This window comes from Dysidea avara, chromosome 8 (assembly GCF_963678975.1).
Source record: "Dysidea avara chromosome 8, odDysAvar1.4, whole genome shotgun sequence".
NCBI lineage: Eukaryota > Metazoa > Porifera > Demospongiae > Dictyoceratida > Dysideidae > Dysidea > Dysidea avara.
Window position 1 is genome coordinate 2,419,317 of NC_089279.1, and position 72,089 is coordinate 2,491,405.

The following is a 72,089-nucleotide window of genomic DNA, read 5'->3' on the forward strand; positions in this document are numbered from 1 at the left end:
ATTGTTAATCACATCATCACCTCCAGCTATTATTATATTCCTGTAAAGGAATGAGTTTGTTGTGCTGGGAACATTGGTTACTATATTACCTTAGAGCTCCTGCGGCAGACTCTCTCACAGAAAAATTTTTATCATCTAATAATAACGTAACCTTGACAACAACCCCTTCAGTTACTAAGGAGTCCAGGGAAGACTTGTCAAACACAAAGTTAGCCAATGAGTAACAAGCCCATATTCTATCTTCAGCCTTGTTACTAGTAAGCTAAAGAAGAACAATTAAACAAGCAGTGTTTCACAGCTTCAATGCTGTTTGTTATATTAGAGTATTTCTGTAACCCTCTCTACCCCCAACTGAATTTGTTACAAGTCACTTCATGACTTTGTTTGATCTCCAAGGACCACTATGCTATATATCCTAGGAAACGTTGGCTACCAGTAGCACCTTGAAATGTATTATATAATTATAACTATCTAGCTTGTTTGCAACACATCTATTGGGCAGAAAAAAGCTGATACAAAGAGTACCATTTGTGACCAGCTGAACAAAACCCAGCCATTTTTGCACCTTCCTCAAATTCCATTTTATTGCATCTCTGTAATATAATCTATAGTAATAAAAGAGTGGACAACCAAAGTTTCAGCCTTTTATGATGAATGGTGTTGGAGTAATAGTACTTGACAGTTGGAACAGTGATCAACTCAATTTGTACAGCAACAATATGGAAAATAAATTACAGGCGCCTAGATAATCGATCATAACACAAGATTGAAACAAGCTACGAAGTGGCTCTATCTGTGCACCATGAACTGGCAAATCGATCAAGCTTTCCTTGTACTCTTCCATGTTAACCATTCCAACTAAGAAATGATGATGGTAAATGTTGTTTTTACCGCATTGTAAATAAACGCCCATAACTAACGTATCCTTTGCTGTGCAAACACGAAACAAAGATTTTCCATAAACAGGCGAATCCATTGGTATATTGATTTGAGCTTAATTTCAGTGCGTATGAACGTGATTAAAGCAAGCATAATTTTTTCATACAGCACACGTATTTTTACTCTGTATTTCAATACGGTTTTATGGCAAAATAGACTTTTGAGAAAATGGCCGGTTTTCCTCAGCTGGTTACATTTATGTATTTAGCAAAATACACAGATCGATGCTATCAAGAGTTTACAATATACAATATTAAGGGAGAGTGTCAAACTGCCAATACAGCATGTACAAACATATTGAGCAAAATTAGACTTTTGATCTAATAGACACATTTACTGGTGGAAGGCAAGTGTTGATATGTGTTGAGATGGCGAAACCTTTGTACAAACCAAGGTGTTGATATTCTATCTTACTAGTGTATTTGCTGGAATGTACTCCTGTTGGACACTCTCTCTTACTACTCAGAGGAGGGTGGAAGCGTTTAAGCACTGTTAAAATGAATTATGCAAAACCATCGATTTCTGGTGAACTAAAATGTGTGGACGATGCAACAAAGTATGACATCATTGTTTGGCTTTGAACATAAATACCTTGCTAGCGCTAGTATTGCTATGTGCGAAATATTGTTCCATCAGTCTTGCCTACAAAACTAAGCGCTTTTACAGAACAAAATACATCATTTTAATCCTTACACGAAGTACAACCAAGATATCTAGCGATCATCAGTGATCACTGCCCATTCGCTAGTTTTGTATTGGGACTATTGAGGATCACATGATTAAACTATGCAATTAAGGTAATATTTTCAAGTAGCGCCTGAAGCGCTTCCGCCCTCCTCTGCTTACTACTTTATATTATGAACTCTTAATGTTATTAATGAGCCACCATTAAACTTATCTGGTGCCAATGACAGTATTACTATAATAAAATTAACATAATTCACATCATTATGTTATAGCTATGGTGATACCAGCATATAATTGAGTATTATTCAACCTCACGATAGTCAGCAATAGCCATTCTTTTCTTCAAAACCTCTGCCATAGAACAGTATGAGAGTATGAAACACAATACAAACCAAACCCAAGACAGAAGTCCAAAAGAAAAGTTCTGTAACTACAATGCTACTACAACATTCAAACATAAGTATCACGGTTTTCTGAGTTCTTGAAATGCCAAGCGTCCACGTGTATCAGCATGTACAAACGCAGTTGTTCAATAGCGGATGTGCTGGTATCATCTACACTCATAGGAGTTTGAACAAGCCCATCCATACAACATAGTTACAAATATTTAAGGAACTGAGCGTATGGTGCTTACAATTTCAACTTGGAAAACCATGACACACCTAACATTTAAATGCTATCAATGATAAAGAACATATAAATGGGTAGGTAAGAACAGTGGACCCAGGGACCTGCATATATCTTGGAATTTTATACACTTCACAATATTTTATACTTGTACTAGGTACCTCTGCAAGTAGTCTTACATGGCCAATCCACTTTTCCCCCCTCGTGGCGTCTCGCACAATGTCTACACCAATTAGAAATTACAAGCATTTCTGAAGCTGATTGGATTAATTATAGGTCACTCGCTATTTCCCCAGAGTATTTGTTTACACAATGTTTCTAAACTTTAGTAGCTAGGTGACATAATGGACTATTGTGTAGGCTAGTGCAGCAGGCGAGCAATTACTAGCTAAGCCGAGCTACAGCAGCTCTTCATACATCATGGTGCATTTACACAATGTTCCTAAACTACTCTAGTAGCTAGGTGGCATAATAGACTAGTATGCTTATTGTGCAGCAGGCAATGGTCTATTAATGCAGTCAGCTTCAGATTTTTCAGAGATGCTTATATTTCTAATTGGTGTAAACATCGTGTCAAACATCATGACAGAAGAAAAGTGGATTGGCCATGCAAGACTACTTGCAGAGGTACCTAGTACAAGTATAGAATGTTGTGAAGTTTATAAAATTTCAAGAAGAGTTGAATCCCTGTGGGTCCCCTTGTCCCGGGTCCACTGTTTTTACCTACCCCATGTATATAATACCATGCCCCACTTCTGTCTCCGTGGTAGTCTCATGTGGCCAGGTCTGACCACATGAGACTTCCCCCATGGGTCCCCATCCATTAAGGGTGTGGCATTTGGGACAATTGACAACTGAGACAATATATTTTAGAAGTCAGTCAGATCCACTACAGAAACCCTTATTAGGGAGCAGAGATATAGTGGGGATTCGACAAGCTACTTAGCCCCTGTATTGCCATAATTGATGGGGCGGGGTTGCATGATATTGTATAGGTGTTGTGTGAGCTACCGCTCTACATGTAGAGAAAAGTAGTATCAGACTCCGGTAGAACCCTGTAGAAGCGTGTAATAAAACTTTTTTCAAACGTACCTTTGACAACACTGGCGCGTTTTGGTCTGGCAAAGAATCCTCCGCGACCTCAACTCTACTCAACTCATCAGCTGAAGGAAGATCGACAGGATTATGTCTCAGGGACTTCAGCTTCCTAAACTTCACTTTACCCATCACCCACGTGGCAGAGGCAGAGTAGAAACCAAACCCACTATCGATAATTCGGTTAAGTGCACTGGAAAATTTGATGCGAGATGTGATGAGTGCTGTTCTGGTTGTAGTGTGAGATGGAAATGGCATTACTATGCTCAAGCGACAAGTATAGTAGAAGGTTAGTGGTCTAACAGAAAAAATAGTAAACACAAACTCCGTACTGGTTTCGTGGCCGCCGTTAAATTACAAGAAGTCGTTTTTGTGACCTTCGAAATTCCGGAAATCGCTTACATGGTTTCTGTATTTTGTGGTTTTGCTCCTATCCGGTGTAGGTAGGGTACTTAAAAGAGTGCAGATCGTGTAGTTTTATCCAATTGCGAGCAAGCAGTTTCACTTACTAGCTGAAGTGTATCTTATTGCGATCATGGACGTGCGAGGAGAACTTCAACTAGCTAGCAAATGTATCTGCCAGAACGACCACCTCAGCCCCGCAGACGAGGTATTGTGTAAACGCATCATGAACCTCACGAAGGAACGGGACGAGCTGATAAGCGAAGAAAGAGAACTGACAATGGCTGTGAAGCAAAGGAAAGAAAACAGGAAGAACATTCCAGCCCGAGTCAAGTCCATTTTCAACCATCCAAAGACATTCGCAACTGAGCTAACCCCTCTCAACACTTTGGAGAAGAGAAAAAGAAACGTCAGCGCCAGTTTAACAATTTTGGGAAGACAACTAGTTACACTGGATCAGCGGATCATCGATGCTAGAGATAAAAGAATAGCTGAAATTGGCGAGAAATCCCGTGCAGATTCCAAGCAATCTTCCAGCTCATTTAACAGTGGGAATCAATTCACAATACAACTGGTCCATTGAACACTCTTAGCTAGCTAAAATTGTTTTTAACACTTGTATAATAACCTCGGATATAAATGTTTATTTTATTATAACATAGCTACGGTTAATGTGTGTTATTATAACTTATATCTAGCTATATAAATGAATTTTAAAAATCATCTACGTACTTTAAGCTGTGCAAATAAGCACAAAAGGAAATGTTGAGGTTATAATTGGTAACTTTGAAGAGCAATTCTGCAGTCACGTTTAATCTATCAAAGTGTGAACACACCAAAATGCTCCCAATGGGATCCAGTTCTAGCATGCACGATTGAACTCTCAAATCTGCTGCTGCAATGGTGAAACAAGCAAGATGACATTAACTTCCTTAAAGCAAACAGAAGCCACCAGTAGCCATTGTTGATACATCATCAGCTTCCTAAAGAATATCACCAATTATAAGAAAGGTGTTATTAATTAATAGCTAAAGGCTCAACAACACTTCCAGATAACAGGTATAGTCTAGAAGATAAATGCTAGCAAACAGCTGCTTCTTGTAGCCAGTAATATTAGAATCACTGCTCCCTCTGAAATTTGAGCAACTCTATATGTGCATGCTTGTGTGTACAGACACTGGTATGCGAGCCAGAGCCAGTCCAACATGTTGATTAAGGTGAACACCACTAAGTTACTGTGTACCCTTATGAACCCATCAATGTAGACTAGTGTGGTTAGGGATTATGAACTGTTAAACCTTATTGTTATCCAACATGCATACTGTGGCCAAATTTGAATACTGATACTGTAGTCAATTGTCACCTTAAAACATTTATGCATTCTTGTTGAGATATATAATACTTGCAGACCTTGCAATACTATAAATTGCACAAGGCCTGGCACATTTAGCTAATAGTCCATGTCTTTTATGATTGTTACACGCCCAGATTGTGTACCCCAGGGGATTGACTCAGACAACACCCATATTGAAAACAAGTACTGTATAATGGTAGGTGTATATCACCACATTACACACAATGTCTAGTATGGTAAATGCCCATAGAACACTACTCCACAGAAATTTACCCACAACATTCAGCATCACTATATGATACCCAAGTGTAGCAGTGCAGCCATAGCAAGTGACAAACTACAAGTCTTGTATGGGTAGCTGTGATGACTGGCTGGGTACCATATGTGCAGTCATAATAGAGCACAGTATGTAGCGCTGTTGTGTGCTTGGTACAGTTGTTTGGGTATTGTGTTGGAACAAAGATGCATACTTCGCACAATCAGCAAACCCCTTCAGTCTCAAACTGAAGCACTACAAATGGTACAGAGGATTGCAGAATCTTTGCAATACAGGAAGTCACCAGAAATGTGCATGGCCTATCTAAGTTGTGGTGACACATTTCAAAGTTGATGGATCACGTTTTTCAGTTGGTGTTTTACGGTTTTGTTGCAAACATTCCACAAACCTCTGTATAAGATTTCTGGAGGACTGCATTGTACAGGACATACTGTGTATACATGTGCTTGTTAGTTAATTGAACTTTGGGGTGTTGTTTTGCCAGTGGCATAATGTTATGACAACATGATTAATCAGTCTTTAAACTAGAGTGGTAACTGGGCAGCAGATCCTATTAAGAAATTTATAAAATTCCATAAAGACGGTGGAGCCAATTAACCACACTGTGTCTAATGTTGTTTGCTTATCATTGTTGCTCAATTATTTGCTGCCTATAAGTTCCATAACCTTAAGCAACAAGAAGCTCACCATAAAAATCTGTGATGTACTAGCGTAAGTCATACCACCTAAGCTTTAATGCGCCATAACTCAGGCATCCAACATCGAAGAGCAGTGAAATTTTTGATGGAGTTGCATCTGTTTCTGTTATCTCCCAACACACACTGTAAAAATCTACCCCACAATCAAAAGTATACGAGGATAGTGACAATTATAGTGAAGGCGTGCGTCTATCAATTATTGACTGTCTCTACTAGTCCGGTCATTTTATGAAAAAAAAGGGGTCAACCTTAAACTAATTGCAACACAAATGATTTCAACAGTTTCTAACACAGAAAAATGTGCTCTATAACATATCAAAAGTCCCGGAAAATCCCATAAGGGGAAAGTGACCTTTTGCATGACCTTTTTAGCCACTTTTAGCAAAAAAATAGGATTTGTGCTTCTATTTCAGCTGTACATTATCCAAACTATTTATATTTGGTATCACATGATTGCTCTCACTATAAGAAACAAGATGATACTTGTTTGGTATCCATAGTTTAATTTGTTCTAAAGTTATAATTTTACTGGACAAAACTAACAGTATTTAGTCCCGCCCATGCACTTAATTAAATTTTGGTTTAACTCGTTTATTGCTTGTCTAATGATAGTTTTCCCATGGCAAGGGACATTTTTATAACAGAGGGTCATAATGAAGACTAGAAGGTGCATGTGTTACCATGGAAACTGAGAAATAGCATAGCTTTATATACAACTGTGACTGGATCTGCGAAAACCAGTCTTATCGCCCAAGTCAGGAAAGTTTGATTTTTTTTCACACAAACAAAGCTTTATGAATGCACTATCAATAATTTCACTGCCACAGTTGACCAGAATAAAGTGGTCTGCTTTTGCTAGCTTCCTTTTTCAAGCACAGTGGCAAGCCATACGAGTGGTCTGGGGCCTGAGCCCTGGCCAACCAAGAGATGGCTGTGTATGGCTGTATAGCTCCATGGTATTGGACAATGATCTGTGCTGTAAGTTTCCTTTTATCCAGTTTTGAGCCCTGAATGGCCCATAACTTGGCCTAATATAGTAATAGTAGTATTTACACAGGGAGTCCAAATATATCCCAACACATTCCTCTTTAATTTTTCCAACACATTCCTCTTTAATTTTTAAACAGTATCTTGCCTGCCTTCCAGGCTCCCTGCCTCCCACCCTTTTTGGAGCTTGCCTGATACAGGCAACCTCGGTTTAAAAACTATCTAAAATGGTGGGAAACTTAGCTGTTGACTACTTCTTCAGTAGATGATCTGGAAGGTAATAAATTGTTGTAGATGTGTGAAAATTTGGTACACATGGCTACCACCATTGGCAAGCTAAAACACTCTGAATATTTAAAACCGATGTTTCTCGATACTTTTAAATGGGTGATAAGACCGGTTTTCCCAGAGACAGTCACAGTTCGGTTGTTTTCATTCTCTATTGTCATGAAGATGATTTAATTCTTTACAATTCCAAACCTGACATTAAGTTAGGTACATATACAATGACATTGAAAATTGTATGGCCGTGGTAGTGGAAAATCTATTTTCTTGTGTATTATAAATGGTAAGTTTTGTTTTCATTCAGTGTTGGTATCTGTATCATCTTCTTCATGGATTGAGGTATCTGAGTTCATGCAGCCTGTTCCCTTGCAGCTGCCACAAACAGATACAAGAATATTGGTGTCATCACCAACTAGCACTGTGTCTACTACTCTACTGCTTTTTGTACATTCATCACATCAGCATCTCCTGAAGCATGGTATACTTTACAATTTCTTTCCAAGAAGCAGCTAAGCATATTAATGAACTGCTGCTTGTTAGTGCTGTTCGATAAAAAAGTTCCCTTCTTCATGTTCAGCTTTAAATCTGTGGTGAATGACACAGCCACTAAAGAGCATCCTTTGGCCCTCCTCAGATGTACCATATCTTTTGCTGATGACTTCTCATGTGTCATTCACCAAAGATACGAAGCTAAATATGAAAAAATTAATTAAGTGGTTGGGCGGGACTAAATGCTGTCAGTTTTGTCCAGTAAAATTACGATGACTTTAGAACAAATTAAGCTATGGATACCAAACAAGTATTATCTTGTTCCTTATAGTGAGAGCAATCATTTGACAAATGTAAATAGTTTGGATAATGTACAGCTGAAATAGAAGCACAAATCCTAATTTTTGCCAAAAATGGCTAAAAAGGTCATGCAAAAGGTCACTTTCCCCTTATGGGATTTTCTGGGACTTTTGATATGATATAGAGCACATTTTTCTGTGCTAGAAACTGTTGAAACCATTTGTGTTGCAATTAGTTTAAGGTCAAACCCATAAAATGACTAGACTATACCTATCATCAACTTATGTAAATTTCAATTACAGTAAATTTCAATTACAGATTATCGACCAATTCCAAGAAATGGAGCATGACTCGCTATGAATTTGATCAAGTAATAAAATTATACTAGCAACTTAACCACTAACATGACAAGGGTATACACCTAAAATATGAATCAAATTGAACATTCTGTTCAAGAGACATTCACACAGTGAGTTACGTACATTCACATAATACTTCACACATGTACATGTAGGCCATAATCAACTTGTAAACACTAGCTAGTTGCCCATTCACTAGTTTTCATTAGTGCATATAGTCCATTCCCTCATCAACTTTCCACTGAATGCGATACGTAGATGAGACACCTTGGAAGTTACAGTAGGGATCATGTCACAACTTGGATATCTGCCTGTTTAACAATCGTAATCACTGTCAATATCATCATATTCACCATTTCTGAGTCTCAGGAATCACTGGCTTCAGCTTGTTTTGCAGATCTCTGAAGTTTCCTTTCCTTTTACTTCCCTCCTTTTTACTTTGCTTTCTTTGTCTTGCACCTCTCCTAATTATTTCTCTTAACTTCTTGTTCCTCTTCTTTTTCACCTTCTAAAATTACCATTAAAAGCATATAAAATATTCATGATGTATATGCAGAATGATCACAACAACAAACAGATCACATTATTGGGACCTTGTACAGAAATGTAGCCAATAGCTAGCTAGCTAGACACTTGGACAATATGCAGTCCTAATCTTCTCACAAGATCATTTATTACCCCCTTTCGATTTTCTTAACTGTCATGGATTGTTATAGCTACTTCTCTACCTGTTTCTCAGTCCCATGGAAATCTTGCCAATTTATCATCAGAGCCTCGAGATTTATCTTCTCCAGGGCTAGTTTTATCGTGAATGAGGGCCATTTAGGTTTTGTTCGTGCTTCAGCCATCCAGAATTATGTATTTAGTACGAAGATGTAACACCATGTAGTTCTGCTTCATTCACTCCGTCTCATTCAACAAAACCACGCTCATTGCGAAGCTCATCACCTTTCAGTATTACCAGGCGATTAATCAACTTGTAGTGCCAGTTCAACGCCACTACGCTTGGTGCGGCCTTTCCATGCATGTTTGATTTCTAGTCTTTATGACATCGTAAGAGCGCTGAATAGTCCGAAGGGAGAACGAGTTCAACAGTCTCTGCAAAAAAATTGAGTCCAGTTACGGTTGAGGTGCTTAGAAATGATAATTTTGTTTGGCTGTGGGCAAAGCGGGTACATAATACATAGAGATGTTTGTTAACTTGCGTGTTCGTAAAATCGCGCGGATACTACTGGTCGATAATTATTGGTGTAGTCTATAGTGGTCAATAATAAGTAGTGGTCGATAATTGATGACTTACGCTAAAAGCAGTATTCTGTGGTTGTGAGATTGAGAAGACAAGTCACATTACATTATTTCCTAGGTTTATTAGAATAAAATTAGCAGAGCTGATAGAAAGTCAGTGAGGAATTTAAGGTGTTATGCTGTTTGGGTAGAAATTTGCCAGTGTGGGCCCACTGATTCCCATATCTTATAAGTGTCATCACTACTTATCACTATTGTAGTGTTAACCATTAATGTACAGTAAATGTCCATAAACAATGATCACAATACAATTAGCAGGTCACCTTGATGTTTATCACAATGTATGCTGGTGGCTTACATCTACCATTTGTTACCTGATGAACTGTAGCATCTGTGTTGTGATGAAACCATTGTGTTTTTAAAACTTCAAAACTGTCCCCAGGCTTTATATGGTTTAGAAAATGTAAGCCAATCACATACCTTCTTCCCCTAAGGTGTCACTACTCATAGCATTTGCCTCGTGATACTGCAAAACTGTCCAAGTTGTTCATGCAATGGCCTAATTATTTAACACTTCATTGTCTCATAATTATTGTCTAGACTTCGAACTCACTGTTGTGTGACAAGGTTGGTGACTGGCTGACTGTGTCATTATCACATTTAGTGAGTCATGTACTAACTCTGCTCTACCCAGTCTGTGACTGTATGCAGGACAGTGTGCCATAAGAAGAGGAATAACCATAACATCATGTAAAACTGGTTCCACTCAAGAGGGCAATTGGATGACCAGCCTTACTATTGAGGTGTGCTGTTAGAACAGACAGCATCCATTACAGTCCACAAGCCAATGTTAAGTTCAAGGTACAACATGCTGTCTGTTTAGAGCACCAACAAACTGATCGGGTGCAGTATTCCTGTGATCATTACACAAGATTTTGTTCAAATAATAGATTCTGCAGATCACACACCTGATTATAGCGGTGGTCTGTAGAGACTAGTGATAAACAATGTTGTAGTAAACAGTCTATTGTGGTATCGTGACATACTGAAACATTATTAACCTCAAGATGAAATTGAAGCTACAATTGTGGAAATTCTAGACAGGAAGTTCTACTGCTGACAGTACATTCGATTTTTGAAGTGCAACATTTATCAAGGTCAACAGAAATTGAAGGAGCAATTGGAACCGCTGTATAGTGCAAGCATGGATCGTTGTCACTGGCTATTGCATGGGATTCCAATTGTGCATGTATATATAGTCCGTTCTGTATGGAATATATGTTACTGTAATAAAAGTGGATTTTCTTGCACAACTGAAAAGTTTTTGGGCCATTTCTTTGAACTTCAAGACACATCCAGTAACACATCTGATATATATAAACAGAGCTACTGATGACATTTATAGAGTTGATGTGGAGGTGGATAAGCTCTGAAAATTCATTTGTAAAAATTACTGGAATGCTCTCATATTGTTTCATTCCATAATGCCAGGAGACGAAAGGTATACTCAAAAGTCATAGTAACTGTAGTCTGCAAGCTGGTATGAAATCAATAAGGAAATTCAGTATTTATCTGAAAATGGAAATAAAATTACACAATAATACTGGTAAACCCACCATACCACATCAAAAAAAAGAATGGTGAGACACTTAATGTTTTCATCTGAATGCATGCCCCAATGGATGCTTGCCCCAAAGTGAAGTGGTCATTACACTTTATTTTCGGCTATGTTCAGCCCGTTGCACAGCATTGCAAAGAACAGCATGAGGAGCGCCTCTGCAATCAATCCAGTCAGAAGTGCAGACACTTTCCGATACAAACTTAAGCCATTATGTGCTACCGTGGATCAACACCTTGCACTGTCAGCAAAGAGAAATGGGCCATAAAGGAGGACAAGAGTATGTCCATGGTGCGAGCATTGTACCGAGTACATTGTACCGTGTAATGCGCCATGTATACCTGTCAGGCTGAAGTGACATCTAGTAGTGCAAAAATCAAGCACATAGCCTTAGCCATTATTGAGTTACACTTGTCTGAAGGAATTAGTCAGTCAGTCAGTCAGTCAATCAGTCAAGCAGTAGAAAATCCCACTGCTTAAAAAAGAAATTTCTTTGCAACTTATTGGAAGCATTTCAGGTCGCACTTTTGGGCTAACCAATACAGCTTCACACTAGAAATAGAAAGACAACACTAAATAAGCCATTTCATTTTTGGGCCTAAAGTATGCAATCAGACTAATTACTGATGATGTAGGCACTGGAGTACATTCTTCCGTTAAAATATTCCAAGCCTATAGGCTCAATACATTTTTACCTTTTTTAAAATTCTGTGGTTGTGTAACCATACCATATATTCCAATAAACAGTGTACTGTTAAATAGACCAACTACACGCTGGTGGTTGTCTGCTGTCAAGGCAATCTTGTGTAGTGAAGGATAAGTTAATTGGTTTTTTGAGCTATAAAATTTAATAATGCTAGCGATATTGTTAAAAGGCATGATTAGTAAGTTTTTGCTACTACCTAAAGTGTTGATTTTCATTACAAAGAAGAGTCCTCAGGTTACTAGTTTATTGTACTGGTAAACCTCTCTTTGCACCAATCACATATATCAATAGCGATTTTTGGCCACAAAATCATGTCAGTGTTCACCAAAATTGGACAGCGTAAATATAGGACTGATATCATTCACTCACTAAGTCCATACAGAGTATAAGCTGAACTAACACTTCACCGTACTATGATAATTAATGGAATGCGTGTTCACTGATCAGTATAAGATGATTGGTTAGCTTATGTACCATGACAGCTATATTTTTAAAGTACACGGTTGTTATAAGTGATAACCACCTGACTGTGGGTGCCATAGTTATGATACTAGAGTGTTCTGGTACGTATCTATACAATGTGAACTCCTATAAACTAGATGTATTGTGATGCCTCCATTGTATACACATTAACACATTAATTTTATAAAAGATAGTTATTGCTGAAAATTTATAACAACGCAACATTCCTGTGATGAGCAAGCACGTTTTCAATGTAATATTAAGTATTATGTAATCAACAAAAAATGGCTTTGATAATTTTATGCAACAATTTTTATTTGAAAACTTTTATTGAAATTCGAAGTGCCACTGTGTGTAGTTTGGATTGTAGCATGCTATATACTTTGTATGTCTGCAGCATACAGTCAGGTCATCTGATATATTTGAGTTGTGTACCACATTCATTACTGAATGGGATATACAGTGACATATAAGTCTGGGTTTTTGTATACACGTTGCCATGACCAAGCCATAATGTTGCCATGACCAAGCCATAAATCTGTATTCGACAAGTCACTATCAAACTTTTCCAACTGAATTAACAAATTGTGACCACATTGTAGTTCTCTGCCAATATTAAGCCTTCATTTAACATAATATGATTTGCCTTTGCTTAATAGGGTCAACACTGTAGCTTCAACAATGACGTGGCTGATTTCAACATGTTATCATCCAATAGAAAAGAAACACTACACCACACACTTCTACAGTGTCCACATGCAGTATGTGTAGTGAAGACCTGCACAGACTATTGTCTGTGTACATACAGCACAGCTCCTGACAAACTGTTAAATTGACTGTAGACATCTGAACAGTAAACAATAAATGTATGCTGTACACTCCATTACCCAGTGCAGCCTCGAGGGCTCCTCCATTGTATGCATTTAGCTACAAGGGTATATGATATATGTTCCTTTGCTCTTTACATCCATTACATTTAACAAGCTATGTCCCTCCTGCTTGCCTCAAGTCCACCTAACACTATATAGTCAAATGCACGCATACACACACACAAAAGCAAAGCCTTCGGTTGCCATGCTAGCATCGTCACGCCTACAGTACTAGGACACCTGTGCACTACTCAGGCGCTAGGAGTCAGTGGTCCTTGGACAGAACTATTAATTGCAGAGGAGGTCGCACCATTTCTTACAGGTTGAGGTGTGAGACCTGGACATCACCCATTGTGTGAGATGGATAGTTGAAATTGTTTCTCTAGTAAACACCAGGTACTCATTGATGTTACAGCTCGGTGGGCTGCTTTTCCAGTTGACACCAGGTTCCCATTTAAACAGACATACATACACTACTACTGCTACTACTCACACACTTGTTAAGTTGAATGCATACTCAATTTTATGTATGAAAAATTACATTTCTTTAACCTTACTGAGTTGAAAAGAAATGTTTACTCGGCCAACTTGATCTATACAACTTGTGCCATAATGTAAATGTGTGTCTGTGCTAAGTGTGTAGTGTAGCTACATATATAGTGTGTGCATGTGTACCTGCCATGAATTAATATAAAAATGTAAAGAAATAGTCAACTGTTACAGTATTAGATAGCTAGACACTGGAATTACGTATATTATGGAGAAGGCTTATAAAAGGCCTATGAAAGCTACATACAAGTCAATAAATTATAAAGTCATGATAATGGATCTATTATCATATCAGAACTAGTAGCTATTGACGAAGAATTATGTCTTCATACCATATATATTGTAGGGCTTACTAAAGAAGCCGTATGAAGTATAGTGTGTGTGTAATTTGCAGGTAAAATATTGTAACAAGTGTCAACAATTATTTTAGTACAGTGTATGCATACTGCATCACCAGATGCTTTGAGTGTTAGCAATCTATAATACATGCCAATTTTCCACATTGAATGTAATCAATTAGGAACAATAAATGCAAGAAATGTGAATTTAATATCATCCTTTACATCTTACATGCATGCACCCCACCCAAAATGTACCCTTCCATGTACATCACTTGTATATGACAGTGTCACCTTACTGCATAATTTGACCAGACTGGAGACAATTGGGCTACACAATTAGAAGACTTTGACTGATGTACAGTGCAACATGGGAGTGCTGTATTCATGGTTATGACTATGCCATTGTTGTAGGATTGCACAAAATGGTAAATCTGCAAGTGCATGTGATGACCTACAGATGCAGTTTTTATGATATTAATAAGAGTTCCCTCAAAAAATATGAACCCTTGATGTTTATGATGCCAATAATGGTGTGATCCAAAAAATGATGTTTGTATGATTGATGGTCATAAAATGGTCCACTAGTTCTTTTTCATCTAACCAGATAAAAATTTGGCTTATATATACCAAACGTAAACAACTTCTAATGTCCTCATGAAGAAACTATTATCTAAACTGTTTCAGATTTAATCAAGCATGTTAATAGGTGATGTACATTGTACAATGTACTGTTTGCAATTTGACAGTTCAACAAGAGTGCATAAATAATTAAATGTAGCAGGCAGCCCTGGTAAGAGACATACGAAATGGATCAGTATTTCGCAGTCCTCCAGAATCCTTGTAGCTGAAACTGATATTGAGACTGATGGGGTTTAGGCTTGTTGCTTGTGCAAAGGTATGCACATTTTGTACAATATTGTAGACTTAGTATAAGAGTTGTGAACATTTCGGTCATTGACAACCTTTTGAATTATATATCAGTCTAACACTTTTACATACTGTGACATAATTTATACTACATGTACAGTGAGTCTTTGTTGTACAGAAAATGCTATTTATAGTGTACATGCGCTTGTTGTTTAATTGAGGATGTTTGTGTTCTGCCAATGTTGTTATGACAACATATGATTAATATCAGGTTATCTTCTAGCTTCTTAATAATTATACAAATATGGTAGTAGCTGGGTAGCAGAGTCCATTACGGAATTTAGAATTCCTGGAAGACTATGTAGTTCATCCACTTACTTGACAATTACGACGTATCTAAATGTTGTCCTATTTCTTGTTGCTCAATTCTTTGCTGCAATCCGCAAAGTTCTATATAACCTTAATAAGCAACAAGAGCCCAATTTGATATCCTAAAAGTAGTATTCTGTGAGATTGAGATATGATTTCCAGTTACATAATATTGTCCTCTTTGTTAGGTTTATGAGAATAAAATTATAGCAGAGCTGATGTAAAGTCAATGTGGAATTTCAAATTTTATGTTCTTTGGGTAGGAATTTATGGACCCACCGATTCTTATATCTTATTAGTGTTATCACTAATCATCACTATTACCATTAATGTACAATAATTGTCCATAAAAATAATATACAATTAGCAAGCCACCTTGATGTATATCACAGTACTGGATCACCCACTGGTGACTGGCATCTACCACTTGAAAGATTCTTACCTCACAGACTGTAACAGTGTCAATATTGAAATCTGTGTTGTGGTAAACCCATTGTGTTTGAAATGCTCTAAGCTGAAAATTTTTGGACTGTTCAAAACTGTCCTCGGGAATTATGTGGTGTAAACCAATCACATACCTTCTTCCCCGAAGGTGTCAGCATTTGTCTCATTTTAGATAGTGAAACAGCAAATCTGTCGCGGCAAGTTGTCATAATTATTTAATGCTTTGTTATCTCCAAATCATTGTCTAGACTGTAGTTGTCTTCACAGTTGTGACAAGGTTACATGGTGACTGGATGACTGCGTCCATGCATGTAACATGTAGTGCATCACTTACTGTTAACCTGCAACTCCACTCTACCTTTCTATGGAGGAATAACTTTATACTCCATAGCATCATGCAAAACTGACTCCACTGGCTCAAGAGAACTTCCTTGCTATTATACTAAGGTGTGGTGTTAGAGCAGACAGCATCCATTGTATGTAGTCCACAAACAAAGGGCAACATGCTGCCTGTACTTCATTCAATAAAAGAGTCTATACATAAAAATTATTTCAGTAGTCCAGATGTTTACAGTAGAGACTAGTGGATAAACAAGCCTGTGTTGTAGTAAACAGTCTATTGTAGTTAACTGAAGACTGAAGGAGGCCTGATATACTAGATGATGCCTACTAAAACGTTCCGGCCTAAAAACTGGGGTTGCATGTGGGATCTGGTCACCCAAGCCATGGATGGCTGCTTATCTGTTCACCCTTCAAAAATTGCCGGTAATACAAGCATATTCCCTTCTCAAACAGTTCCACACCCACTGACTGTTACATGGTATTCCAATGTTGCATGTATTTATAGTCAATTCTGCATGACTTACATATGCATACATTCATCATTTACAAAACGTTCTATCAAACGTTTTCAGAATTTGTAATCCTTAATTCCAGTTAATGAAACAGGTTTTTATTGTTAAAAATGACAAATTTTGGGGTCATTTTTGTGAACTTCAAGACACAAATCAGCATTACGTCAACATCCAGCATCTGATCTATTTACATACTGTATAGAACTTACATAGATTTGTAAATGAAGCTAACTAGGGCTATTTTTACGTGTATATATATACAATGAGAACGTTTCTTTTAAGCTGATGCAGGAGATACACAAGCTGTAAGAATTCATTTGTAAAAACAATTGGAATACTGACAGTTTTGTCCTAGAATGCAAGCATACAAAATAATAAAATTGTGTTTTTACTCAACAATTTTCAGTAACTGCAGGAATGAAATCAATGCAGTATGTTTTATCTGATCCTGACAGAAATTCTTACTTCCGTATATAGCTAATACATTTGTACTATATATTAATTCAACATGGAAGTTCAATAAACAAACATCACTGTATTAGTTGGTGAATGAGTGTACTTGATTTTCCAAGTTGAAGTGGCTGCTAATATAGTGGAAATGAATAAACTTGTTATTACTTTTGCTATCCCGTGCATTGCCCACTACAACAAAGTAACTTTACAACTTGGCACTACAAATGGAAAGACAACACTAATTGTATGGCCCACTCAGAATGTGTACTGTTATGTATATCATATGTCACAATGCAATGTGACAAGAAGCACTTATCCTCCACCATAATTATCTAGTAAGTGTAATTAGTTTGGGCATGTAGAGTATGAGCATTCATTACTATCAGTTACTTTGTGATTAATGAAACAACATATAACATCAGTGTGTGATCACTGATCATTGAGATGATTGGCTAGCTTAATACCATGACAACTATGAACTTAATTGTACAATTGATGACCATGTTGGTAGCTACCATAGTTATGATACTAGAGTGTTTTTGGTATCTATACAATGTGAACTCCTGATATTGTGGTGCCTCCATTGTATGCATGAGAAGATAATAATTCCTGAAATTTGATAACAACTGAGCAAGTGTATAAGTGCTATTTAATTGAGGAAATATGACTCTGATTACAGTTTTTATTTGAGAATTCAAAGCACTATCTATACTGTATGTATAATATGTAGCATGCTTTATACTTGTATGCAGCGTACAGTGCAAGGTCATCTGATAGGTGATATACATAGTATGAGACAGAGCTAGCGTCCATATACATGTTAATTCAAACAGGCCACAAATTTTCCATGAAATATATTCGACAAGTCATGATGAGTCAAAGTTTTCCAGCTGAATTAATTAAGTATTGGTACTACACGTTATGGTAACACACTGCTCATTAATTCTTCTACTTTCCCGACTAGACACGGTACTTCTCTTATTGACACAGTAACCATGACACCGAAAATATTTCAGTTATATACTTTACACCATGCCTGATTGAGTGCTATCATATTCCCCCTCATGTGACTTGTGGGGGATGATATAGTGCACCAATACTCCATGTTTGTGTTGAACTGCAGCTGCTTCAATACCAGCCAGAATCCTTTACAGCATCATTTCCTAATATGGACACTGATCTACAACTCCTGCTTCCTGTAAGATGACATTTTATGAGCACATTAGATGATTGTAGTTCTCTATGAACAATGGTGTTCTAACCTTCGGTTAACACAGGATGACAATTTTTATGTTCAACTTACATTCAAAGTACACATTGTAGCTTCAACAATAGGGTAGTTGTTATTTTGCAATCCACTAGAAAAGACACACTACACCACACACTCCTATAGTGTTCACAAACAGTATGTGTGGTGTACATGGTGGAAGACCTGTACAGACAACTGGTCCATGTAAGTCTGCTAAATCAACTAGTATAATGCTGGATTGGGTTGATTTATGTCTGTAGCTAGTCGGGTGCTCCAAAGCATTATTAACACATCAAGTGATGTATGTTCAGCATTTAGTACAAATGTTAATTCTGAGATGGTATTTGTTATTAGAGCACACATATGTAGCACATACAGTATGCGTACCATACAACGGTGATAACGTTATACAGCATTCTCAGATGACGTGGTAAGCCTATATGACTTTTGTGGTTGTACATTGCTACCAAACTATAGCCACCATATGCATGCATAGTATAATGTGATATATTGAGATCATCTGTACTACATCCACTATCTGTGCTACAGACATTTAGGTGACTGATCACTGATCAAGCTGTATTACCACCACAAAGACCTAATTGAATTGTTTAAATGCCTATACAACTATAGACTACAAAGTGTCAAATATGATAGAAAAATGTAACACTAGAAATGACAACAATGTGTATCAAGCCATACTAAAACACCCATACAAGTTGACAGGAAGATTTAGTATCTCAAGAATGTAGCTAACAATATCAGACAACTAAAGAAATACAAATGTTTACCTGAAGGAAATTTTTTAGAATGTAGCTAACAATATCAGACAACTAAAAAACAAAGGTTTACCTGAAGGAAATTTTTTTATTGTACGCATATAGATATTGATGTAGATGGATGTCTGGGGGATACTGCTGTAAATTAGCATGAGTGCCCTTATAAATACATACATACAATGGAGGAGGCTGTAGTGAACAGCGTAGAGCTCTTGGTTACTTATCCACTGCACTCAACAGGTCCCTCCTACCTGCCACTCACACACACACACACACACACACACACACACACACACACACACACACACACACACACACACACACACACACACACACACACACACACACACACACACACACACACTACACTACAACACACACACACTACACTACAACACACATGCATACTATACACACAGACGCACACACTACACACAAACAACAACGAACAAAGGGCTGCTGCTAGCATTGTCATGCCTATCCAGTGAACCAGCAGTATGTGATACAAGTAATTGTACTGACTTTTCAGTCTTATTGTCTTCAAAGAACTCCAGAACTTCATCTAAATTTGGTGCACACATAGTACAGAAAAACACAAGGTTAATGCTAGGCTTACATAGAATAGTACATTATTCATCCTTCAGATTGGCGCACTTACTGTGCACCCAGGACTGGCACCACTGACACTGAATACTACATTCTTCCTCGTCTTTAATAGTAATTTTACAATTAACACATGTATCACCTTCCTGATTATTATGTTTCTTTGATCGATTAGCTTCTGGTGAGACTGAACCAGTCAGCTCCTTGCATTTTCTAGATCCTTCTAGACATCTCATTCCAAATAGTATGTACCAGCTGTTTCAATAAAACACCAAGACAACCATTCAACGAAATTTAGGTTCAACCTTTGAGGGTACTGTTAGTAGAACTAAACACCATGGTACCACAGCTGAAAAGTTTGACCGAAGAGAGTTGCTGAGGATGGGTCTAATTTTGTCACTCTTTTGGTCACACTGGAACACCTGTGCACTACTCAGGTGCTACAAGTCAGTGCAGGAAAATCCTCCTGGGGAAGGACTAGTAACCCGCAGGAGGCTGTACCATGTCTCACAGGTGAAGGTATGGGCACCTGAAGTCCTATTTACCTACTATGCAAGACATGGATAGTTGACATTTGTTTCCCCAGTTTACACCAGGTACCCACTGACATTACAGCTGGGTGGGCTCCCCAATTAACAGCTGGGTAGACACAAGCAAGCAAAACAATTAAAAGCAAACGAGGCAACATTATTTGTTTGCTCAAATTAAAAGTTTACACAGCTATTCTCTATAACTTGTGAGTGTGTATATACTGTACATATGTCCTCACATAATTATGTCCATTAAGCATTCATGTGTTATGTGGATAATTAAAGAAATAATGAACTGAATTAGACACTGGAACTATAATAATATTATGGAGAAGAAGTCTTATAAAAGGTCTAGGAAAGCCATGTGGCCACAAGTGTACAGGCACATGCCTTTTGTGTATCCCATTAAACAATTTGATAATAAAGTGAAGGAGGTCATAATGGATCTTATTATCATATAAGAACTGATATGGGTTAAGAGCATCCTGTAATGTAGTGAAGCATTATGTCTTCATGCCATAATCATTGTTGAATGCTGATCAAATTATTATAGCAAGTGTATGGAGAAATGTGTCGCTGTCAATCAGCGTTGAAACCGGTCGGGTCATCCGGTCAACCGGGTCACATTTTCTCCGGGTCATCCGGGTTTACAAATTATCCAGGTCTGACCCGGATTGGATCACGTGAGAAACAAAATTGCTCGTTTGACGACGTGGAAACTGATAAACGCTAGTCGCGTAGCTCTTTCGTGAGCCACGCCCACTTATCGCGTTACAAAGATATGCTCAGCCACACCCACTTATTAGTAAGTGCTGTCTGTAGCACGAAACTGTGTCCGTTGCTGTCTGTAAGCTTACGTGGAGCCACGCCCACTAACCGATTATTGTAAGAGTTGTATATAGTCTAGTCTTGCAGCAGGATAAGTACTTTTGTGAGCCACACCCACTTTAATATATCGGGAAATTGTAATACTAGGTATGCACGAAGCCACACCCAATTGCTGTCTGTAAACTCACAGTAGCTACGTGGAACCAAACCTACTGACTGATTTTAAATTATAAACTTTCCGGCTTAGTTATCACTACTCGTTTACTCAACACGAATCGAACGCTCAAAACGTAGTCTCGCTCGCTCGACACTACCCGAAACATGGCTCTTATCGCACGCCTCGGCTTTAATTAATCCGGGTCACATGCTATCCGGGTCAGCAGTATAGTGACCCGGTTTCAACGCTGCTGTCAATCTACATTGTTGATACAATCAGTCAATCATCAGCTTCCTAAAGGACATCACCTATTATGATAAGGTGTTATTAATTGATAGCTAAAGGCTCAACAACACTTCCATGTTGAGGTAGCAGGTATAGTCTAGAAGATAAGTGCTAGCAAATAGCTGCTTCTTGCTTGTAGCCAGTAGTATTAGAATCACTATACTCCCTCTGAAATTTGAGCAACTCTATACGTGCAGTGCCTGTGTGTGCAGACACTGGATGCAAGTCAGAGCCAGTCCAACATGTTGATTAAGGTGAACACAACAATAAACATTTATTATACCCTTATGAACCCATCAATGTAGACTATTGTGGTTAGGGATTATGAACTGTTGAACCTTTTTATTATCCAACATGCATACTGTGGCCAAATTTGCTGTTACTATAGTAAAGTGTCACTTTACAACATTCATGCACTCTAGCTGAAATATTATAATAGTTGCAGTAGCTATAAATTGCACAGGGCCTGGCATGTTTAGCTAATAGTACTTGTCTTTTATGGTTGATACACACCCAGATTGTGTACCCCAGGGGATTAACTCAAATAACACCCATGTTGAAAACAAGTGATGTACAATAATAGGTGTATGCCAACACATTACACACAATGCCAAGTATGGTAAATGCCCATACTAATCTACAGAAATATACCCATGGCAGCGTCACTACTTCCCCAAGTGTAGCAGTGCAGCCATAGCAAGTAAGAACTACAAGTCTTGTATGGGTAGCTGTGATGATTGGCTGAGTACCATATGTGCAGTCACAATAGATCACAGTATGCAGCACTGTAAAATGTGTGCCTGGTACAGTTGTCGGGGTATTGTGTTGCAACAAATATACATACTTTGCACAATCAACAAGCCCCTTCAGTCTTAACGTTTCATGTACTAAAACATTACAATAGTGTATGTAAGGTTTCTGGAGGGCTGCATTTTACAGGATGCTGTTTAGTGTACATGTTCTTGTTAGTTAAATGAGCTTTTGTGGGGTGTTGTTTTGCCAGTGGCATAATGTTATGACAATATATGATTAATTGTTCAGCTAGAGTGGTCTGGGCAGCAGAGCCCATTAAGAAATTTATAAAATTTCTTGAAGATGGTGGAGTCAATTAACTTACAGTCACACTGCGTCTAATGTTGTTTGCTTATCATTGTTGCTCGTTCCATAACCTTAAGCAACAAGAAGCTCAACATAATATTTTGTGATGTCCTAATAATGTTATAGTATTCCGTAGTTGTGAGATTGAGAAGACAAGTCACATGATTCCAAATTTTGTAATCTTTGTTAGGTTTATGAGAATAAGGTCAGCAGAGCTGATAAAAAGTCACTGAGGAATTTAATTGGTGTTATGCTTTTTGGGTAGAAATTGGTGGACCCACTGATTCTCATGTCTTATAAGTGTCATCACTAATCATCGCTATTAAAGTGTTAACCATTAATGTACATTAATTGTCCATAAACACTGATCACAATACAATTAGCAGATGATGTTTATCACAATACTGGATCATCCATACATGCATGCACTGGTGACTTACATTTACCATTTGAAGAATTCTTACCTACTAAACTGTAACACCTGTGTTGTGATGAAACCATTCTGTTCTACAAACTTTTCAAAACTGTACCCATGCTTTATATGGTTTAGAAAATGTAAGTCGATCACATACCTTCTTCCCATAAGGTGTCACTACTCATAGTATCTGCCTCATGAAACTGCAAAACTGCCCAAGTTGCTCAATAGCCTAATTATTTAATGCTTCATTGTCTTATACTGTTGTGTGACAAGGTTGGTGACTGGCTAACTGTGTCATTGATGTAGTGAGTCATGTACTGTCAACCAACAACTCTGTGACTGTATGGAGGACATTGTATAGTAGCTAAGAAGAGGGATAACCATAGCATCATGCAAAACTGGTTCCGCTCAAATGGGTTGGGCAAAAAACCTTACTATTGAGGTGTGGTGCTAGAGCAGACAATATCCATTACAGTACAGCCCACAAACAATGTTAAGTTCAAGGGGCAACACACTGTCTGTTCATTGCGTTGTAGTAAACAGTCTATAACATTGTTTTGACCAAAAACCTCAAAATGAAATTGAAGTCACAGTTGTGGAAATTCCAGACAGGAAGTTCTGCTGCTGACACATTCAACATTTTGTCAAGATCAACAGAAATAATGATGGCATTTAAGAGGGAGATGGATAAGCTCTGAAATTAATTTGTAAAAATAACTGGAATGCTGACAGCTATTTTGTTTTATTGTAAGGAGACAAAAGACAAAACAGTGTGTACTCAACAGGGGCGGATCCAGAGTTTCGAAAGAGGGGGGGCACCTTTCTGAAAAACAGTTGAAGACCAAAAAAAAAAAAAAAAAAAAAAGGTCACGACAATAATAGCTAGTTATCCTTACCAACTATATCACGTCTGTTATGTAAAATAAAATCCTATTTATAGCTTCATAGGTAAGCTACACTGCCTCATGAACATTGTGACTGCTTTATTAGAGTAATTGACTGCTCTATTAGAGTATCTCGATCTTGTATGCAATTTCTTGAAGGGGGGGGGGGGGGGGGGGGGGGGGGCATTTGCCCCAAATGCCCCATCCTGGATCCGCCACTGCTCAATAGTCATAGTAACTTCAGTCTGCAAGCTGGTGTGGAATCAATAAGGGATCGTGACATAAAAGCACGGAAATAAGTGAGGTCGCCTGCACCTATCTGTCACCTTCATTACATATATCTACTAATTTAAAATTAGGTCCACTAGCTATATAGTATATCTTCAGTCGTAGGCGACTTCAACCTCACTACCTTTGATTTATATTGTCCTTAATCAAACTTAAATTGTACTTGTTTGTTACTTTTTTGTAACCCAGTTAACTGGTAAACCCAACTCATCACATCAAAAGAAAGAATGGTGACAGACTTAATGTTTTAATCTGAATGCATGCCCCAATGGATGCCTGCCCCAAAGTGAAGTGGTCATTATGCTTTGTTTTCAACTATGTTCAGCCCGATGTACCATTTTACAAACAAACAAAAAAGTACGAGAAGAGCCATTGCAATTAATCCAGTCACTATGTGCCACAGCGGATCAACACCTACGTTGTCAGCAAAGAGAAATGAAAAAATGAGAACAAAAGTAAGTCCATGATGCATGCATTGTACTGAATACATTGTACTGTGTATACTGTGGCATGCCAAAAAGCACTTGTTTGGCTGAAGTGACATCTAGTATTAAAAAAATCAAGCCCATAGTCTTAGCCATTATTGAGCTGATGACATTAGTCACTCAGTCAAGCACTAGAAAATCCAACTGATTAAAATTTCTTTACAACTTATCAGAAGCATTTCAAGTCACACTGAAGGCACTTTTGGGCTTGGTTATAATACTTTCAAGTCGTCATGAAGGTATTGTGAGGCTGATTTCTAGTCATTATTTTTTGTGCTAACCTCCATGATCTCTGTTATACAAATGCTGTAAGTGCATGCAATTAATTTTGATCTATATACTATGTTTATATGGTCAAGTTGAACTGGTTCTAATAATGTAAATTGGTGAACTAGTCATTCTTGTAGTTACGTTTCCCATTACAACAAAGCAGTTGTCTAATAACTTTTACAACTTCACACTAGAAATAGAAAGACAACACTAAATCATATGACACACTCAGAATGTAACTATATACTGTTGTCATATGTCACAATGCGATGTGAAGCACAGCCACTTAGCTATAAATATCCTCAACCAAATTTAGACTGTGACAGCATATGATAATTGATATCAATTACTAAGTCCATGTAGAGTACTGTATAAGCTGAACTATCACTCCACTACTATGATAATTAATGGAATGTGTAATCACTGATCAGTAAGATTATTATTATTTTGTTTTTAAAACTTTACAGCTACATAGTGTGATTACAAAAATGAGTAATAGGTAAACATACATGTATGACAAAAGTGCAGCTGGAGGTCAGCTGATATCCTGTACCAGCTGCCATAACTATACAGTACTAGTTTTAATTACAATAATTTTAGTTGCAGAGTTCTAAAGATTAGATTGTGGGGTAGTTACTCTTCAATACAATTTTGTTATGATATCTTTCTCACCATTTTCTCTTTGTCACTTTAATTCTTCTCTTAGAGCCTTTATTTACCTTGCGTTCCTTCAGAGTAAGAACAGGTGATATGTACACCTTGTACTTTTCCTCAAGTTAATAGCTCTTTTTTGTTATAGACCATTTACACTGCTCACTATCCAATTTTGCCAATAATAATCGAGATCTGTGATGAGTAGGATAAGATGATTGATTGGTTAGTTTGTATACCATGACAGCTATATATTTACAGTGCACAATTGTTATAAGCAATAACCATCTGATTGTGGGTACCCAGCATAGTTATGATACTAGGGACTTTTGTTATCTTTACAATGTGAACTTGAACCAGATGTATTGTGATACCTCCATTGTTAGCACATTAAAAGATAATCATTACCGGAAATTGGCGGAAAAGTTATAACAAGGCAACCATTCCTGTGATGAGCAGGTACATTTTCAATGTACAGTATAAGTGTTATCAAGAGTTTATAATGTGTTAGGGCCTACACCATTATAAAATCTTGGCTCTGAACTCTTGGTGTTATGTAATCAACAAAAATGGCTCTGGTAATTTTATGCAACATTTTTTATTTGAAAATTCATAGCACCACTGTATGTACATGTAGTTTGGATTGTAGCATGCAAGCCATACACTGCAACATAATATAGTGTCAGGTCATCTGATATATTTGAGTCGTGTACCACATTCATTTTTGAATGAATTATACAGAGAAAATTGCTATTGTATAGTATGAATCTGAGTTTTTGTATACATGTTACCATGACAAGCCACAATATTTGACAATTCACTGTCAAAATTTTCCAGCTGAATTACTGTAATTAACTATTGCCGATATGGCAACACTTGAGCTCTGCTAATTCTTTTACTTCCCCACTAATTATACATACCGCACAGTACTTCCCTTATTGATACAGTAAAGCTTGACAGTCACCTCATTATATACTTTACACCTAGAGAGAAGGGTCATGCCTAATTGAATGCTATCATATTCTCTCATATGACAAATGGGGAATGATAGTACACTAATATTCTATTTTTGTCAATTAATACATTGTAAATGTTGAGCTGCTTCAATACCAGTCTGAATACTGTACATGGACAATGATCTACAACACTGTTATTATATGAGCTCTGGTTCATTTTGTGGCCATGTTGTGTTTCTCTAAGAACAAGGATTCTGCCAATATTAAGCCTTCATTTAATATCCAATGAGATACATGATTTGCCTTTGCTTAATTCCTGTACGGTCAACATTGTAGTTTCAACAATGACGTGGCTGATTTCATTATGATATCATCCAATAGAAACGAAACACTACACTACACACTCCTACAGTGTCCACATGTAGTATGTGTTGTGTGGGGAAGACCTGCACAGACTATTGTCTGTGTGCATACAGTACAGCTCATGACAAACTGTTAAATTAACTATATTAAAGTATCATGTATAGTTTTTGAAGTTGTTGAACTTTTGGGTCTGACCAGGGTGTTCACAGCCAACACACTTAGCTAGTGTAAGCAATGTTTACCATTAATGTTTATTCTGGAATGGGATTCAGTATTAGAACAAACATGCATACCATATGGTGATACTGTGTATACAGCATTCTCAGATGGTACCAAAACTAATACCATGGGTCTTGATTGAGATATTATATTCACAATATAACATAAGCCAACCTGAATTGTACCACATGCACTGCATGTGACATGTAGGTGACTGGAGCAGATATCACTGACCACCACAAAGACCATGCAATTGATCATTCTAAGTCAGTGCACACTGACCACTTCAAAATTCCTACAACATATTGACTACAATTGTAAGTGTCAGGTATGTTGAATGCTGAACATTTATAAGGTGTTTAGCTTGTATTGTTTTAAGCACATGACAGGAATCACGTTGAGTGTGTAACACTAGAAATGATCTATCAATGTGTATCAATATTCAAAAATGACACTGAAACACCCATACAAGTTTACAGGAAGATGATCATCTCAAGAATGTAGCTAGCAATATTAATGATAATAATGAAGGAAAACATAGAATTGTTAGTACAATTGTAATACCGTATGGAGGGAAACTTTGGCGCCGTTAAAATTTGGCGATTGACCATGAATTCGCCAAATTTTCCCCATCCAAATATTTTGGTGGCGAAGGAAATAGCAAACCAAGCCTCGAACTAATCAATTTTCTACTCGACCAAGGGATAGTGGGCAAGGCATTACGCTAGAGCCAAGCCTGCCTCGACTACCTCACTAGGTAGCTAGTTACTGTACACGTGGTATCCTCAAACTTCAAGTATAGCGAGTCCTACCATGTTAAGTATAATATTCACTATTCCAGAGAGTGTAGATCTACTGTCTATATAGTATTACCTTTTAGTTGGTAGCTGACTCCAGGCGCCGAATCGCTGAGAGGCGTGGCACTCCAGTTCTCACTTCACGCACAGCAATTAGTGATCTAATTAATTCAATACGGCGTGCGCTTTGTTAACAATTCGCCAAATTTTATTTCGTCAACAGTGATATTTTGCTTGATTCGCCAAATTTTTCCTCCTCCAAAGTTTCCCTCCGTACGGTACAGATGTTTGTGGTGGTGTAGACATCTGGGGAACATCATACCGGTATGTCATGCACTTGTAGTTAAATGCTGGATAATGGAGTGTACAGCATACATTTATTGTTTACTGTTTGCCCTTTGTATCCCAAGCTATGTTCCTCCTGCCTGCCACAAGTCCGCAAACACTATATAGCCACACACGCACGCACGCACCCACGCACGCACGCACCCACCCACCCACCCACCCACGCACGCACCCACCCACGCACGCACCCACACACGCACCCACACACACACACACACACACACACACACACACACACACACACACACACACACACACAATCTTCAGCTGCCATGTTAGCATGGTCACACCTACAGTCTGGGACACTTGTGCACTACTCAGGTGCTATGAGTCAGTGTAGGCTAATATCCTCCTTGGGCAGAACTATTAGCTGCAGGAGGATGTACTATTTCTTACAGGTGAAGGTGTGAGCACCTGAAGTCATACCTGGACCACCCATTGTGTGACATGCATTGCTTCCCCAGTAAACACCAAGTACCCATTGATGTTTCTCCAGTTGACACCAGGTCACCAGCTGCAGGTCTCCATTACATGACTGGACACATACACACACACACACGCACACACACACACACGCACACGCACACGCACACGCACACGCACACGCACACGCACACGCACACACACACAAACACACACACACACACACCCGTTCATGATCAGTGTTCAATTGATTGCATATACATTTATACAATTATGCATGAAGAAATTATATTTGAAAAGAAATGTTTACTCAACCATTCTATAAAACTTGTGCCATAATTAGTTTGTATATACATGTAAATTATAATGTGTGTCTGTGCTACATAAGTGTATAGCTTAGCTATATAGTGTGTGTACCTGCCATGCAGTAAAAAAACATGTAAAGAAATAGTGAACTAAAATTAAACACTGAAACTATATAATGGAGAAGAAGTCATATAGAAGGCCTAGGAAAGCCACAAGTGAAGGTCAAAATGGATCTTATTATCATATCAGAACTAGTATTAGAACTTAAGGATTTGGCGGCATCGACCCTACCTGAGGTAGGTGTTACTATAGCAAGGCATTTTAAAACGTCCTTAGCAAATGACTGTGGAGATGTTGGCTTCTTTTTAGGTTTCTCACTGATCATATCAGCAGAAACATCCAGGAGACTGCTATCCATATCATCATTAATGCTACTTGTGTGGTGGAGAAAAAATGTAAATAATAAAAAGTTTAATTTAATATTGTAGTAACTAATGGTAACTATTATGATATATGTTTAGAGGAAAATGGTGAGAGAGAAGATGGTAGACAGAACTCTGTGACATTGTTCAGAATTCCAGGAGACTCTGACAATAGTATTGTCAATATGGTCAGGTAACTAAGAACTTAATATTAGTTACCTGACTTTACAATTCCATTGTCAGAGTCTACCAGAATTCTAAGTGTCTTTACAGATCTAGACTTCCTCTTTAGTCTTCAATTTACTCTCTGTAACAATATAATCATACAGTATGATAGTACTGTATAGTAGGGACTACAAATGAGTAGGAGTGGCCCACGAAATAACATCACCCAAAAACCAGCCTCAATTTTCCCTAACGATGGTGAGGCAGTATTGGTTAGGTAAAGCTAAGCCGAAACAAGCTTTCAGATCGACCTGAAATGCTTTCAATAAGTTGCTACGGAATTTAAAAAAAATTATGTAACATAATTATCTAGTGACTGACTAACTGACTGATGCCTTCAGACACGCGTAACTCGATAACGGCTAAGGCTATGGGCTTAATTTTTCACTGTTTGACGTCACTTCGGCCTGACAGGTGTCTTTTGGTGTACTGCAGTACTTACAGTGCATTCTTCATTGACTCGGTGTCCTCCTTTGTGTCCCATTCATCTTTGCATGCTGACAGCGAAAAGTGTTGATTTGGTGGTAGCATGTGATGGCTTCTCTTCGTAATGGAAATCTTCCATATTGTTCGTAGTAGCTATTTTGATAGCAGAAGTGCTTTTCAAACACTTGTTGATTCGAAATGCTGTGTAACAGGTTGAATATAGCTGACAACGAAGCATAATGGATACTTGACTTTTCAGACGATAATTGATATAGCTGGTGCGCACGACGCCATTTCAGTCCCTCAAAAAATATGAACGTTTGATTGATGATGTCAATTATCTGATGTAAAATAGTAATAAGAGATGTTTGTATAGCTGGTTGATGTAGTCCCTAAAAAAATATGAACGTTTGATTGATGATGTCAATTATCTGATGTAAAATAGTAATAAGAGATGTTTGTATAGCTGGTTGATGTAGTCCCTAAAAAAATATGAACGTTTGATTGATGATGTCAATTATCTGATGTAAAATAGTAATAAGAGATGTTTGTATAGCTGGTTGATGTAGTCCCTAAAAAAATATGAACGTTTGATTGATGATGTCAATTATCTGATGTAAAATAGTAATAAGAGATGTTTGTATAGCCGGTTGATGTAGGTGACCATGCTGTATTATATTTCACATTGAACTAATTTAGTAACTGTTTCTTTTCAAAAATAAATTAAAATTAATATCATAATCTAATTCACTAACTTTTCCAGACAGCCATTTCTAGTATGTATTTCGCTCCTGGCAATGGAACACCATTCATAGTACACCGTGTCCAATGTAGTATGCTTTTTATCATTCAGTATATAATTTGTTGATGCCATGCCGGTCGGCAGTTCTGCATAAGCTAGCTATATAACTCCTATAGATGCTAACAAAGTGTATGAAGTATGAACTGAAAAACTTTATGGTTGCAGTAAAATATAGGCACACTGTAGTGGTATACATATTATTGGTACTACATTATACAGTCAACAATGAACACACAATCTGATAGAACTGAATGTTCAAATTGGCATACATAAATGGTATAACTATATGGTACCTACTAAAGTACATAGTACTAAATATAGGTTATAGGGTACACTGGTAATTGTCACAAATTCTTAATATGGTCACAAATGATTACTAATGTTGACATTTTGGGAATCGGTGTAAATTCCTGTGTATTAAAGTGCTATTTATATGAAAGTATTATTTCATGTCTCTCATAGGATAAAAGCATCCCCTTCATGTTGTGGTGTATATAAATCCTCCAGCTGGTCATAGATTTGCAAAAATGTGCAAAATGGTGACCTTCTATATGAGTATAGTCAACACATATTATTTCCTCTTATAACATGATGAACATACTGATATACATTATATATATATATAAATAGTAGTATGGCTGTTAGACATTCACAATTTTACGAAGTTCTTTTCATAATTAAATTTTGCTACATGTTGTATATTATTATTATTATGAGTCCTTTAATGTAATATTTATTAGGGCTGAAACAAATACTACTTGACAAGTACTCATAAGGATTTTGGTACTCGGATAGTAAAATTGGTACTCAAGTACTCGTTAAGATGACATGTCCCAGCTCACATGATGCATTTGTTATCAGGGAGTGACACAATGAGGACTGTAGAGTTTTATTGGCATAATTGTTTTTGACAGTGATACTAGTACTTTAATACAGTGCTAGTGTGGGGGGGGGGGGGGGGGGGGGGGGTATCATTGTTGTTACTTGAAAAGCTGTAAGTTGGTACAAAACATGTCAAATGGGTAGGACTACATACAACTAGTATTCGCGAGTACTCGATTATTAACTCTAGAGAGTACTCGAATGCTAAAAAAAATCGTGATTGTTTCAGCCCTAATATTTATCCCCTCAGGCTATGATTCTACCACTTAATGTTCCCATGACGTCAGCAGTTTGTGGTATTTTTATTCTTCCTTTGGAGGGAATCAGGAATATGGGGTGAAAGTCTATACTTATACGTACATTATAACATATATATCCTTTTCCAAGTTGAGTTAATATCTGCAAGATACTCCATCTAGGTGTGCACCCAGGTAGACATATATGTGTAATGCTACCAGTATTTTGCAGTCCTCCATGAAACCTTGTACTCTCGTAGTGTTTGTTTAAGTGCAAGAAACTGACAGTGAAGCTAAAGAGGCTTGTTGCTTTGGCAAAGTATGCATATTTGTTTAATGTTCTAACAAATATACACTTAATGAGTAGGATTGTGAACATTTCAACTATTTGAATTATCGAAAATTGCAAAATTTACACTGCATACACAAACTTTACACTGCATCGTGTACAATGAATCTTTGTTGTACAGAAAATGCTGTTTTGTGTAGCTATGCGTGCTTTTTGTTTATTTGAGGTTTAGGGTGTTTGTGTTCTGCCAGTGGCATAATGTTATGACAACACCAGCAGTTTTTTTGCTATAGCTTCTTCATATAGGGCAGTACGTAACTGGCCATGGGCAGCAGAGTCCATTAAAAATTCACTGAATTCCATGAAGACTAGTTCATTCATTTACTCAATAATTTGATGCATCTCATTGCTGTCTGCTTAATTATTACATATAGTTGCTCAGTTATTTGTGATGTCCTAAAGTAGCATTCGTAGTTGTAAGATTGTGAGGACAAGTCACATGATTCCATGTCCTCTTTAATATTTGTTGGGTTCATGTTAATAAAATTGGTAGCCACTTGAAAGATTCTTATTTGATGAACTGTAACATGAAATCTGTTTTGTCAGTGATGAAACTGTTGTGTTCTAAAAACCTTTTGAACTATCCAAAACTGCCCCCAGCCATTAATTATATGGTTTAGAAAAATGTAAGTCAATTGATATCTTCTTTACCTATAAAGCATTTGTCTCCATGCTTGTCTACATTATGATAATGCTGAAACTGTACAACTGTCCAACTTTTTAATAACAACCCAAGTTTTTAACACTCTGTTATCTCCAAATTATTGTTTAGACTGAAGTTATTTTCACTGCTGTGGCAAGGTTGATGACTGGCCAACTACATGTAGCGAATAATGTATACTGTTAACTTACAACTCTGCTCTACAACTCTGAGGAATATTGTGCTGTAAGGAGACCAATCTTTACTCCATAGCAACATGCACAACTCAAGAGAATTGTTCAAAAACCTTTTACTATAATTGAGGTGTGGTGTAAAGCAGACAGCATCCATTACAGTCCACAAACGTAAACTGTTTCAATGGGCAATATGTTACTTGTTCAGAACACTTGGTCCAATAAACTAATCGGGTGAACTTATTATAATATTACCATGATTTTTATGCGAGACTTCATTCCAATAACGGAGTCTACATATCGCACACTTGATTAATGCAGTAGGCCACTGTTACTGTAGAGAATATACGTAGAAGAAACAGCCTGTGTTGTAGTAAACGGTCATTGTATAGTTAGCTGAAGACTATTATACATGCGGAGGAGGCCCAGTATATAACACTAGATATCTACGTAACCATACCTTAAAATTTCTGATACAAAGTTATGGCCTGAATACTGGGGCTGCATGGGGAATCAGGTTATGCAGCATAGCCACTTATTTGTTCGTAGTTCCAAACCCCACTCAGTATGACATATATGGTCATTACTTACAAAACATTCTCTTATCAAATCTTTTCAATTGCTAAACAATTTGCAACTCTTCATTTACACCAAGCAAGTTGATACATAATGATGATAATAAAATAGATTTTCTTGCACAACTGTTATATGACGAATTGTTAGGCAATTCATTTGAACTTCAAGACACACATCAGTATCATGTCAACATTTGCATCATCTACATTATAGAGCCTGTTCATTTTGTAGCTATGGCTACTTTTTAGCTTTTTACAATGATCACAACTTTTCAGTAACTGCCGGCATAAAATCAATGCAACATTCTTCATCTGAGTATGTTGTACGTATATACTTTATAGAGATTCAGCATGGAAGTTCAATAAACAAACATGACAGTAAGTAAACTGTTTAGTTGGTGAATGAGCCGGTGAGCATATTTGGTCTTCTGCATGTGTATGGTGAAGTTGAAGTGGCTGTAATAGTGAAAATTGATAAACTCTTCATTAATTTTGTTATCTTGTACATTGCCCTGAACTACAACATAGTATAGCTAGCTACAGTAGTTCATAACTTTTACAACTAAACACTACAGATAGAGAGATTATTAACACTTTAATTGTATGGACCCATTCAGAATGTACAGTTATCACATGTCAAATGTGAAGTGGAGTATACACACTTCTACATACCCTTAGTCAGTGTATTATTAGCATGGTATGCATCATGTGATATGAGTTGAATAACACTTTATACTATGATTAGTTATATATATTGGAATATCATCAGTGTATCGTCACTGATCATTAAGATGATTGGCTAGCTTGTACCGGCCATGACAGCTATAAATTTAAAGTACACTTTTGGCACAAATGAAAGCCACCTGATTGTGGGTACCATAGTTAGTGTTTTGGTATCTATACAATGTGAACTCCTATAAACACAAATGTATTGTATACATGTTAACACATTGAGAAGATGATCATTCCTGAAATTTGATAACTGTGGTGAGCTGCAGGCATGTTTTCAATGTATATGTGTTATGTAATCAACAAAAATGGCTCTGGTAATTTTATGCAGCATTTTTCATTTGAGAATTCAAAGTGCTGTATGTATTATGTATAGTAGCATGCTATATACACTACAGTGCCAGGTCTTCTGATAGGCAAAATACTTGCCACAATCATTATCGAATGGGTTATACACAAAATTTCCATGTTAACGCAACTAGGCCACAAGCTATAATCCATGAAATATATTCAAAAAGCCACTATCAAAGTTTTCCAGCTGATTATTGCTGCTGCTTTCCCAACTAGACAGAGTACTTCTCATATTAACACAGTAAACATGATCCCACAATTATATACTTTACACCATGCCTATCATATTCCCTCATATGACTAGTGGCGAATGATAGTACACCAATATTCCATGTTTGTGCTGAGCTGCTTCAATACCAGTCAGAATCCTTTACAGCATCATTTCCTAATATGGACACTGATTTACAACACTGTTATAAGCTCTGTTTCCTGTAAGATGCCATTTTATGCCAGAGTATGTTCTGCGCTAACAAATTAGGTGTTCTCCAATGTTAGTTAATGTGTTTGATACCTCACAAGATACAATTTTTATGTGTTTGCTTAATTCTGGTACATTCAAGGTAGCTTCAACAATCAGGCAGTTGATGCCATTATTTTGACGCAACAAGTCAACAACACACACTCCTACAATGTTCAAATACAGTATGTGTGGTGTGGATGGAAGATCTGTACAGACAACTGCTCTGTGTCTACAATGTACGTAGTGTGCTAAATCAACTGGTATAATGCAAGATTGAGCATTACCAACACATTTAGGTGATGCACGTCCAGCATATTAATGTTAATACATGGGATTCAGTATCAGATCACAAAATTAATATGCATATATCATAATGGCAATAAAATAGGGTATATTAAACAGCATTCTCAGGTGATAAGCCTAGCTATGTGGTTCTTGAACAGTGCTGTTAGATATTATTAAGATCACCTGTTTTGTGCTACATGCACTACATGTATAGTACAGTGATATAGACATCAGTTTAGGTGACTGGAGCAGGCTCACCGGTCAAGCTGTATTACCACCACAAAGACCCATTGACCATTTTATGCACTACTGACATCTTATACATACAGCAAAACTTGTAAGTGCCAAATAATTATTATTATGATAAATTAACAATACTTCAGGTCCTGTTAAACACATGATAGAAATCACAATGACAGTGTAACACTAGAAATGACCAGTCATTATAATTATAGCAATGGAACAATGTATATCAACCTACACAAAAGCACCCATACACAGCCGGTTGACAGGAAGATGATCTTCTCATTTTAATATCTCAGGAATGTAGTTGATGACAAATTTTTCCTGATGGATAATTTTAATACAATTAATAGATATTGATGTAGACATCAGGGGGCACTACTGTCTTACTGTCATTACAGTAGCATGCTCTTTAAAATGCATACAATGAAAGAGGCCATAGTAATAGAGTGGATAGTTTGTTTACTGCTACTCTTCATATCCACTATATTATTCAACACACACACACACACACACACACACACACACACACACACACACACACACACATACAACATACATTACAGCAAATGTTCTGGAAACATCATCCTAATACTGAATCAGATGTATATATTGGGTGTAACTGCAATTGTGTGCATAGTTTACAAACTTTCCTGTTACCTCAAAAAAATTTATCTCATGTGGACATTAAACATTGTAGAAAGCATTAAAAAGAAAATCAACATATCAATAAATTTAAACTCATATAGCTTTCATCATCTTGTACATGCTTACTCAAGTGTACGTATCAAGATCATTTGTTTGCTCAAATTGAAACCATTTCTATATACTGAACAAACCTTGTGAGTGTGTATATACATGTCATATAGTATTTGTGTTATGTGAATAATCAAAGAAATAATCAACTGACACTATAGTAAAGTGTGCATGTATTTGTGCATATGTGATATGCTGTAAATGTGTTGTACATAGCATTCACTCCTTTAATGTATGTGATGTGTAGTAGATGATAGTTGGCATTTGCCTTATTAGTAAATGTGAACTATTATTATCTCCTACACATCACATGCCCTACTGAAGTACATTTTATGCATACTACATTTAGAGCTTATCACATAATACACTTTTTATTGCAGTGTGAATTAGACACTGGAACTATAATATGGAGAAGAAGCCTTATAGAAGGTTTAGGAAAGACATAAGGTCATAATGTATCTTATTAACATATCAGAACTGGTATGGGTTAAGAGCATATAGTGGAGCATTATGTCTTCATGCCATAATCATTGAAGAATGCCTTTCAAGTTTATGGAGATGAAACATGTCATTGGCAATCTACACATCTTCAGTTCAACCATTGTGTGCATGTATTTTTCAGATGTACCATTTGAGATGCTGGATTACTGCAGAATTAGTCGTGCTATGTAATTACAGGTGTGTGTAAAATATTGTAATAGGCATCAACATTTTTAGTGAACTGTGTATGTGAGCACTGTCATTTGAATGCTTCTGTTGTTTTGAGTAGTGGGATAAATGCCAATTTATTGACCATTCCCAATGTTGCATGTAACCTAATTAGGAATAATAATCAAGAGGATTATGTATCAATAAAAGCCAGCATCGTAACCTAATGTTACATGTACCAGGGCCATGCACCCCACCCAAAGTACATAATATGCACTTCCATTGTATACTATATGTAGGGCTGATGTTCTCATACTCCCATCCATGTGTGCAAACTTTAAACTTGCACATAGCTTTCATCTTGTACATGCTTACTCAAAATGTATCAAGCTCAAACTGAAACCATTTCTATGTACTCAGTGAACAAACCTTGTGAGTATGTATATACATGTCATAAAGTATTTGTGTTATGTGAATAATCAAAGAAATAATCAACTGAATTAGACACTGGAACTATACTATGGAGAAGAAGTCTTATATTGAAGGTCTAGGAAAGCTACGTACAACTTATGGAGTTAAATAAGGTCATAATATATTTTATTATCATATCAGACTAGTATGGTCTAAGAGCATCCTGTGAAATCAGATGTAGTGAAGCATTGTGCCTTCATACCATAATCATTGAAGAATGCTGATCAAGTGTATGGAGATGAATGTGTCATTGTCAATCTACACATATTCATTTCTCCATTGTGTGTATGTACTTTTAGGATGTAGCTACCATTCGAGATGCTGGATTACTGGAGAATTAATCTTGCTGTGTAATTGCAGGTGTGTGTAAAATATTGTAATAGGTATCAACATTTTTAGTAAACTGTGTGTGTGCTGGCATACTGTCATTTGAATGCTTCTGTTGTTTTGAGTAGTGGAATAAATGTCAATTTACAACCAATTATTGACTACTCCCAATGTTGCATGTGACCTATTAGGAATAATAATCAAGAGGATCGTGTATCAATAAAAGCCCGGCCAGCATCACAACCTAATGTTAGTCCATGCCCCACCCAAAGTACGTATATGCACTTCCATTGTATATTGTATGTAATACAGGGCTGATTTTCTCATACTCCCATCCATGTGTGCATGCTTACACAGTAGGGAAGGATTATAATACTTGCCAAGAATTGTCAGTAAGTTACACATGTGGAGGGATATGATACATACACCACACCCAGGTTAGTGGTTACATTAATCTTGTCTGACATGGTTGGTTGGGTGTGATTTACATTGTCATCATATTTCATCATCTTTGTTAAAATAAATTTTCCAGTTTTCCAGTTACATACCATATACAGGTATACCAATCTCTTAAGAAATGAGGAAGTATGCTCTGAACTTATAGAGAGCAAACCATTACTCTTCAGATTATATATGTACACTGTTCCTTCACAAGTCATTAAATTCTCTTGTCTATGGCAACTCTTTCAGAATGGTGGTTACTTTTAGTACTAGACCGGTGATAGCTGTTTTGGTGAAGTTTATTAATAATACCAAGAGTTAATAATAGAATAATACTTTGTCATTAAATTTGTTTATCATGGATACTCATTTCCCTTTCCTTCCACCACGTTGCCATTTATTCACTGTTGACCACAAAAGGTACTCTTGATTGTAATTATGTCAGAATATACTATAAAGATACACTACCGGCAGTCTGCTTACATATATGGACGACATGCAGTGTGCAGAAATATACTCCATGACACTCTGCAACATGAAAACCACTTGATGCAGTGTCTGTGCGGCATGTGCTTTTCTAATGAACATACTTTATTACCACGACAATAAGTGACATTCCTTCAACTGCAGCAGGGCTGCAATTGGGTGATGTGCATCTTCACTGATTGTTTTGTTGTAGGGATTTAGTTTGTAACTGGACTGCTCTGAAGATACAGCTGCAGCTGGACAGTCTTGAAAGTTTTCTGTAGAAATAGGAGACAAGGAAAGATCACCAGAATATAAATGGCTTACATTTCTTCAAACCCTGTTATACGTACGTGACTGCATGGGGACAGTTTTTGAGTTGAAAATATTTAGAGCTTTTAACAAACTACGTAACTCCACCAGCTTCATTGCCACATGTACATGAACTTCAAATAATAATGCTACAGTTTGTGTTTGAGATCATATCCTTTGAGTGACTTGTGTAGCTGTCACCAGGGTTACGGGTATATAACCAGGTATTGTGATAAACATCAAGATGAGTATCATTGTGTTACTGACTGAGTTGCAATGCATTTCTGAATCATTGTTTGAAGATAATGGAGTTATGCAATACACTTTCATTTGGTTAAAAGAGTGTTAAAGTCATCCCTATGGCACTGTTCCCCCAAAGTCAACTTCACATATGTAAATCATGTTTTCTTTAAACATGAAGCAGGCTACAGCCTCTTTAGACCTTCATATATAAACCCAAACTTTGACTCACAGTAAATGAGTGCATTTATTTTGCCATTAATTGTCTGATGTGGTTAAGAATATACACACCACAAACTTGCACAACATTCACATAAATACTTTTAATCAAACAGAATATAGAAACTTACTGAGCACTGTATACATAAGTGTGGTTGACCAACTCATGTGCACACACAACATAACTACAAGGGTATTATATAAGCCACAAGGGAATTCATCAATGTACATCTGAGAGACACATGTGTTAATTCCATTAATTACTGTCAATACAGCACAAAATGCACACAGGAAATAGCATTGCTTTGTTGATATCTCCCAAAAGTGCCATCATAGTCTATACTTAGTAACACATTACAACACTTGTGACCATGTAAGAATTTGTAACAGTATACCTCATAATCTATATTTAGTACATTATTTTAGTTAGTAGTTGTGATCATGTGCTATTACTGGGCTAGTCTGTCCTAAAGTCTGTTGTCTATCACTTTTTAGCTCAGTAACATTCTGAATTATTTTCAATTGACTATTTTTCTATGTTGATGTGCAGAGATATAGTTCCTCCAATGATTTCAAGCTTACAATAATCACTCTTATACAGGAATTATATATGCTCTTCAAGTGATGGTTTAATTAAGTACCTTTATTGTAATGATGGATCCCTACTATAGCCTGTAAACTTCCTGGATTTTCCTTACACTGTTATAGACATGAGGCATAATGGGGGCTTTGCAATGCACAGTTACATATTGCTCAAGTAGCTTAACTTGTTACTAAGTTAGCTATACATAGATATCACAATATTTTGGGAAGCATTGGTGGAGCAGTGCTGTTTCCTGTGTAGTGTAATTTATTAACAACAACAATATGACACAGACACACCTACAGAAATCAAATGAATGAAATAGCAAAATACATATAGTAACTTATTACACAAGTGTGTAGAAATTTCATTAGACAAATCTATGAAACATTTAATTGTTCAGTGTAGTCAGAATTACCAAAATACACTTTACATACAAATGATGTGTTTGCATGCAGATATCATATTACTATCCGAATATACTGTATATCTTGTAGCTGTTTGTATCTATATAACTCGTATTATGTAATTGATTATTGAGAGTATGTATGGCACATACTAGAGATCACCTAAAGCTGCAATCCTCATTTGTACAAGTCTGAAGTAAAAAACAGACCACCTGGTTTTCCCCCACTTTAAAAGTATATCCATAAATTTCTTTGAGTAGTTGTAGAATTGACACTCAGACTTGCAACTACTGTATGTACAATGTAATTCTTTAGTGCTGATCAGTACTTTTAAGTAAGTGGGCCAGCATGGAGTTTTCATTGCTGACTTGAATACTGAATCACTAAACTCAGCTTTAAAGAATGGCTTTAACTATTAGTTCCATATGTAAGTTGCATGTTAAAAAAACTTACTAGCTGTGCCTTGCAAATATTTCTAGCAAGAAAACTAAAAACTGTGTTTTAATAGCAGCATGGCTGCAACAGCCTACTGTGACAAACAGGTATGTGGCTTAGAAGCAGTTTAAATCATTAAGGGGCTTATTGTGTAATAGATCATAGTCTGGACAATTGTGTAGGCTTGCTATAGAAACAGGAGACAAGGACCAGTTAGAAGGTATTACCAGAATTTAATGGGTTGCACTACTTCAAACCATAATGGGATAGTTTTTAGCTGAAAAGCAATTTTTTCAGCCACATGTATAATGAAGATTTGATCACAACAGATCTCAAATGATAGTTACGTATGTATATGGCTAAATGGTAGCTATAGTTCAAGAGATAAAGAACTCTTCAGTGACATGTGCCAGTTACCAGTGGATGATTCAGTGTTGTAACAAACCTCTGTTATATTTATATTGTGATGATGCATAGAGAAGCATAACTCTTAACAGTTTGAAGATTATATTGTATCTGCTAGAACTGTTATTTTTAAGTTCAAACTGTCATGTAAACTTTTACAAATTTAGATGTACATTCATTCTCTACAGTCTTACTTTACGTCCCACTAAGATTTCAGACTTCTTACGCTGTTTGTAAAGTGAACACTATAACTGATGTCAAAACTTTTGCCTGTACAACAAATTATTAGTTGAACAATGCTTCTTAGTACAATACTAAGATCATCCATTGGTGACTAGTACATGCCACTTGAAAGATTCTTATGTCACAGAACTGTAACAGTGTCATTATTTGAAATCCGTGTTTTGATGAAACCATTGTGTTTGAAATGTTCTAAAAATTTTTGAACTGTTCAGAACTGTCCCCAGCCATTATATGGTTTACAAAAATGTAAGCCGATTGCATATCTTCTTTCCCTGAGACATTTCTGTATAGCTAGCTACCTAAACATTACATTAGTTTTAGATACTAGGATGGTGAAACTGCAAAACTGTCCAAGTTGTTCAATACTTTAACGATTTAACATTTCGTTATCTCAGAGTCCAAAATTTACTCTCTATAGACTGAAGTTGTCTTCACTGTTGAGACAAGGTTGGTGATTGGCTGACTGTGTCCATGACACATGTGGTGATCATGACTTCAGTACTGCTAATCTACAACTCTACTCTACTCTACCACTCTGTGACATTGTGCAGTAAGGTGGGACTTTAGCATCATGCAAAACTGGTTCCACTCAAGAGAATTTAATGACAAACCTTACTATGGAGGTGTGGTGATAGAGCAGATAGCATCCATCGCAGTCCATAAAAATGAAGTTCAAGGAGCAACATACTTCAACACTGGTACCAACTAATCAATCAGGTGAACCTTATATTCATATGATCTTTACACTGACTTCATGCATCACATAATTATATACCTCATTATTGCCATAGTCCCATAGGGACAAGTGAATAAACAAGTCTGTGTTGTACATAGTAAAAAATCTATAGTAGTACCTTGAAATAACATTTCTGGTCAAAAAACCTAACATGAAGTTGAAGCCACAATAATGGAAATTCCATGCAGACAGGAGGTTCTCTACTGCTGACGGTACATTCAGTTTAAAGTGCAACATTTGTCAGAGTGAAAAGAAATTGAAGGATCAATTGACACTGCTGTACACAGTCAAAGCAAGGATCAACCTTACCCACAGTCCAACACACACTGGCCATTGCATGCAATTCCTACTGATGTTTCATGTAGCTATCTATGCATAGTCAGTTTTTGCATGGCATTATATTCTGCACATCATTTATGTACAAAACATTTTCTTATCAAATCTCTTTTAAATTTTCAATCCTGTAATATTATTATTATCCTATCAAGTAAGTTCTAATGTATTAGCTACCAATTAATAAAAAAATATCCTATCAAGTAAGTTCTAATGTATTAGCTACCAATTAATAAAAATATTAATAGATTATTTTGCACAATTGTTAAGAATTGTTTGGCTGTGCTATTTAAATTTCATCAACATCTGAATACATGCATAAAATGTGCACACACACACACACACACACACACACACACACACACACACACACACACACACACACACACACACACACACACACACACACACACACACACACACACACACACACACATAGTATGGAGTATATACTGACAATAGTATAGAAGCCAAACAGTGGTGGGTTTCTGTGGTTTCAACAAAAATCCCTTTTAATTTTAGCTCAGTGGCAGCTTATTTTTGCTATAGTGACAATCTGTCCTAGTGATTATCCATATACCACTGTATTTCAGTATAGGGTGTATGCAGTAGCATTTATCAAACATCTATTATAGCTATATATTAAACCCTCAACAATACTTTACATTTCATCTTGCACTACATTAAAACAATCTAATAGAGCAGTCAAGTAACTACTAGAGCAATCAAAGCTATAGCTTAGCCATTACTTTATGTCCTAAAAGTATTTTTAAACTTCCGTAGCAACTTGTTGAAAGCATTTCGGGTCGATCTGAAAGCTTCTTTGGGCTTAGTTTTACCTATAACCAATACTGCCTCATCATCATCAGGGAAAATTGAAGCTGGTTTTGGGTGATGTTATTTCATGGACCACACCTACCCCTTTGTGGTCCCTACTATACAGTTACTATTGTACTGTATGATACGTTGATTTCATTCCACCTTGCATGGTCAAGTTGAAGTGGCTCTAATAGTGTGAATTGATAATCTCTTCTTTTGTTATCCCATCTCCACTAACTATTGCCCATAACAACAAAGCAATGGAATCATAACTTTACAACTTCACTCTACAAATAGAAAGACAACGCTAAATTGTATGGCCTACTCTGTTATCATTATGCCACAATGTGACAAGAAGCACTTGTATACATCTTCTACCAAATTTAGTCAGTGTGTTATCAATATGACCATGTAGGTAGAGCATGTACCGAACTAACACTTTACTATACCATTGTTACTATATGATTAGAATATCATCAGTGTATGATCATTAATCAGATGGTTATCACTTATAACAAAAGTACACTGTTGCCATGGTATAATTTAACCAATCATATGAAAATGACAAGGAGAAAACATCCTGACTACCTGGCAGACTCCTGTAAGCATTCGAGCATTAATCGGATGGCTGCAGGTTCTAGGTTGCCCAGGTCCACTCATGGATTTTTTTTCTCCTTTCTTCACCTTTTCAAACACACTTTCTGTAACAACTTTAGACAGGCTGTAGGACCAGGTGTCCTATGATAAGTGGGAGACTTTCTAGCCTCGAGCTCCTAGTGAATTTTTTCCAAATTAATAGAAATCAAGTTATTTGTAGCTACATATGTAGTCCATCTTTGTCAATTCAGTAGTTGGTATAAACTTTAGCTGCTTCAATACCAGTCTGAATCTTTCATGCATCATTTCCTAATATGGACACCGATCAACAACACTGTTATGAGCTCTGCTTCCTGTAAGATGCCATTTTACGAATAAGTAGTTCTTAGTACTATGTAGAGTCTGTCAATCTTTAATGTATTTATAATACCTTACAAGTTGTGATTTTATGCATTCCTGTACATTCAAGGTCCACACTGTAGCTTCAACAATGAGGGGTTGATTTCATTATTTGGCAGTTCAATAGAAAAGAAACTCACACCACACACTCTTACAGTGTTCACATACAGTACATGTGGTGAGGGAGGAAGACCTGTACAGACTACTGCACTGTGTACCACACTAAACATTAAACTGCTAATTCAATTCATAGCTATATATATATAGCTATCAAGTTATCCTGTAAAATTTTTTGAAATTCTAGATGGGTTATTGAATTATCTTAACTTTAGGTCTGCCCAAGATACTCATAGCCAACATGTTTAGGTGCATGGTGCAAAGATTGTACAAATGTTATTAAACTTTATTCTAGAATGTGATTCAGTATTAAAACAAACATACATAGTGATACAGAATTCTCAGCTGGTACCAGAACTGTAAAGCTATATGAGTCTTGAGAGCATACATATATGGACCACCAGCATAACTGCAGATGTTCAGTCAACCTACACTGTGCCATATGCTCAACATGTGGTATTTAGTTCTGAATCAGTTACAGACATGTTGGTGATTGGAGCAGACATCACTGATCAAGCCATGTTACCACCATAAAGCCCTATTGACCATTTTTAAGTGCAAATCACTTCAAGAATTCTAATGAATGTCTATACAACTATAGACTACACTTGACAGTAAGTATCAGATATGCTGTAAGCATATTAAAGGTGTCCTACTTGAGCACATGACAGACGTCACATTGAAAGTGTAACACTAGAAATGACCGATCACTGATAATTGATACTACAAAACACCCATACAAGATGACAGGAAGATAATAATATCTCAGTGTCTCAGGAACAATATCAGGGAGTTAAAGAAACAAATCAAATGACGAAGTTTAACATAACAATTATTAGTATAATTTATACGTACATCTGGGGGACATGTTAGCATGTCCTTATAAATGTATAGTAGAGTGAACATCACACAGCTCTTGTTTATATCCACTACATTCAACAGATTCCTCCTATCTGCACACACACACACACGCATGTGCACACACATGTACACACTCACACCGGCACACATACACACACACACACACATACACACACACGCATACACACACATACACACACACAGACACACATACACATACATACACACACACACACACACACATACATACACACACACACACGTACACACACACACACACATACACACACACGCATACACACACATACACACACACACACACACACACACACACGCACGCACACACACACACACACACACACGCACATGCACGTATGCACAAACACATACACACACACACACACACACACACACACACACACACACAAACACACACACACACACATACACACTGGCACACATACACTGTATGTGTCATTGTTTATATAATTTAGCTACATATAGTGTGTGCGTGAGTACCTGTGCAATAAGCATTTGTAGAATCAACTGAATAAAACACTGGAATTATATTATGGAGAAGAAATCTTATAGATGGTTTTGGAAAGCCACAAGTTAAGGTCATAATGGATCTTATTATCATCGTGTGATGTGGTAAAGCAGTGATGTCTTCAATAGTAAACTCTTCATACCATACTAATGATCATAACACTAGTATCATATGATGTATGGAGTTTAACTGTTTACCTTATTTACCATATCTGTTAGACTTTTCTGTGATATTGGTTAACCATTGTACATTTAGCTGCAGGAAAAGTATGTTATAGAAGCTATACGAAGTATACTGTGTGTATTTGCAGGTGTGTGTAAATATTGTAACAAGTATCAACAGATATGTACATATCATATAGTGTAGTGATAGATACTTATGCTGTTTGTAGTAACTGGTTAAATGCTAGCTGTAACCATTCTCCATGTTGAATGCAATCTATTAGAAACAATGAACATAAGAAATGTGTATCATTAGAAGCCAGCAACAAACTTTACTACATACACTCCATCCAAAGTGTATACACTTCTGTTGTACATGTGTAATAGTGTTCATCAAGTAATAGTTAGAGACCTACCCCGAGGATCTTTGTGATTTTCATTATCTCCCAAAGATCAAAGGGTTTTGTGCATACTATTTTCTAACTGAATGTTAGATCATAATAGGGTTATACAGCACATAATCATGTTTGCTTATTTCATAATGAGTCCCTTTAAGTGATTCATGATTGTGGTTACCCTGAATATTACGTAAATTCCTGTATAATATGATAATAAGAGCAGATTGCATGACTATGGCCAGGTACAAATAGGACAATTACTGTACAATGTAGGAATGCTAGTCACATCTGTGATAGCAACCATTCTATTATTTATTAATGTTCCATGATGTATAGTAAAGTAAACATTAAGTACACAAAGCCATGTAACACTGACTTTGATTTTCAATGTTTGCTCTGCACCAACAACAGACCACATTCCATTCACAAATTCTGTCAGCTATGTTGCTCAATTCTACCAAAGGAACTGCATTTGCTTGTACACCACGTCCAATGAAACCCCAGTAAGCTTTTATCAATCAGTTTATTTTCAGCATACAAGAGGTTGTTGGTACCACATCAGTTCTGAAGAAGTATAAATAAAGAGATTTACCTTTTATGCCTTTAATACAACTGCAACATGGGTTTTAAAATATACAACATACCTGAACTGTAAATCTCTAAGAAAATTTTGACTGATGATGCGAAGGTGAGAGATTTAAATTTAAGGCAATACAAACCTTATAAGGAGTGAACAATGAACACTGTAACTCCTTGATAGACCCTTACCACTTAACATTTAAGAGTGTAGTAGTGTAGCTACATAACCTTGATGAATATTAGCATGAACATACCTACGTAGGTGTTATTGTGCTGTAGAACATTAAAGCACATAGCCAGCAATCATCAAAGACACGGTGTTGAGTCATTCCTAACAAGGAAGAGGTTTGGCACACACCAGGGTGTTACACAATTATAGGAGTGTGCTCTGTTGTATCTACTTCATACATTAATGAGAAATCATATATATAATATAGCCTGAGGGAATATGATTACACAAAGAGTTAGTTATGTCATACTCTTCTTCTATATTGTTTCTTTGGGCTGAGTGTGATTATCTAACAGTCCTCCTATTGGGTGTACATGTGCTCATCATGTTGTAAGAAGATGATGTCCACCATGTTCATGTTGAAGCCATCTACAATAGTATACTACAAGTCTACAACCAGCTAAGTCAGCAATACACATGTAGGGGAGTACATAATTTACTATTGATCTATATAAAATTTTTATGATGTAGTTATGAAGGTACAGTTCTTTATAAACTTGCGGTTTTAGATGAAGAGTAATATAACTCTGAAAGCTTACACAATTATAGATATGGGTGGATTTAGGGAGTAACCCCTGCTCTGAAGGTATATCATTATCTTTAAGAGTATATACTATTGTGCTCCTTGAAAACATGGCTTGAAGGGATTCAGAGCATGCTGTTGTTATGTTCCTTCAGAAGTATTACGTATATATTATTTCAGTCACTTTACAGCGCAGTGGCTCTAAACTGGTGAGAGCTGCATGCTATAGTTTTATAATAAGAGTGCACACTTTTTGGTTATGTGTAGTGAGTCATGTCCTATGGCTAAAAACAATTCAACATTATAACTACACTGTATACAGATAATTATATTACCAGTCTGAGTGTAGCTATGAGGACACACTCATGCAATGCGCAGATACACCACCATTGCACTCATTGACTCTTCCCATAAAAAAATCATTGTGGACAACGACAGCTGTCTAGTAAACATGACTGTACTACTGTGACAATATTGATGACATGCAATATGTACCCTGTATAATATGCCAGTAAGTGACAGTCTTTTAACTGCAGTAAGGCTGCAATTAGGGGGAGAGTGTGTGTATGGTTTCTAGATAGATATATTTGTTGCTGGATTACGTTCTGCAGCTTGAAGATGCAGCTGCAGCCTGGATATAGCTTTAAAGGTTTGCTATAGACAGGGAAAGATCACTAAGATGTAAGTGGCTCAAGCTGCACAGGGACAGTTTTTCAGTTGAAAAAATTTAGAACATTTTTGCAAACCCCTACAGTTTCATTGCCACATGTATACCCAGACTTCACATGATAATGTTATATATTGTAACCCTTCAAGTGATATTGCTGTACATACCAGTCATTAGGAGTAATCCAACATTTTGAGGTGTGCAAATCTGCTAGCAGTGTTTAGTGATGTTGCTGTTCATAATTTATGTTTTCTGTTTGAAGATAACAGAGTTGTATATGCAATGCATGTATGTAGTTGTCATTCGGTTCAACAAATGTTAAAGTCATTGCCATGTAATTTCCCAAACTTGACTTCATAAGCAAAACCAGAATAATGTGTCAGTGTGCATGTGTGATAATTATGTTTGTATTTTATAATTTAGCATGGGTAAATTATGGGGCTGAGTGGATATGATTGAAGTGGCCCTACACAAATGGTGAGTATACAGTACTAGTGTTAATGCAGAATGCACAGTTTATACAAAATGATTACTTACCAGGCTGTGTAGTGGGGTAAAAACAAGACAGAGCATGCACCATTGCATGTGGTTAATACAGCTGTACTTATAATAAACACTCATGGGATACAGAACAGTTGTTACCAAGTTTACAGCTTAATAATGTGCAAAGTGTATTGCTGTATATAATCATATGTTAACCATATATTCTACAAGTTTAAGGAAAAATTAGGAATTTTAGGGATCATAGAAAAAAAGTAGGGAAACAAGGGAGATCACCCACACCTGCAGATATACTAGTAAACAATTAATCCCTAATTCTTCCTTAAACTTAGAATAGTCATCTCCTATAATGATGCATAATTTTTTAGTAAGCAGGCTACTGAGACCTTTAAAGCTACAGTTACAGTGAACTGTATGCTCACTTTGGTAGATGGGTACAAAATTACATTGTTGTATATACTATCACTAATGTATGGCATTGCAGTGTGATGCCAAATTATAAGTTACGTATTTTCTTTGCTGCGATCTGTGTTAGTGGTGGTGGTGACCGGTCCACTGGTACCCCTAGTGACTGAGACTCTAACTGCTGTGCAGATCACAGAGGAATATATTTAACAAAACAGGAAATGGAAACCTCTTTAAAGACATGCAAGCCCATACAAGAGGTTGACCAGCTGTGTACACAACACAACATGACTACAGTATCATTATTGTTATTGTTATTATTATTGTTATTAGCACTTTACAGTGACCAGCACTGAAGGTCTGACAGCAACATGTGCTGCAGCCTTAGGATTACCTAACCTAATTGCAAGGAGTGGCTTATAGCTGAAAAGGTGTAACAGAAAAGGGGCCAAAGTAAGGAAAAAATCCACAAGGAAATTTACTAACTATCTAGAGGTATGTCTGAGAATTTTATATCTGATAATTTAATCAATTACTGTCAACAAAGCAGGAAATAACATTGCTTCACTGATGCCTCCCAAAATATCACCATAATCTATAGTTAGTAGTTATAACATTTATATAACAGTTCGGCACCTCATAATCAGTTTAGTGGGTAATTCTGATCATGCTACAGTATAGGATTACCTGCTGCAGTGTGATTGTTCCTTAGTATACAATGAATACTCTTATAATTATGAGCTAAAATACATGCAGTGGTAGATCTGATCTAGGATTTTTATGAAAATTAATTATAGATATGGAATAAAATAATAAGGCACTTGAGAACATGCCTCCAGAAAATATGTGATTTTAGAAGCACTGAGATTGGATTTAGGCTATAAAATACAAGTCACGTCAAATCACAGCAAATCCAATGTATTAGATTGTGAAATACCCAACCTAATTTTTAGAGCAAAAATTATGTGAGTTTGGCTGTTCTATTAGAGTATCTTGATCTACAGTGGGAGGTGAAAAGTACTAATAGCTATAGTGGATGTTAGTTAAATACAGCTGCATATATAGTTTTTGCTATAATTAATGAAGCTAGTTGGATGCAATTTACTTTTAAAAGGATTTCTGTTGAAACCACAGAAACCCTCCTAGATCTGCCACTGAAGTATAGTAATTAAGTTTACACTTCAGGTAATGATATCGATCCCCTTGTTTAAGAACTTCTTTACTTTAATGACCCTAGAGTATATATGTCTTGCCAGGACTGCCTCACAACATTGATGTATTCTTGTTGAGCTGTTTATAAGCAAACAACATACCACCTATTAACATGCTTGCTGTGGAATTAAATTACACAGAATATGTCCATTAGGACATTAGAAGTCATTTATGTGGTTGATATACTATATGTACATTCCTGCTGTTTAGACTGCAGTTGTATCTTCTCCATTACACAATAACCCTGTTACGAAACTTCTATAAAGTTATACACATGCTTGTTACGGCTTAATTGGCTGCATGCTGACATTAAATTTTGTAAGGTACAGCTACAACAACATTAGCTAAATCAAAAAGATGTTCAGTCCAAATAAATAATATTGGTAGATATCAACATAGTCAAAATTTAAATGAGTTTAGTGATTAGGTATTAGCAATGACAACTTATTACTGTGACAACTTACTACATATTAGTGCTAAATAAGCTGTTAATTATCTTAAATATATTTATCTTACTCCTATGTTAGCTTTTACAGGTTTCCAAGTACTTATGCACAATTTAATGCAATATACACCATTCAGGGGGAAACTCAGTTCATCTTGACTTCAAGCTAGTACTGCAGTTTAAATGATCCAAAATAAATGTCACATGTACTAAAATAATAAGCAATTACACATTGTTACATACCTATATATAGCTATAAAGTACATGAGACAAAACAGTATGTGGATGGTAACACTGTGATATCTGCAACACAAAACATGCATGTAGGTATACTACAGATCTAGAAGATATGGTAAACTGCTCCCTCAGTGCATGTGCGCTGACTAACCAAATGATATTGTTTCATAGTATTAACCAATGAAATCTGTACACACAACCATATTAAGGTATGTACATATGTCATAAGGGAATTGCTTTCCATATATTATGTATTTGATTGATATCAGTGTATCAGGTATCATATTATGGTAGTTATATACATTACACAGGTCATAGGGGAAAACATCGCTTCATTGATGTCTCCAAATCACAGGAGACATCAATGAAGCGATGGTTTGACTTAAACATTTGTATAATTAGTTACATGGGTGTTACAGTAATTGTACACTGTAAAAGTCCACAAAAATATGTATACAGTATGTACTTCACACAAGCAGCAATAGTCTTAATGTTTCTTGTACTGAAACACTACAATGGTATAAGGTTCTGGAGGACCACAATGAATTTTTATTGTACAGGACATGTTGTTTTGTATGTTTCTTAGCTCTGGGGTGTGTTGATGTGTGTAATATTATAAGAAACTAGAAGAGAACCTGCTTTTGGTATTAATTAAGTTGTCATAAATTCATTATGCATGCCACTAGCAAAACACAATCGTAATTATCAGAGTCATCACTATTAAACTGCTTACCATTATCATGCAGTAATTGTCCATAAACACTGATCACAGTAAATTAGCAGGCTACCTTGATGTTTATCACAATACTGGACCATGACTAGTATGTGTCACTTGAAGGATCTAATCTTAAAACAGTAATAGTATCATTATTTGAATCTGTGTTGTGATGAAACCATTCGTTGTGTTTGAAAATTTCTAAACTGTTCAAAACTGTCCCCAGCCATTATATGGTTTAGAAAAATGTAAGCCGATCACATACCTTCTTAGCCTGAGGCAGCACTACCTAAAGCATTTGTCTCCTTGCACATATAGTGAGATGGCTGCAGAACTGTCCAATAGCTAATACTTCAATACCTTCAAATTTAACTACTGTTGAGACTGAAGTTGTCTTCACCGTTGGTGACTGGCTGACCATACATGTGTTCATGTCACATATACAGACTGACATACTGTTAAAGTATAATTCTTCCCTACCACTTTGTGACTGACAAAGTGCAGTAAGGTAGTGAATACCCTATCATGCAGAACTGGTTCCACTCAAGAGAATTTGATGACAAACCTTACTATTGAGGTGTGGTGTTAGAACAGACAGCATCCATTGCAGTCTACACACAATGTAAAGTTCAAGGGGAAACATGCCGTCCATTCATAGCACCAACAAACAAAACAGCTTAGTGAACCCAATCATAGTATTCCTGTGATCTTTATACAACTGAAATAATAGATTCTACAGATCACACACTGATTATAGCAGTAGTCAACATGTCTACTGTAACAAGTCTGTGTTGTAGCAAACAGTCTATAGTAGTGCTTTAACTATGTTTAATAAAAATCCCAAAAATGAAATTTAAGTCATGAACAGTTGTGGAAATTCTAGACAGGAAGTTCTACTGCTGAAAATAAATTCAGTTTTAAGTGCAAGATTTGTCCTGGTGAACAGAATTTGAAGGACCAATTGAAACCACTGTATAGTACATACAAATATGGATCCTTATCCTATACTCACATGAGATTCTAACATTTCATGTAGGCAAAACCAATTTATAATACATACTAAAATTTTCCTATCAAATCTTTTTCAATTGGCAATTCCTTATTCTCATTAAGCAGTTTCTAATATTAATGAAACAGAATAAGTGATACATACGTGTGACAAATTGTTTGGCCATGCATGCATTTTAAATTTCCAGATCAATATTTGCTGGAATGTACACATTAACATATGTATATAAATGAAGTATGTAATCATGGTATTTCTTTAAAGCCGATGTGGAGATAAGAATTCATTTTTAGAAACAACTGGAATTCTGACAGCTGTTAATTGTTTTATCCCAGATTGGAGACAACAGTTGTTTACTCAGACACCAGTTATCACTGACTGCAAAAACATGAAACCAATTAATATTAAATCTCTGGTAATTAAAACTCTTATATACTTCTGTGTAGTTAATACAATTGTACTATGTAATTCAGCATGGAGTTTATAATAAACAAACCTTTGAGTGTATGCTATTAATTTCATTCCTTGTATAGTTGGCTCTAATAGTGGAAATTGATAAACTCATTGTTATCCAGTAGTTACATTGCCCACAACAAAGTATAGCTATGTTCATAACTTTACAACTTGACACTAGGAATAGACTAAATTGTATGGGCCCACTCAGAATGTACTGTTATAATATGTCACAATGTGATGTGGAGCACTTGTACATATCCTCCACTATATTTAGATGGTGTACTATTATGGTGACTGATATTGATCACAACAAGTCTAACATGACCATGTAGAGGATGAGCTGAACTAATACTTCACTACTATCAGTTATTATGCATCAAAAGATCAAGATATTCTAATAAAACAGTCAACCACTCTAATAGAACAATCACTTTTAATGCTACTTAAATTTCAACATATTAAATTTCATCTAGAATACAATCTCAGAGCTTTTAAAATATAAAAATTCCTAGGGGCATGCCCCCAGTCCCCCATAAATAGTATCCATATGATTCAAACTCCACTGTATAACGTTCATTATCAAAGTTGGCATCCTGCCTGTTCCACCATTCCTGAATTGATGGGATATCATCAGTGTGTGATCACTGATCAGTAAGATGATTGGCTAGATTATACCATGACAACTATAAATTTAAAGTGCACTCTTGGCACAAATGATAGCCATCTGATTGTGAGTACCTGCATAGTTATGATACTAGAGTGTTTTCTATACAATGTGAATTCCTATAAACACAAGATACACATTTATAAAAGTTAAAAATTGATAACAGGGAAACATTCCTGTGATGAGCAGACACATATACTTTCTGTTTATAAACATTATTATGTATCAAAAATGGCTCTGATGACTTTATACAACATGTTTTAATTGAAAACTTAGTACTATACACCTTACGTAAAATGTTGTACCTATCATCAGGTAATCTGATAGGTAAAATACTTGAGGTGTTTGCCACCTTCTATTCATTGTTGAATAGATTAGTTCAGACGTATTGTAGTATGGGACCAGATGCTGTATATATGTACATGTTACCACAATCAGGCCAAAAGTATTTAGCTATAGTTATCATATTATGAAACATGCAGGATAGACGCATCACTGTTTTATATAGCTGAATAACAAAACGATCGTGATGGTCCAACTCTGTTAGTGCTTCTACTGTTCCAACACAATTGCTACTTTCTGCTGACCCCATAATATATTAGTTATATACTCTGCACCATAGAGAGAAGGTTTATGTCTAGTTAGGTGCTACATATATCATGTTTCCTCACACGATGAGTGGGAGATGATAGCATATATGTATACTAATACTTCATTAACACATTGTTTATATGTTTAACTGCTTCAATACCAGTCAGAATCCATTACAACATAATTTCCTAACATGGACACTGATCTACAACATTGTTATGAGTTCTGCTTCTTGTATGCAGTTTTCTAAGAGCAAGTGTCATTTTGCTAATGTTAAACTTTCAATTATATTGATACCTCACAAGCTGTGATTTCTATGTGTTTGCTAAATTCTACAGTTCACACTGTAGCCTCAAGTTAAGTGGTTGATGCCATTATTTTATCATCCAATAGAAAAGAAACACTACACCACACACTCCTACAGCAGTGTATGATGTGTGGGGGAAGACATGGCAGACTACTGGTCTGTGTACACTACAGCTCCAAACTATTAAATCAACTATATCAAATTATCATGTACACTTTTTAAAACTTCTAGATTAGGTTATTGGATTATGTATTTTAACCTACAGGTCTGGCCGGGGTGTTCATAGTCAACACATTTAGGTGGTGCAGAGTTCAACATTTGTTCTGGAACAGAATTCAGTATAATACAGCTGTACCATATAGTGATAATGTATAGTCTCTATAAGTCTTGGGCTATTATGACCATCTATGTGATATGTGTTAAAGCCTACAACCTGTATTTCACAACATACACTATTAGTTCAGCTACAGATCTACACATGTAAGTGATTGGAGCAGACATCACTGATCAAGCCGTATTATCACCATAAAGACCTACTGACCATTTTAAGCGTAAAGCACTTCAGCAATTTAAATACCTATAAGACTACAGACTGCACTTGTAAGTGTCAGATACGTATGCTATACAATGAGAAAATTAAAGGTGTTCCACTTGAGCACATGACAGGAATCATGTTGACAATGTAACACTAGAAATATAATGACTCGTCAATTTGTATCAGCCCACCAAAATTGATACATAAAGTTTACAGGAAGATGACCATATCTTATATGTACATATGTACAGTTGTATCTCATGAATGCAACAAACTATATCAAATAAAATAATTTAAGCTATTGAAGAAACCCCAATGTAATTGTAATACATTGTACTGCCAGATGTTGAAGTAGACATCTGGGGGACATGGTTAGCATGCCTATAGTAATAGGGTAAACAGCATACAGCTGTTGTTTACTGCTGCTCTTCATATCCACTACATTCAACAGGTCCCTTCTACCTGAAATAACTGCACAAACTACATAAACCACACTACACATGCACACTGACACAGACACACATGGGCATCCATGGGAAGTATTCCCCCCATTTAACCAATGGATGCTGGGTAACATAATTACAAGCAGTTTATTTAGCCAAGTAAGTGAACATTTCAAGGAAGGTGGAAGCCAGACCTCACACCATAGCACTTGAATCTCTTTGGTCCATCTCTTTTGCTGTGCACAATCTGCATGCATGTACGGTGTAAGCCCCATTGGTTGGAGTGTAAATCCAATGCAAGGGAACCCAGTTGCACACACTTGAACACATATGTACACACTATACTACATACTCTTACACCTGTTGAATGTGCACAACTTGTGTATGCATGAATACATCAATAATATGATCCCTTGTGATCTTACCTAAAATACTTTTATGTATGTAAATACCAAAATAAATATTGCAACCTACGTAACTTAATGTGTGAAGTACAATTATTGGGGGAAAGCCATCACAGTTATTGGATGTAACTGCAATTACAGAACTACATGTTATTTATAAACTTTGTGTTAACTCATATTTACCTCGATCACGTGGACATCAAACACTGCAGAAATCATCACAAGGAAGCAATCATTTTGTGTAGTGTAGCTATAAGGGTGCATGCATAAGCATTTGTGTGTGAATTAGACACTGGAACTACAAATAATATGTGACTGAATTTGACAAAACAAGGCTTCGACGCACAAAGCTTTGTTAGGAGATATGGCGATTTTAAGGAATCATTGTGTAATAACTTCCCAGTGCCTACAGCTGTGCAAACAAAATTTGCACCAATTGTTCATCTGTTCACTAGCTATCACTGAGTGGGTGTATACATTTCTGATACCCAGAATTTGCCCTGTTTTGAGCAGCTTTTTTCGAGCGGGTAATAATATCACAGGCGGTACTAATAGGGTGGGAGGGTGGGGGTGGACGGTACTAATAGGGTGGGAGGGTGGGGGTGGACGGTACTAATAGGGTGGGAGGGTGGGGGTGGACGGTACTAATAGGGTGGGAGGGTGGGGGTGGACGGTGCTCTTAATATACGGGTATAAAATGAAGTAAGAAGACGATTGGAATCCAGAGGCCAAGTTTGGGCTCTCCATGGCCCTCCATGGCACTCAGATTACTCCAAATTGACTGAGAACACTATTGGCGAGCTCTCTGTGAAGTCCCAGCTCACTACACACCATTATCACAGAGCCATGGCCATTTAATGGTGCCAATCTCACACTCGTGGCTTTGACAGGGTCGGAAGAAAGCTGCTACAGAAACCAGACTTGTCAGTGCTGAAGGAAGTACAGTGTGAAATATGATAGTGTATTAGACCAGCAATCCATTTCTGGTAAAATCGTAAGTTTGATTCTGTGTGTGTGGAAGCCTTGTTATGTGAAATCCGGTCACATATGGAGAAGAAGTCTTATATTGAAGGTCTAGGAAAGCCACAACTGAAGTTAATCATAATGGATTTTATTAGCATATAAGAACTAGTATGGGTTAAGAGCATCCTGTAATGTAGTAAGAAGCATTATGTCTTCATACCATATTGTGATGAATGCTGATCAAAATACTATAGGACGTGTATGCTTGTATGGAGAAACGTTTCATTGTCAATTCACAAGTTAGACTTGGCTACCTGACATTAGTTCAACTATTGTACATTTAAAAGGCACTATATTTTACTAAAGAAGTCATATGAAATGTGTTGTGTGTAATTTGCAGGTGCATGTGTGTAAAATATTGTAACCAGCATCAATAAATTTAATATTATGTACGTAAATGCTTCTGTTGTTTTGAGTAGCAGGCTACATGCTAGCATTAACCATTCTCAACAATGAAGTGTATCAATAGAAGCCATCATCAAACTTTACATGCACTCCACCCAATGTAAATTAATGCACTTTTGTTGTGCATGCATAATTATTTTTCAACGTACATTAACTGAATGTTATGGATCATAATATAAGAGGATTGCAGTATATACATCTTCATGCTTGCTCATTTTACTGCAATGATTCTCTTCAAAAAGAAACTGTGATCACTTTGAAATATGTTTCTGCATAATAAGAGAATTAAGATGGGAGACAATCAGGGCTACGCAATTTTTAATTCAAATGATGCATGTATATTGCAGGAATTCTGACTGCATCCATGATGGAAATCACAAGATTGGGCAGAGTTTGCTTCTTTGTCCACACAATTGTATAGAGTACAGGTAAGTGAGTACCTACATGCAGATACAGTCATTTTTTAACCACGTGGTTATTATTGATGCAAAAAAATGGTCTCGTGTAGTTGTTTGCATAGTTGATGTAGTGTAGTTTATTGTCACTTCATGTACTTATAAGGAAATATGATTCAACACATCTATAGCTAAACACTGACATTTATCATTATGATTTTCATTGTTTGCTCTAGTCCAATGACAACAGACCACATTCCTTTCACAAATGTTATCAGCCATTTAGCCCGCTATATAGATCACTTCTACCAGAGGAACTACATTTGCTTGTACACCACACCCAATTAAACCCTGTAAAGCTTTTTTTCATTTTCATTTAGGTTGTTGGTACCATGACATCAGTTCTGAATACTGTCTAACTGTAACTTATACAATAGATACTAACAAAGTGTAATTTCCTACATGAAGTCATAATTGTACGGCTGCACTAAACTACTGAGCTGTATACTACTACATTGGTAGTGACATGCATAGTATCAACACTCTCAACACTTTCCTTATTAAAAATTAAAAGTTGGTTTTGGAATATGTGCACAAACAGCGTGATGTATGCAACTTGTGTAGCAGTAAGCACTCTATGATACACACTAAAGAATAAAGTAATTTTTGTATGTAAGTGGCAAATTTGAGGTGGACTAAGCAAAGTTTATAATTAGTTATTTTACTGTTGGCTGTGAAGGATTATATTGTTTTTCATATGTAGATTTAATAAAACAACAAAAATACATTGTTACTATGTATATGACATACATACCATATATACCTATCTGTATAGAAACATACTGATTTGTAGAAGTGAGTGGGTAAAATAAACTGTAGATAGTGAAAGAATGCACTCTTTAAAGAATAGAATGTCAGTAATGTAGTTTACGTTTTTGTGCTACTAACATTTTGGTATGTACCAAGCTGCTTCCTTTTTAAGAATTATTCAACAAGTCCAATTGGTAGCCATGTCACTATGCATTATGGAAGGATCATAATACTTGCAAAGAATTGTATTCCAACAAGTCGTAATTAAAATTAATGGCACTATAAATTCTGTGGGGGAGGAAGAGGATATGATGCATGACACAGATCAGTGCATGGTTACCATGATACTGCTTGACGCAGTTGGTTGCATTTGATTTACATTATCATCATTATTTCATCATCTTTGTTATTTTTCCACTTAGCTATACATACATAACTATTTTTAAGAGCTCCACCGCTGTAAAGTATGTGGCCTATGTAGCTAAGTAGCTAACTATTTGTGCAATGACTGTGTGAATACTTGTCTGTCAAGTAGTCAGTACACACTACCTTATTACATCTTTGTTTTATCATGCAACATTAAAGTGTATTATTTGTGTATGTATAAATTCAGATATTGGCATATATAGCGCTGTAGAGTATAGTATTTAGTACCAAAGCAAACATAGCCAAAGATTAGAAGCAGAACTACTGGGTTATCATTAACAAGGAAGAGGCTTCGTCCGTGTCCTAATTATAGTAATGTAAACATCATTATATGTAACTAAGAGGAATTGTAGCCTGAGGGGATATGATCACACAAGTGAGCTAGTTACATCATAATGATATATTTCTCTTCTTCCAGTGATAATGCATTGAGACTGAGATTCTGTAAAGGTGAAATTGTGATTATTTAACTGCTCTCTTACAGTATGTGTACATGTGTTATTCTGAGAGGATGATGTTCATCATGTTCATGTTGAAGGTCACATTGAAGGTCACCAATGCTATACTAAGTCAGCATAATACAGCGGAGTACATTATAGTGAAGGTAAAGTGCCTTCTTACAGTGTTAAAAAATTAGAGATATATTATCACTCTGAAGAGTTCCCATATGTGACCCGGCCTGTCTGACTAAACCATGCAGCCTTATAGCCTTTCCAGATATATATCCAAGTTTAATCACTCATAACTTTTTGAAAAAGTTATGAGTGATTAAACTTGGATTATTTTCCATGCCTTAAAATTGTTTATGTATCTACTTGAAACTTTGTTAGTAATTGTGCCAAGCAATAGCCTTAAGTTGATCAAGTTCCTCACTCATTCAAAAATAGTTATCATAAATATAAGTTGTCAATTCATAAATACTATAAGACTGTATTTGTGACAGGATCACATACGTATATGGACATCAGGATTCAACTACCCCATGAGGAGTATGTTCTAAAGGTTGTAATGACATTGATAAAATGTATTTAAGTGGCAGTCTTTGATCAACTACAGTACAGGGTTGCAATTGGGAGCAGGGCCACCCAGAGAAATTAAGGGGCCCAGGGCAAAGAGTTAAAGTGGGGCCCTTGACCCCAAGTTGTAAGGTGAAGACCAAAAAAAAAAAAAAAAAAAAAGGTCACAACCTGCTGGCAATGACAATAACTACCCATCACCAACCATATCTCCTTATCTATAAGCTTGCTACACTGCTCCTCTGAAGAATACTGTGACTGCTCTATTTTAGATCTGACTGCTCTATTAGAGTATATCGATCTTTTAAACAGGTATTCAGAGGGCCCTTCATGGGGCCTCCTGGGGCCCCTTTCAGGCTGGGGCCCAGGGCAAAATGCCCCAGTTGCCCCCCCCCCTGTGGGCGGCCCTGATTGGGAGATGTATGACTTTATGTTTTTAGATAGGAATTGATTTATTCATACTGGGTTATGCTGCTCAGGTTGAATATAGAGCTGCAGTCTGGGCTCTCTTACAGGTTTGCTGTAGAAATAGGAGACAAGATGATATAATTAGAATGCAAGTAGTTTTCATAGTAAGTAGTTAAAATATTTTTTAATTAAACAGGAATTAGAAACCCTCTGAACACAAGAGACTGAATTTGTGCATATTATATTTATAATAATTACGGCCAACAAAGCACATTGCACAGGAAATAGCATTGTTTCATTGATACAGGCTGTACCTCCCAAAATGTCATCATCGTCTATACTTAGTAACAAATTACAACACTTGTGATATGTTACTGAAGAAGCCAGTCTTGCTTGCCCCTTACAAACACAGCAAGACTTAGTTTACATATGACTACCTCATAAATTTTATTGCTAACCGCAGCATTTAATCCCAAACTATTTTTAATTAGCTATTTATTAGAGTAGATGTACAGAACTAAATTAGGATCATTCTCCCATTATTTCAAGAACAATTTGAATGTTAACCATCCCTATATAGCTACCATGTATGTAACAATATATCTTCACAAACCTTAATTCATAGAATGTTTGATACTTCCAGTATAAAATGCATGTAACACCATTATTATTGTACTGTCGACACTTCACTACTATGTAATAACATCTTACACACACACACACACACACACACACACACACACACACACACACACACACACACACACACACACACACACACACACACACACACACAAAAAAAACTACACATGCACAAAAACTACACAATCATGCAAGTTACATATATTGTGATACGAATGACAATACTTGTCAGCTTTACAGATTGACACGAGAACTCATACAATTGAGCTAGAGTTTGCTGCCCAGCAACTCAGAATCCTAAAGTCAGTCACATCAAATGGTCACTAATTATACAGTGTAGCTATTCATGCAGTGGCGCAGCCAGGAAAAATTTTTACCGAGGCAAAGTTTATGCATTAACCTAGCTACAGTAATTATAATTGAGAGGGTTTGCTTCTGACTCAACTGATTCACAAATACTTTTAAGTACGGGTAGTACAGCATTTGCAGGTTGACTCTATACTTGTTATTGTTATTAACACTTTACAGTAACCAGCACTGAAGGTCTGCTTGGTTAGATGAAAGTAACTGTTTCAGAAGACTCTGAGTGTTTTGCTACATGTTATAAGCAATGCTCCAGCTTAGTTAATGTACAGACCCTAATTGACTAGTTTAATTGTATATAACCTCAACACAAAATACTGACTTATTCTGGAGATATTAGTAGTCAAGCCATCCCATGGACTGCAACGGGGAGATCATGGTCATGCACACTATATAGTTTAGTGATATTTAAGTCAGAGATTATCTCTTTCATCAAGAGTTCATAATATTTGTATGGCCCCATACAATATTATGAACCCTTGCTTTCATGTAATGCTCAACTGCATGTGGCTAAGCATGTCAAGCTAGGGAGACTGGGAGCATGCTCCCTCAAGGAAAATTTTGAGAATATATGCTTTGAAATGGCATGTGGAGGCTATACTTTTTATTGTAACTGCTAATGCATGATCAATTAGTCCAATGCAATGCCATGCTGTTGACTGATTGGAACTTTTGAAAAGTGGCTAATGTAAAGACAATTAACAAGTGTAATCAAAACAGCGGCTATAATCTGTACTGAATGCTCTATTAGAGTATATTACGATGACTGCTCTATAAGAGTATCTCGATCTTTTTACAAGTAGCTAACTGAAAAGTGTGTCACCATGGGCTCCAGCCCTGCTTAGTACTACAGTATAGATTCTATAATGTGTAGTACAGTAATCAATGCTGTTTAGTAACGTTTGAGTAGAAAATCTGTGGTGCCAAAACTCAGGCCTGCTCAGCCTGTTGTTGAGTATTTTTACTGAGGCAGCTGCCTCGGTTGCCTCAATGGTAGCTACGCCACTGTTCATGTACTATATAACAATGATGTACAATAACATCACTACCCTACATATGTTCCTGTGACATCAACTAAATAATTGTTATTCTCAGTATAGGCAGTAGTGCTGGGAAATATAATGAAATTTTGTATCATGATATATTTATTTATGTTGTGATATAATAGCTGGAAATTAATCCATGATAGAACTCACGTGATCTACCCAGTACTATGTAAGCTTGTATTTCTAGTTTTGCAAAGCCTTGCATTGCACCCTCATTGAGAATGTAGTTATATCACCATTAGATATTCTGGAACATGTACATCCAATCTAGTATCCTTCTACCATTTTGAAAGGTGCTAGGTAAATACATACACAAATATGTTTACTATCAGGGGCATAGGGAGGGGGGTCCAAGGGGTTCAGTAACCCCCCTGTACAATTTAGACTTCTGCAAGCAGGATCCTAACATACCATTTAGTGTGGCAGGACAAAATGAGTGAGTAATACAGTGTAATGGCACAGTACAACAATTGATAAAGCTCTCAGGGAAGGATTTACAGAGGTAACATGAGCCCTCTTCAAAACTTGTAAAAAGGTCGATATACTCTAATAGAACAGTCAGGTATATAATAGAACAGTCAGGTATATACTCTAATAGAACAGTCAGGTATACAACATGCATGTAAATATCCATATCCATATGACGTTTTTCAGACATTATAACATTAAATGAACTGAGCATGACCTTATACTGCTGTAGCTTTGGTGTGCAGTGTTTAAAGATATAGAACTCCAGTAATTTATCACTTGTGTTATGCAAAATGAATTCATGGTATGCATATTTGTATAGTATGTTTTGATTGTAAGTCATGACATTTGTATCAGTGGATTTATGGTTCCTATACCGGTGAGATAACTATCACTTACAGATTACTATATGCATCGGTGTCTTATGCTGTCTGTTTCCACTAGGTAGCTTTAGCAGGGGCACTTATATACATTATAATTAATGTACTTTTTGCATAAAATATAGCAAATTGCTGAGTTTTGATTCATTAAAATATTGAAAGTCTCTCAGCAGCTGGGGGCTGTGCCCCCAGACCCCTGCTTCTGGTAACAACTCAATACTGCTGTTGGAACCCCCCTTCAAAAAATCCTGGTTATGTCCCTGACTATGGTCCATGCAATGCAGTGGGTAGTAAGAACAGTAGTTCAAAGAGCCAATGCAATTACGCTTGTAATAGATAAAGATGACAAAGGTATCGCAGATTCAACCTTAAGACTAAGTATTGTAACTTGTCAGCTATCAAATGTTATGGGTATACTGTACATTGTGATATATTTTCATATTTTGTCATGGCATATGACATAAGAAATATCTATAATTGCCCAGGAAGTGTCCCACCTAAGAGACACAGCATATTGGAAGTGATTAGGATAATTATGTGGCATGCATGGCAATGACAATGAATGTCAGTATTATACACAATTGACCTATGCAACACTATAATATTATACATAGGCAAATGACTTGTACAAAACACACATAACACCTGGTGTAGAGTATTGCTGTGTATGTGTTTGTAATGTTATGTGTACTGCAGTACTAAAGAAGGGCTTTGCTGAGTACTGCGAGCTTAATTACTAAAAATATATATCAATGTCCCACAGGGCAGCATTCTCGGATCACTATTTTTTGTCCTTTTCATCAACCAACTGCCTAACGTCCTCTCTGCCATTTATTTTTGCAGATGACGCCAAGTGTCTTAAACACACAATCAGTTCAGACATATCTGAAATAGATCTCCTTCAAGAAGATCTAAACAACGTTTTTCATTGGTCTATAAATAATCATCTTAGATTTAACTTTGCAAAATTTGTCCACTGGTCCAGAAACACACTTGACACCTCCAACGGATCGGGATAGCAAACCCATCGCTACTCCTGAGTGTGTTAAAAATCTCAAGAGTACTAGTGACACAGCTAGGATCTATCCTGGGATAGTCATTATAAATTAATATCAGGTAAAGCTTACAAGATGTTGGGTCTCATATGAAGAAGCTTCTCAGTTAGTTGCCCAATATCAGCTAGAAGAAAGTTATACAGCAGTCTTGTGAGATCTCAGGTTTTATACTGTTCCCAAATTTGGAGGCCCTCATTAATCAAACACATAAACATTCTTGAAAGACTACAGAGGAGAGCAACTAAATTAATTTTATTCTTAATGACTTTCATTCAACATACAAGTCTCGCTTGGTGACCCTTAAGATGCTACCTTTGATGTATATATATGAAATCAATGATATCTTATTTTTCATCAAGTTGTACAAGTCACCAACATCACATTTAAATATTAAACTATTTTACAATTTAGCTCATCAAACACTAGATTTGGTTCATCTGCAAAGTTGGTTCACCACAAGTGCTCCACAAACTTAACTCAACACTTTTATTTTCACCGTATACCCCGCCTGTGGAACTCTCTACCTACAGTGGATTTAACTGCTCAAACAGAATCTATTAAACACAAGCAGGGGCTGATCCAGGAATAAATGAAAGGGGGTGGCTGGCTTAGTTCACAAGCTTTACATGTGCAGTAAGGGTGTAGCTATACACTGGTGAGAGAGGTGACTGCAGACAGCGTGCGGAGCACGCTTAGCGAAGTGCGAAGCACGAGCTGTCTAGGGGGGTCTGGGGGCATGCCCCCCCAGGAAAATTTTTAAAATTAGGTGTTCAAAACATGCTATTTAGATCAAATTTTACTTAGTTTCAAAACTTTTGTTCTTATACAGTAACTGTTGGCTGCTACTGCTACTGCCCTAACTACACTATAGTGTACAGATACAATATCCTAAAAGGGTCCCTTTAGGATAAATTGTATCTGTACACTGTAGTGTAGTTAGAGCAGTAGCAGCTAAGAAAAGCAGTAGCAGCTAACAGTTACTGTATAAGAACAAAAGTTTTACCGTAGCCCCCTTCCCTCCACCCTGAATCCACCAAAGAATTAGATTGAATCTGGAAGTGATTTTGACTGAAAAGAACAATTGTATGTAGCTACTAGCTAGAATTTCAGACAGTGTACTAGCTGTTTAGAAGAAACACTGTAAAGCTAGCTACAGCATATAGTTTAAAAACTTGTTGGCAGCTGTGCTATTATGTCCATTTAACAACTGCAGCTGTAAATGAACAAAACCATAATAATAAATGTCCACCTGAAGGTTTTGCTTCAAATAAAGTGCACTGTTAGTGTAGATGCCATGTGCTAGTTTGTACAGATGTCCAGGTCTATTTTAGATTATTTTAGATCAAAAGTTATAGCCCAACAAGGACAGAATCCTCTAAGTGAAACCCTTACTACTGATGGAAGTAACAGTGACAGTGAAGTTGGGGAAGAAGGTTTGATTGACAATGAGACTGAGTCTGGAAGTGAAACTCCAGTCACAATCACTAATGAAAGTGGTATCAACAATGACAGTGATGGGAATGAATGTCAATCTCAGGGCATAAATGAAGAGACAGAGGCTACCCCTTCCACTACTGAAAGTATTAGAGTTAATGCGGATTTCATTGAAGCAGCTAACTGGCCAGATAATTTGACAGTGAGCCTTCAACAATCAACTGGTGAGCTTTGCCGTGAGGTTGCACCAGAAACTTTCCATGATAGTGATCCTGTTGAATTTAATAGCAATGGTGAGCCATCTTATCCTAACGTGAACTTTGTATCTAACTCAGAATCTAGTGATATTCTGCAAGTGGCCATTAGTAGATCAAGAATAATAAAAGATCATGAAAAATATGAATTGATTACTTCATCACAAAGCAATCTAAGGAGCACTGATTTTGACACAGTCTACTTCACTGTTTCTGGAGGAAGGAAAAGAAAACAGATAACTTTTCAATCTCGATGGCTTCAAGATTACAAATGGTTACGTTATGGTTTGGAGAATAGTCAAGGAGGATGGTGTTTGCCCTGCATTTTGTTTTTAACTGACAGTGAAAAGACACATCTCGGTGCATTTGTGTGTACGCCCTTCAAGAATTACAACAAATCCAAGGAGTTGATGGAGAGGCATGCCAAACATGCATATCATTTGAGAGCAGTAGATCATGCCTTTGAATTTACAAGAAGGTGGGCTAATCCTGAATCAAGAATCGATAGTCAGTTAATTGATAAAAGCTCTAAGAATTTTAAATTTAATACTGAAGTATTGCCAACAATTGCTGAGACAGTATTATTGTGTGCAAAGCAACGAATTTCTCTCCAAGGTCACAATCAGGATAAGGTGAACTTTACACAGGAGCCATTAAGAAATGAAGGAAATTTCATTGCCATACTTAGATTGCTGGCAAAGAACAATAAAGCACTGAGCGAACACTTAATACTTGGTCCAAAGAATGCAAAATATACCAGTAAGACCGTTCAAAACGAGATACTGGAAATAGCTGCTGACCAAATTCGTGCATTTTATCGAACCTGCATACAGAAGTGTCCACATTTTTCATTAATTGCTGATGAAGCTACATCTCATGGTAAGGAGATTTTGTCGGTTTGCTTAAGGTTCTTGGAAATTGATAATGAAAATTTTCGTGTGAAGCCAATAAAGCACGAAGTGTTACTTGACTTCCATTTTCTTCAGAGGATAACTGGGAAAAGCATTGCAGATGGCATCTTGCAAGTTTTACAAAAACATGAAATTGATGTTAAAAATTGCCGAGGGCAGGCATACGATACAACAGCTTCCATGAGCTCTTCAAATTCTGGTGTACAAGCACATATAAAGAATAATGCACCAGATGCAGAATTTCAAGGTTGCTGCCTGCATAGTTTGAATCTAGTAATATGCCATTCTTCAAAGGTTCAAGCTGTAAAAAATATGATTGATAACTGTCATCAGGCGTTCTTATACTTCCACAACTCTCCAAAGAGACAACGGTTTCTTGAACACATAATTCAGCGCTTGTGTCCATCTGCCAGGAAATCTAAGATAAATGGGCTGTGTAAAACAAGATGGGTTGAACGGCATAATACTTTCACCACAATTTTAGAATTGTATCCTTACCTTATTAAGACTTGGGAACATATTTGTTCACCTGCTGATGATGACAATGAAATTTATCCTGATGGAAATACTTGGAACTGGGATTCTGAATCTCGTAGCACTGCTAATGGTTTGAAGCACATTTTTACTAGCTTTGAGCACGTGGTTGCATTTTTGCTATCAAAAGAATTATTGGAGCCGATTAAACCAATTGCAGAATGTTTACAAGGTAGACTACAAGAGGTATACTTTGGTTTTAAAAAAGTTGATGAAGTCAAGGAGCATTACAAGCAACTTCGTGAAAATGTAAATGCTGAACATAATAGAATTTATCATAAAGCTCTAAATCTATGCAGGGATATTAGCAGCAGCGAAAGTATGCCCCGTGTTATAAGAGGCCGTCAAACTAGACCAAACCCTACAGTAAGCTCACCAACTGATTACTGGAGAGTGACAATTACCATTCCTTTGTTAGACTCAATTATAAGTGAATTGGAAGCCAGATTTTCTGTAGATACACGAGCACATTATGAACTGTGTGCATTGGTGCCCACTGTAATTACCACAAAAGACGAACATCAACTGTGTACCATCTTAAAATCTAAATGGAGTCATTTGCTACCAGCAGAAGATGACCTTGACAGTGAACTTGCTAGATGGAAAGCTCACTGCAATAAATTCCATGCCACTTTAAAGGAGAAGTCTATAACTCACTTGCTGAGTGAAGATGCAGATCCAATATTCTTCCCCAATATAAGAGAACTCCTGTGCATATTGGTAATACTTCCGATTGGAAGCACTGAAGCAGAAAGGACCTTTTCTTGTCTCAGGCAAATTCATTTGTGGTTGCGCACCACTATGACGGATGAAAGACTGGGCAACCTTGGGGTGTTAGCAATGCAAGGATTTAGCTTTCAACTGAATGTTGAACAAATATGTAAAGAGTTTGCAACTAAACATAGCAGAAAAATGTGTACAAGTAGTGTTTTATATGATTAGTATGAGCTGTTAATGCTTAATTTGCATGCCGTGATATATAGTTTAATCCAGGGTGGGTGGCTAGCCACCCCATCCACCCCCCCTGGATCAGCCCCTGACAAGTTATATCAAGACACACGGTAGTGTGTCGTGCGGCCCAAGAAGCCGGCGCGTAACACCCGTGAGTATATTGACAGGAAGAAAGAAAACGCAATTTTCGCACCTCCGTAGCTCTGTGCTTCCTTGATGAAACAAGATCAAGACACACGGTAGTGTGTCGTGCGGCCCAAGAAGCCGGCGCGTAACACCCGTGAGTATATTGACAGGAAGAAAGAAAACGAAATTTTCGCACCTCCGTAGCTCTGTGCTTCCTTGATGAAACAAGACGATTTTTGCTGTGGACATTCCCTCCAACTGCAGCACTCCACATTCCAAATTTGAGCGAAATCGCTTCGCGCGTTCCCGAGATATGCGACTTCAAAAATTGGATCAGTTTCTTCGTTTTTTTCTTCTTCTTCTTATTTTTCTTTTTCTTGTCGCACACTTACAAAAACTGCTATAAAACGCGAACGCGTTATCCGATTGCCTTGAAATTTGGCACACAGAAGGGGGATATAAAGGCGCATCTCGGTACCAACTTTGGCTGGAATACGATAAACAGGCAAAGAGTTATGAGCGATTATTAACGAAAAATAACACCAATATGTTGTCACGCCTACAGGGTAAACCGCGTATGGGAAGAAGCTGAAAATCGGTGGGTGAATAGGTTAACTATTGAACCTCAAACCTTTTGTGGTTTGAAAGAAATCGAGCTAAAAACCAGGAAGATACAGCGAAAAACCAACAGTGTGTAACAATTACGCAATCGAGATCAGCTAATAAAAAAACGACTGCTTGCCACGCCTACCAGATAAACCGCTTAGGGTAATGCTTTGAAAATCGTTGTCCAGATGGAGTAATCATCTTAGAAAGGCTCATCAATGGTGTAGAAGAATCAGACTTAAAGCCACGGAGTTATAACACGAAATCCAACTTGGTGCGGCAAGTGCGAGATCGAGATACTCTAATAGAGCAGTCATCCTAATAGAGCAGTCACCCTGAAGAGAATTCAAGAGATCAGCTAGAAATAAGAAACCTGTATAGAGATCAGCTACACACAAGTCACCCTGTAGAGAGATCAGCTAGAAGAAGTTACCTTGTAGGGAGTTCATGCAACTATGGAAAGAGATAGTTCAGCTGGAAAAAATCACCTTGTAGAGTTCAGCTACAAAGAAACCACCATGTAGAGAGTTCAGCTACAAACAAATCGCCCTGTGGAGAGATCAATAGAAGAAGTTACCTTGCAAAGAGTTCAGCTACAAAGAAACCATCATGTAGAGAGTTCAGATACAAACAAATCTCCCTGTAGAGAGATTAGCTAGAAGAAGTTACCTTGTAGAGAGTTCAGCTACAAAGAAACCATCATGTAGAGAGTTCAGCTACAAACAAATCTCCCTGTAGAGAGATCAGCTAGAAGAAGTTACCTTGTAGAGAGTTCGGTTTCAAACAAATCACACTGTAGAAAGATCAGCTAGAAGAGGTCACCTTGTAGAGAGTTCAGTTACAAAAAAACCACCATGTAGAGAGCTCAGCTACAAACTAGTGACCTTGTAGAGACATCAACTAGAAGAAGGTACCTTGTAGAGAGTTCAGCTACAAAGAAACCATTCTTTAAAGAGCTCAGCTGCAAACAAATCACCTGTAAAGAATTCAGCTACAAATAAATCACCCTGTAGAAAGATGAGCTAGAAAAAGTTACCTTGTAGAGAGTTCAGTTACAAAGAAACCACCATGTAGAGAATTCAGCTACAAACTAGTGACCCTGTAAAGACATCAACTAGAAGAAGTTACCTTGAGAGAGTTCAGCTACAAAGAAACCATTATTTAAAGAGCTCAGCTGCAAACAAATCACCTATACAGAATTCAGCTACAAACAAATCACCATGTAGAGAGATCAGCTAGAAGAAGTTAACTTGTAGAGAGTTCAGCTACAAAGAAACCATCATTTAGAGAGTTCAGCTTCAAACAAATCACCTGTAGAGAGTTCAGCTACAAACAAATCTCCCTGTAGAGAGATCAGCTAGAAGAAGTTACCTTGTAGATCGTTCAGCTACAAACAAATCACCCTGTAGAGAGATCAGCTAGAAGAAGTTACCTTGTAGAGAGTTCAGCTACAAAGAAACCACCATGTAGAGAGTTCAGCTGCAAAGAAATCACCCTGTATAAAATTCTGCCACGAACAAATTGCCCTGTAGAAAGATCAGTTAGAAGAAGTTACCTTGTAGAGAGTTCAGCTACAAAGAAACCATTCTGTAAAGAGCTCAGCTGCAAACAAATCACCTGTACAGAATTCAGCTACAAACAAATCACCCTGTAGAGAGATCAGCTAGAAGAAATTACTCTGTAGAGAGTTCAGCTACAAAGAAACCACCATGTAGAGAGTTTAGCTGCAAACAAATCACCCTGTAGAAATACAGCCACAAACAAATTGCCCTGTAGAAAGATCAGTTAGAAGAAGTTACCTTTTAGAGAGTTCAGCTACAAAGAAACCACCCTGTAGAGAGATCAGCTAGAAGAAGTTACCTTGTAGATCGTTCAGCTACAAACAAATCACCCTGTAGAGAGATCAGCTAGAAGAAGTTACCTTGTAGAGAGTTCAGCTACAAAGAAACCACCATGTAGAGAGTTCAG

General features: G+C 36.8%; 2 protein-coding genes and 3 long non-coding RNA genes across 8 annotated transcripts in view; 3 read left to right on the plus strand and 2 right to left on the minus strand.

The window, feature by feature from the left end:
• The window catches only part of LOC136263417 (HEAT repeat-containing protein 3-like), an 11,870-nt gene extending 8,344 nt beyond the window's left edge, over window positions 1-3,526 (minus strand). Inside the window, exons 1-3 of the mRNA XM_066057927.1 lie at window positions 3,346-3,526; window positions 90-262; window positions 1-40 (exon numbers count right to left, since the gene is read on the minus strand). The exon at window positions 1-40 is cut by the window's left edge and continues 36 nt beyond it. Coding sequence (XP_065913999.1) covers window positions 1-40; window positions 90-262; window positions 3,346-3,480 — 348 coding nt within the window. The 5' untranslated portion in view covers window positions 3,481-3,526. The remainder of the gene's footprint in view (window positions 41-89; window positions 263-3,345) is intronic.
• Window positions 3,527-8,556: 5,030 nt separating this feature from the next.
• LOC136263310 (uncharacterized) lies at window positions 8,557-9,725 on the minus strand. Its single transcript, XR_010704553.1, has 2 exons — window positions 9,228-9,725; window positions 8,557-9,007 (listed from the first exon to the last, which is right to left on the minus strand). It is a non-coding gene; the product is annotated as an uncharacterized lncRNA (long non-coding RNA).
• Window positions 9,726-21,634: 11,909 nt separating this feature from the next.
• LOC136264240 (uncharacterized) lies at window positions 21,635-23,989 on the plus strand. The gene is made up of 4 exons (XR_010705015.1): window positions 21,635-21,790; window positions 21,847-21,961; window positions 22,351-22,407; window positions 23,530-23,989. It is a non-coding gene; the product is annotated as an uncharacterized lncRNA (long non-coding RNA).
• Window positions 23,990-24,328: 339 nt separating this feature from the next.
• On the plus strand, window positions 24,329-31,963 carry LOC136264239 (uncharacterized). 4 transcript variants are annotated; one of them, XR_010705014.1, is made up of 5 exons: window positions 24,329-24,406; window positions 24,721-24,850; window positions 25,857-26,026; window positions 27,550-27,667; window positions 27,719-28,563. It is a non-coding gene; the product is annotated as an uncharacterized lncRNA (long non-coding RNA). The 4 variants fall into 4 exon arrangements; XR_010705013.1 differs by having other exon boundaries at window positions 24,331-24,406; window positions 24,585-24,850; XR_010705012.1 differs by lacking the exon at window positions 24,329-24,406 and adding an exon at window positions 31,826-31,963 and having other exon boundaries at window positions 24,421-24,850; window positions 27,719-28,460.
• Window positions 31,964-65,875: 33,912 nt separating this feature from the next.
• Window positions 65,876-69,393, plus strand: LOC136263976 (52 kDa repressor of the inhibitor of the protein kinase-like). Its single transcript, XM_066058647.1, has one exon. The coding sequence runs from the start codon at window positions 66,618-66,620 to the stop codon at window positions 69,378-69,380; it is 2,763 nt and encodes a 920-aa protein (XP_065914719.1). The 5' UTR covers window positions 65,876-66,617; the 3' UTR covers window positions 69,381-69,393.
• Window positions 69,394-72,089: the final 2,696 nt, after the last annotated feature.

Coding starts and splice junctions, on each gene's coding strand:
- LOC136263976 (XM_066058647.1), top strand. CDS start 66,618: ATGTCCAGGTCTATTTTAGATTATTTTAGATCAAAAGTTATAGCCCAA.